General features: G+C 43.2%; 1 protein-coding gene and 1 non-coding gene across 7 annotated transcripts; both read left to right on the top strand.

Moving 5' to 3' along the window:
• The first annotated feature begins 27,524 nt into the window (after positions 1-27,524).
• Positions 27,525-27,647, top strand: LOC129487095 (U6atac minor spliceosomal RNA). The gene has a single exon (XR_008659219.1). It is a non-coding gene; the product is annotated as a U6atac minor spliceosomal RNA (small nuclear RNA).
• A 17,801-nt stretch (positions 27,648-45,448) lies between these two features.
• Positions 45,449-63,509, top strand: PABPC1 (poly(A) binding protein cytoplasmic 1). Of its 6 annotated transcripts, none has more exons than XM_055286919.2 (15): positions 45,449-46,339; positions 49,403-49,596; positions 49,791-49,906; positions 52,046-52,185; positions 54,492-54,586; positions 54,886-55,023; positions 55,221-55,316; positions 57,689-57,961; positions 58,197-58,287; positions 59,404-59,514; positions 59,596-59,750; positions 60,738-60,822; positions 61,350-61,480; positions 62,014-62,107; positions 63,063-63,509. In XM_055286919.2, the coding sequence occupies exons 1-14, from the start codon at positions 46,147-46,149 to the stop codon at positions 62,104-62,106; spliced, it is 1,911 nt and encodes a 636-aa protein (XP_055142894.1). In that variant the 5' UTR covers positions 45,449-46,146; the 3' UTR covers position 62,107; positions 63,063-63,509. The 6 variants fall into 6 exon arrangements, with proteins under 6 accessions (XP_055142894.1, XP_063499558.1, XP_063499556.1 ...); XM_063643488.1 differs by having other exon boundaries at positions 45,642-46,339; positions 49,403-49,500; positions 52,046-52,176; XM_063643486.1 differs by having other exon boundaries at positions 45,642-46,339; positions 52,046-52,176; positions 62,014-62,124.
• Positions 63,510-71,614: the final 8,105 nt, after the last annotated feature.

The following is a 71,614-nucleotide window of genomic DNA, read 5'->3' as shown; positions in this document are numbered from 1 at the left end:
ACTCTGTAGATTGCTTTGGGTAGTATGGTCATTTTAACCATATTAATTCTTCTGATCTTCACAATAACCACTGAAGTTTTTAAATTTTTTTTTTTTTTTTTTTAAACGGAGTCTTCCTCTGTCGCCCAAGCTGGAGTGCAGTGGTGGGATCTCGGCTCACTGCAACCTCTGCCTCCTGGGTTCAAGCAATTCTCCTGCCTCAGTCTCCTGAGTAGCTGGGATTACAGGTGCATGCCACCACGCCTGGCTAATTTTTATATTTTTAGTAGAGACAGGGTTTCACCACGTTGGTCAGGCTGGTATTGAACTCCTGACCTCGTGATCTGCCCACCTCGGCCTCCCAAAATTCTGGAATTACAGGCTTGAGCCACCACGCCTGGCTGGTTTTTATAATTTCTTTTTTTCAGATGAGGAAACTCAGGCTTTGAGAAATTAAGTAACTTGTGGGGTTACACAGCTGAGTCAAGACTATAAATTTGTCTGACTCTAAAGTCTCCTTGACTCGTATTCTTTGTAGATCTCTTAAAATCTGAGAGTTTGATTATTAAAAACAATGTCTAAAAGTGTATGTTTACATAACCACTGACGTTTCCTTTATCTGTGCTCAGTGGATTCTGTAGCCAGGCCCCCAAGGAATCACACAACATTAAGGTGTGACGAATTCAATCCCTCACCTCCTTCAAGCCTTTGTCCAAATGTCTTCTTTGGGCCTTCTCTAACCTTTATATTAAATGTTGCAAATCCCCATACACCCACATCCTCACCCCATGCAAGGATGACCAGTTGTGCTGGTTTGCCAGGAACAGAGTGGGGCCAGGATAAAGGGATTTTCAGTTTTCAAACTGGAGAGTCCCTGAAAAACTTGGAGAAGTCAGTCACTCTACCTTGCTGAGAAAAGGCCATTGCCCTTGACAGCGTGATGGTCATGGATGCCCTTGACAGGAGCTGTTTTTGCAGAGTTCTGAAGATGAAAGCACAATTAGATTGGTTTTAAAAGAGAATAGGCCAAATACAATGCAGTACCCTGGACTGGATGAAAACAATGAGAAAACTGGTGAAATACGAATACAGTCTGGAGCTTAGTGAATAGTCATGTAGTCACCAGAAAGGGCTCCTGACCCAGACCCCAAGAGAGGTTTCTTGGATCTTGAGCAAGAAAGACTTCAGGGTAAGTCCACAGAGTAAAGTGAAAGCAAGTTTATTAAGACAGTAAAGGAATAGACCGGGCAGAGTGGCTCATGCCTGTAATCCCAGCACTTTGGGAGGCCGAGGCGGGTGGATCACCTAAGGTCAGGAGTTCAAGACCAGCCTGGCCAACATGGTGAAACCCTGTCTTTCTAAAAATACAAAAATTAGCCGGGCGTGGTGGCACTCACCTGTAATCCCAGCTACTCGGGAGGCTGAGGCAGGAGAATCGCTTGAACCCGGGAGGCGAAGGTTGCAGTGAGCTGAGATCATGCCACTGCACTCCAGCCTGAGCCAAACTCCATTTAAAAAAAATAAAAATAAAAATAAAAGAACGTAAAGGAATAAATGAATGGCTGCTCCATAGGCAGAGAATCCCCAAGGGCTGCTTGTTGGTTTTTCTTTTTCTTTTTCTTTTTTTCTTTTTTTTGAGACGGAGTCTCGCTCTGTCACCCAGGCTGGAATGCAGTGGCGAGATCTTGGCTCACTGCAACCTCAGCCTCCGGATTCAAGCAATTCGCGTGCTTCAGCCTTTCAAGTAGCTGGGATTACAGGCACCTGCCACCACACCCAGCTAATTTTTGTATTTTTAGTAGAGATGGGATTTTACCATGTTGGCCAGGCTGGGCTTGTTGCCCATTTTTATGTTTTTATTATTATGATTATTATTATATACTAAACAAGGGGTGGATTATTCATGCCTCCCCTTTTTAAACCATGTAGGGTAACTTCCTAACATTGCCATGGCATTTGTAAACTGTCATGGCGCTGGTGAGAGTGTAGCAGTGAGGACAACCAGAGGTCACTCTCGTCATCATCTTGGTTTTGGTGGGTTTTAACCAGCTTCTTTACTGCAACCTGTTTTATCAGCAAGGTCTTTATGACCTGTACCTTGTGCCGACCTGCTATCTATGCCTTAACCTCCTGGGAATATAGCCCAGTAGGTCTCAGCCTCATTTTACCCAGCCCCCATTCAAGATGGAGTTGCATGGCCAGGCACGGTGGCTCATGCCTGTAATCTCAGCACTTTGGGAGGCCGAGGCGGGTGGATCACGAAGTCAGGAGTTCAAGACCAGCCTGGCCAAGATGGTGAAACACCGTCTGTACTAAAAATACAAAAATTAGCTGGGCGTGGTGGCGGGCGCTTGTAGTCCCAGCTACTCGGGAGGCTGAGGCAGGAGAGTCACTTGAACCCAGGAGGCAGAGGTTGCAGTGAGCGAGATCACACCACTGCACTCCAGCCTGAGTGATAGAGTGAGACTCCATCACAAAAAAAAAAAAAAAAAAAGATGGAGTTACTCTGGTTCAAATGCCTCTGACAATGTCTCCATCGTAGTTTCTTGGTTTTAACAAATAAATGTGGCGTAGTAATATAAAATGTTAACATTGGGAGAAACTCGGTCAAGAGTATATGGGTATTCCCTGAATTACCCTTGCAACTTTTCTATAAATCAAAAATTATTCCAAAACAAAACATTGAGAAAGAGAATGGGAGGAGATGAAAAGGAAGCAGCAAGTATCACAATTTTCTCAAGGTAGAATAATTTATCTGTGGTTGATTTTTGAGCTTTGCAGAAAGTCTGCCACTAAAACTTTCAGCCCTTTGGCAAAGATGCTTTTTCCCTGCTCTAAAGCAAATACTCCTGTAGAAGATAAGCGATTAATCCTTATTGGCCATTTATACCTTAATATAAACGAGTTTATCAGCTACTTTTCAGAGAGCAAATGGGGTGGGTAAGCAGGAAGTCAGAGTTTGCTTACATCGTAAATTAGTCTTGGGCATTTACCTTTTGCTTTTGTTCTTTACATTACACAAACATAAATGCACATCATTCCTTAGATTGTTTCTTTCCTCTTTCTTCTTTTTAAAGGTCACTTACAAAATTAGCAAAAATTGGGGCAGAAACATGTTTTCTTCCTTGGTTGGTTACAAGTGCTTTCAGAGTGTTCGCATTTTTACAACTACTTAGCTCCTGGCACTAACCCAAGAGTAACCCACTACAGAAATAGTATCTGATCCCCCAGACGGCTTCAGGAGAGCTGGCAGCGATGGCACTCCCTCAGAGAAAGACACGTTCTTGCCTTATCTCACTGTCACAGAGCCTTAAACTTTTTGCCTCTCCTGTTGTTATTTAGACTGAGAATGTTGGATTCCTAGGAGGATGAGAAACCCATAACTAAGTGAGAAGGTCTTATATGTAAAGAAGTTGTTACAGGCGTCCTTTGGTGTTTTTTTTTTTTTTTTTTGAGTTAAATACTAAATGTGGAACTTTATAACCCAATATTTATGAATGTCTTATAAATGAAAGCTGCGAATATATTTTGAACTAACTGTATTTTAAATTTTAAAAATTGACAATGTGCCAAAACAGCAAAACTTTGACTTTTCAAGGATGAAATTACACTTAAGGAATTTTTAGTTCAAAAAAAAAAAAAACAAAAAACACTTTAACTTCCAAAGGCAGAGGTAAACATACACTAGCCAGTTATTAATTGTGCAATTTCTACTAAACTTTAAAATACAATTGAGTTCATGAATACATGTGAAACCCTTGCCACCTTGATGGAGGTGTGACCTATGTTGTCCCACAGGGCCCCACGCTGAGAAGGGCCCCATGCTTAGTTTAATGTTCTGCTGTCACCGTCTTGAAATTCTTAATACTTTTTGAACAAGGGGCCCTGGTTTTCATTTTGCACTGGGACCTGCAAAGTATATAGCTGGTCCTGCCTGGTATGGAGCCTCCCTGGTATGGAGTAGTGTTTGGTGGAATATTTGTCAAGGGAATGACAAGAAGGAGCCAGCCATGCAAAAAATCTTCAGATGGATGTCCAGGCAGAAAGGCCAGCAAGTGCAAAGGCTTTGTGGTAGGAAAGAGCTGGGCATGTGAGCAGGGTCACCACACTACATACTTCCAAGGGCATCATTCACCCTGCAGCCTACTGAATGCCTCTCTTGGAGTTATGCAGTGTACAACCTGCATGTCTGCACATGGTGGGCCAGGCATGAGAAACAGCAAAGTCAGTGTGGACAGATCATCACAAGAGGGAGGGGAGTGGTAATGCCATGAGATCGGAGAGTCAGGCAGGCCAGATCCCAGGGGGTCTCACAGACCATGGTGACGGGTTTGGATTCTATCCTGCGGTGAGATGGAAAGCAGATGAGTTGTAAGATGAATGACATGATCTGATTTACTTATAAGATGACACTAGCTTCACCAGGGAAAATGAATGGAGGGGGTCAGAGTGAAAGCAGGAAGATGAGTTAGTAGTCCAGGTTAGTGATAATGTCATGGTGGCTTGGATTTTAGTGGTAGCAGCACAAAATAAGGTGTGAGCTGATTTAATTTAAATTTTAGAACTAGTAGTAGTACTTACTAGAAGTAGTTATGCCTAGTTTCTGCTGGCAGCTACCAGCCTTGTTTGTTCTACATCATAGGTAATCACTAACTTCTTAAGGTCATCAACATGTCCGTGTTGATGGAGGCTTCTGTGACTCACTTGTTACGAGAGTATATAGTTGCATAATAGATCTGGGCTTATTCAATTTACATTACAGAATCATGTTCATATATGAAACCAAGAATCTGACATTTCTGGTTATATTTATTTTTGGTTACCAAGAGTCTCTTTTGTATCAATAGGAAATGAAACTGTAAGAAATAAAACTATCAAAAGTCCTCAAGACAGGAACTGCTGTATTATAATGACTGTGTTCCCATAGTGATCTCACAAGATATGCAAAAAACTCGGGCCACTTTGCAGTCAGCACACGACTATAGATTGACAATAAGGCCGTTGGTGGATGGTGGGAGTCTGCCTGTAGCTGCAACGTCCTTCCAACAGGCAAAAACATTCACCAGTAACAGAGGGCAGAAAGCTGCCATAGACTTCAGTTACCTTGAAAGCTTGTTGATGCACAGTTGTCAAAGATTTAGGAGTATAGAATTAAAAAGCCAAGCTGAGCACTTTGAAGATAGGCAACCTTGTATGCTCCCAAGTCCAAGATCAACCTCCAGGATAAACAGGCAGCCTGGAGAATGAGGTCACGTTGGTGAAATTTGTCCTTGACCCCCTGAGCCATCTTCAGCAATATCCAGCTGTTTGTACTTTAAAATGCAGAAAAGTAGGATCAGTAGTGCCATGGATTAGAACATGAGTCATGCCTTTTAGTCATGACGCTCCTCTTTCCAGCACATGGTGGGCAGAAGGGTATAACAGCAACCACTTACGTTGCTCTGAAGCTAGGCTGCCGGGCAAGACTTGCCACAAAGACAATAGGCAACGCGGCTGTGGGATGCTTGGGAGGAAGGAGAAGCCCATAAACCCACCTGGTGTGTCAATTAGACTCAGGGTGGGTCTGCTCAAGCAAATAGGAGGAAGACAGATCCCTGATAATTTTAGAAACAAGTCCTACAAACAGACAGACACTAACCAGGAAGCAGTTCTATCCCAGCGTGGTGTGGGAGACAGTGCTAAGGGCTCCTGCGTAGGCACAGAGGTATCAGAAGAGCAACCAGGGGCTCCTTGGCAGCTTCTCATGGGAAGAGAAGACTAAAGCCAGAAGACAGGGCTAGTCCAGGCTTTGCCACCTACTAGCTGTGGAACATTAGGCATATTCCTTAAGCTGTCTGGGTCTCAGTTTTTCTCATTTGTTGCCAAAGACCTTCCTGAGTGCTTGTCCTATGTGTCATCTCTGCAGCATTTGACACTGGTACCCACCCTGGCCTTAAGTGCCTTGCCTCTTCCATTGACTTCTTTCATCCTGTGTTCTCTGACTCTCCCAACTACTCCGACCCCTCGTTCTCATCTTCTTCATTCGTTTCTCTTCCAGTGCTCACCTCTTATGTGGCAGTACTCCCTCTTCCCATCTCATACTTTGGGCAATGCTGTTCACATTCAAGCTCTGACTACCATGACGTTTTCTAAATCTCTGTCTCCAACTTCAACCATTTTCAGGGTCCTTGGACAGGTATTGCAACTACCCACAGGATTGGACATTTCTACCTGGATATTCTGTTTTTTTTTTGTTTTTTCGTTTTCTGTTTTGTTTTGTTTTGTTTTGCTTTGCTTTGTTTTGTTTTGCTTGAGATGGAGTCCTGCTCTGTTGCCCAGGATGGAGTGCAATGGGCGAGATCTCGGCTCACTGCAACCTCCACCTCCAGTGTTCAAGCGATTCTCTTGCCTCAGCCTCCTGAGTAGCTGGAATTACAGGCACACACCATCATGCCTGGCTATTTTTTTTTTTGTTGTACTTTTAGTAGAGACGGGGTTTCACCATGTTGGCCAGGCTGGTCTCAAACTCCTGACCTCAGGTGATCCTCCTGCCTCTGCCTCCCAAAGCACTGAGATTACAGGCGTGAACTACCGCGCCTGGCCCTACCTGGAGTCAACTCAGTCAAATCTGCAGTCAACTCAGATTTATTAAGTCTAGTACTAAGCTCATATTCTTCTCTCTTCCTCTAGAATCTCTACCACAGGCCAGGTGTGACAGCTCACACCTGTAATCCCAGCACTTTGGGACACCAAGGCAAAAGGATCATTTGAGGCCAGGAACTTGAGACCAGCCTGGGCAACATAGCAACTTCATCTCTACTAAAAATAAAAAATAAAAACTAGCCAGGTGTGATGGCACACGCCTATAGTCCCAGCTACTCGGGAGGGTGAGATGGGAAGATCGCTTGAACCCAGGAGTTCAAAACTACAGTGAGCTATGATCACACCACTGCACACCAGCTTGGGTGACAGAGCAAGACCTTATCATAAATAAATAAACAAATAAAATAAAAATATAGACTCTCTACCACAGTTAACACCATCACCATCCAATTGTCTAGAAACCTAGGAGTTGTCCACTTCTCCTTCCTCTCCCTCACCACAAGATCAAAGCAGTCATCAGAGGAGAATTTATTTCTGAAGTACATCCCTTCCTCTCCGACACACACCCGCTGCTTTAGTTCTGTCCTTCATTGTTTGTCTGTCTTATTCTATTACAATGGTGGCAGAGGCTGTTAATTTTCTGCCAGTATTCATTCCTTTGATTTTTCTTTTAGTACAGAAGCCCAGTTTTAGCTGTATAGAAGGCTTCCCAGCTGGAGATTCGATTTCCTAAGGTTCCTTACAGCTAGTTAAGCCACAGGACCACACGGCCACATAACTAAATTCCAACCAGAAGGATGTGAGCAGAAGTGATATACTCAACTTCCAGGTATTTTCTGGAAAGAGGAAATGGTTTCCTTCTTCCTTTCTCTTCTTCCTTTCTTTCTGCCTCTCCACAGGCTGCTCCCATAGTTCTAACATGACAGATGAGGACAAAATCCTAGGTTAGTGTTTCTCAAACTTGAGTGTGCATCAAAATCACCTGGAGGCGGCTGGGTGCCGTGGCTCATGCCTGTAATCCCAGCACTTTGGGAGGCCGAGGCGTGATCACCTGAGGTCAGGAGTTTGAGACTAGCTTGGCCAACGTGGTGAAACCCCGTCTCTACTAAAAACACAAAAAATTATCTGGGCGTGGTGGCACATACCTGCAGTCCCAGCTACTCAGGAGGCGAAGTCAGGAGAATCGCTTGAACCCAGGAGGTGGAGGTTGCAGTGAGCTGAGATTGCACCACTGTACTCCAGCATGGGTGACAGAGCGAGACTCTGTCTCAAATAAATAAATAAAATCAACTGGAGGGCTTGTTAAAATACAGATTGCTCATGTCAGTTTACCATTGCCATAGCAACAGCCAGGGAAAAAATACAGATTGCTGGGCCCCACCCCTGGAGTTTCTGATTTGCTAGGGCTTGGGTGAGGCCCGAAATTTTTCATTACTGATAAGTTCCCAGATGATACTGATGCTGCTGCCCCAGCAGCTGCATTTTGAGAGCCACTCTCTTAAGAGATAGCAAAGTAACAAGGTGAAAGAAACCTGGGCCCCTGAGTGGCCTCACAGAGCAGTGTCCCTTCTGTGGCTCTTGACCACTCACTTTTACACTGTAACATGAAACTCTTGTTTGGGCCTTGAGTCTCAATGTTATAAAACTTTAGCCTATACCCAAATAATACACCCCTTAGATCATCCTTCATGATTCAACTTACACTATCTTTTTGTTTTGTTTTGAGATGGGGTCTTGCTATGTTGCCCAGGCTCAAGTGCAGTGGGTATTCACAGGTGTAATCATAGCTATAGCCTTGAACTCCTGGGCTCAAGCCATCCTCCTGCCTCAGCCTCCTGATTAGCTGGGACTACAGGTGCATGCCACCATGCCCAACCCAGCTTACGCTATCTTTTAAGCCACTGATCTGACATATCATTCTCCTTCATTAAATTCTTCAAATCTTTCCTATTGTCCAGCACAGCTTGACACAACCAATATATCCTGACAAACATTAACCTGAAGCATTGTGAGGAAGGGAAGGAATCCCAAGCAGCCAGCTGGGCTGGGAGGGATGGGCATGACCCTCTTCTATTCCTTGGGCCATGGTGAAGGATTTTCAAAATCCAAGTGCTCTCAAAGTAGAAAGTATATAGTGACTTCATCAGGGCAGAGAATAATAATACCTGGTGTCCTTTGGGTTAGATACCAGGCATACAATCCTCCAATTGCCCTGCAAGGGATCTACTACTAATATTTCCATTTTGCCACTGAAGAGACAGAGACGCAGAAGTAAGTAGACCGCCTGTGGTAGATACCAAGATGCGCTGCTCAGAGCCCCCATGCACTCCACCCAGCTACGGGGAATGCAGTGAGCAGACAGCTTCCTCCTGCAGGGTCTCCGCTGCTGCAGACATCACCTGAGGAATGGCCTCACCTGGGGCAGTCTGTGTCTGGTGATGGAGCAAGGTAGGGTTATAAAGGCCTGGCCATTTCAGCCTGACACAGGTCAACCCTGGCAGGCCGTACTCATTCCAGAATTTCCCATCAGGTTGGCCAAGACTTTGTTGGGCCTGCTGTTTGACTTCCTCTGCCCAACCCTGCTTCTTCCTTCTTCCTCTCATAGCTGTTAATTCCTAATAAACATCTTACACTCCAAATCTGTTTCAGTGTCTGCCTGCAAAGAACCCAACCTGCAGCACAGCCCATGAGTAGGGGAAGCTGAACTTCAAACACAAGCAATCTGCCCATGATCACAATTCCACAGCACGTTGCAAAATCCACTCACAGGAGAAATTCAACTTCCGTAGCATGGCATTCCAGGCCCTTTATAATGTGATTGCAATATTCTTCACCTTATTTCCCACCACTCCCCAAGACAGGCCCTACTCCATTCCCATTCCAACCATTCGCTCAAGTGGTATATTGACAGGAACGCCCTCCTTCCTCCTGACAAGGTCCTTCCAAGCCTAGCTCAGACACCTTCTCCTCTGTGAAGCTTCCCTGCGGTCCCCAGAGAGGAAGGAGTTGCCTGGGGTAGTGAATGGAGCCTGGGAGTCTGTCAGGCCTGAGTTCAAATTCCAGCTTCATAACATAGCTATGTGACATGGAGAGAAGTCCCTAACTCCACTCCTATCCTACACGACAGTAATAGCAACTCCCTCACCAGGTTTTGAATTAAAAGAAATCTATACGTCGGCTGGGCACCATGACTCAGATCTATAATCTCAGCACTTTGGGAGGCCAAGGCAGGAGGATCACTCAAGGCCAGAAGTTTGAGACCAGCCTGGGCAACATAGGGAGACCCTGTCTCTACAAAAACTTTCCTTTTAAAAATTAGTTGGGCATGGTGGCACATGCCTGTGGTCCCAACTATTCAGGAGGCTGAGGCAGGAGAATTGCTTGAGCCCCAGAGTTGGAGGCTACAGTGAGCTATGATGGCACCACTGCACTCCAGCATGGATGACAGCAAGCCCCTATCTCTAAAAATAATAACAATAATAAAATAAATCTGTCCACCACCTAGCCCAGTGCTTCTCGAACTTTAATGTGCATAGATATGTCCTGAACATTTTGCTCAGATGCAGCTTCTCTCTCTTTTTTCTTTCTTTTCTTTTCTTTCTTTCTTTCTTTCTTTCTTTCTTTCTTTCTTTCTTTCTTTCTTTCTTTCTTTCTTTCCTTTCTTTTTTTTTTTCTTTTGAGACAGAGTCTCTCGCTGTCACCTGGGCTGGAGTGCAGTGGTGCAATCTTGGCTCACTGCAACCTCCATCTCCCAGGTTCAAGCAATTCTTCTGCCTTAGCCTCCCAAGTAGCTGAGATTACAGGTGCCTGCCACCACGCCCAGCTAATTTTTTGTATTTTTAGTAGAGATGGAGTTTCACTATGTTGGCCAGGCTGGTCTCGAACTCCTGACCTCAGGTGATCCACCCACCTCTACCTCCCAAGTCCTGGGATAACAGGCATGAGCCACCGCGCCCAGCCAGATGCAGATTCTCAAATCAGTGGGGTCTGGGGTGCGGCCTGAGATTCTGCATTTCTAACAAGCTCCCAGGTGATGCAGCCGCTGGGGGTCCGTGGACCACACTTGGAGTAGAAGGGCAGGGCCCTAGCCCAATAGCTGGCACTTGGCAAGCACTCAATGACATGTACTCTCCCCCCCCCTTTCATTACTCCCTCCTCCTGGCACCCATAGCATTTCACTCTTACCATCTGCACACTGCTCACCACACCATACTTTAGTTGGTTACTATGTTTGCATCTCCCACTGCACTGTATTGAGGACAGAAATTACATTATCATCTTCTCGATATCACCAGTGCCCAGCAGAGGGACAGGTATATAAAAGAGGATCAATAAATGTTTGATGAATGAAGCCTTTAAAATGGAAATAAAAATATCAACTCTGCTTGTCTCGACAAGTTGTTGTAATGAGCAAATGTGATAATTTGGGAGAGAGAGCATAGAAACACGTATCGAGTGGTACAAGTATAAAGTATTTTTACCCGTCAGCCTTCCACCAGCAGCAGTTTAGACGGATGCAGCTGAAGTGTGTTTACTCATGGCATTTGCTCAGACGCTAGCGATTTTAAAGATTCAGATTCATCTATAGTTTAAAAATAAACCATATCCTCTTCAGGATAACAACTGCGGCATTCTTTGCCAATTATAAGAAAGTAATTATAATGATTTCAATGAAAAGGATGTGTCTTTCAATCAATAGGCAAACAATCAATCAATCATGAAGCAGGCACAGAGTACCTCTCTCCAGGAGGCACTGGGCTTACAAAAGACTTTTGCTTATCGACCTCCTCCAAATGAGCAGCAGATATCAGCCTTGTCATCTCATGTCTGTTTGAAGGGTGTAACATTCAAAGAGACATCCAGATGAGGCGAAAGAGAGAGAAATATCACAAAATGTAGACTATAACAAGTCAATGAGTATTCCTCTCACGCAGCTTGATACCAGGTATGCTTTCTGGATTCATGTGGGTACTGTAAGTCTCAGACATGGGGGGAGGCAGATGGTCCACACAGCTGCAATAGAAAAATAATTTTGAGCCGCATGTGGTGGTGTGTGCCTGTAGTCCCAGCTACTCAAGAGGCTGAGGCAGGAGGATCCCCTGAGCCTAGGAGTTAGAGTCTAGCCTGAGCAACATAATGAGACTCTATCTCTTAAGAAACAAAACCTGCAAAAAAAAAAAAAAAAAAAAAGTGATTTTTTTTTTCTTTCTTTCTTTCATTTTTTTTTTTTTTTTGAGATGGAGTCTCACTCTGTCACCCAGGCTGGGGTGCAGTGGTGTGATCTCAGCTCACAGCAGTCTCTGCCTCCTGGGTTCCAGCGATTCTCCTGCCTCAGCCTCCCAAATAGCTGGGAACATAGGTGCCACCATGCCTGGCTAATTTTTGTATTTTTAGTGGAGACAGGGTTTCACCATGTTGGCCAAGCTGGCCTTGAACTGCTGACCTCAAGTGATCCACCTGCCTTGGCCTCCCAAAGTGCTGGGATTACAGGCATGAGCCACTGTGCCTGGCCAAAAAAAAAAAAAAGAAAAAATTTTTAATGAAAAGATGACTCACTGAGTGAGGGCAGAGTCAAGATAACCAAGTGAGGCACCTGGGGACCAAGAACAGTGGAAGACATCACCACCAATGCCAAGAGTCAGGGGCAAAAATTGCTATTACCAGAGCTTAAAAACTGGAGCCCTGGTGTAAACACCAAGTACAGTGGTGTTTACAACTAATTTATCACAACCAGCTACTGATTCCTTTGTTCCTTCTCCACTCCCACTGCTTTGCTTGACTAGCCTTAAAAAAAAGGAAAAAAAAATAGGCGGGGTGCAGTGGCTCAAGCCTGTAATCCCAGCACTTTGGGAGTCTGAGGTGGGAGGATCACGAAGTCAGGAGTTCGAGACTAGCCTGGCCAACATAGTGAAACCCTGTCTCTACTGAAAATACAAAAAATTAGCCGGGTGTGGTGGCAGGTGCCTGTAATCCCAGCTACTCGGGAGGCTGAGGCAGGAGAATCACTTGAACCCAGGAAGGGGAGGTTGCAGTGAGTTGAGATTACACCATTGCATTCTTGCCCGGGCGACAGTGCGAGACTCCATCTCAAAATAAATAAACAGGCCAGGCGCAGTAGCTCATGCCTGTAATCCCAGCACTTTGGGAGGCTGAGGTGAGCGAATCACGTGGTCAGGAGTTCAAGACCAGCCTGGCCAAGATGATGAAACCCCATCTCTACTAAAAATACAAAAATCAGCTGGGCATGGTGGCACACGCCTGTGATCCCGGCTACTGGGGAGTCTGAGGCAGAGAATTGCTTGAACCCGGGAGGCGGAGGTTGCAGTGAACCAAGATCATGCCACTGCACTCCAGCCTGGGCGACAGAGCGAGCTGCTTCTCAAAATAAATAAATAAATAATTAAAAAAATAAAAAACTGGAGCCCTGGAAAAGTGTCTGCCCCATGGAAGCTGTGACCACAAAGGGACACAGTCACTATGATTCATAATGGAGAACCATAGGGAGAGAGTGGGAGGAATACGTATTCTGACCTTTGTCTATTTCCAGCCTCTTACCACCCACTGGTGCCTCCCATTGACTTAACCCAAGCCTTCCAGCAAGGGAGCCTGGGTGGTGCACCACATAAACATCAGCTTTCCAGGCACAAAGCGAGGCAGACAAGGGCAGAAAATGAATCAGTTAGTGGTCTGGGCACTGTGGCTTCCACCTGTAATTCAGCAATTAGAGAGGCTGCTGATCGCTTGAGGTCAGGAGTTCAAGGCCAGCCTGGGTAACATAGTGAGACCACGTCTCTATGAAAAAAAAAAAAAAAAAAAAAAAGCCGGGCACGGTGGCTCATGCCTGTAATTCTAGCACTTTGGGAGGCCGAGGTGGGTGGATTACCTGAGGTCAGGAGTTCAAGACCAGCCTGGCCAACATGGTGAAACCCCATCTCTACTAAAAATAAAAAAAATTAGCCAGGCGTGGTGGAGCCTGCCGGTAATCTCAGCTATTCGGGAGGCTGAGGCAAGAGAATTGCTTGAACCCGGGAGGCGGTGGTTGCAATGAGCCAAGATTGTGCCATTGTACTCCAGCCTGGGCAACAAGAGTGAAACTCTGTCTCAAAAAAAAAAAAAAAATTAGTGGGTGTGGTGGTGGTGCACAACTGACAACTGTAGTACTTCCAGCTACTCTGGAGGCTGAGGTGGGGGGATCACTTGAGTCCAGAATTCAGGTTTCAGCGAGCTATGATTGCACCACTGTACTCCAGTGCCACTGGAGTGACAAAGTGAGACCCTGTCTCTCTCTTAAAGAAAAAAAAAAAAAAAAAAAAAAGAAGGCCAGCACGGTGGCTCACACCTGTAATCCCAGCACTTTGGGAAGCTGAGGCAGGTGGATCATCTGAGGTCAGGAGTTCGAAACCAGCCTGGCCAACGTGGTGAAACCCCATCTCTACTAAAAATACAAAAATTAGCCAGGCATCCTGGCGTGTACCTATAATCTCAGCTATTCGGGAGGCTGAGGCAGGAGAATCGCTTGAACCCTGGAGGCAGTTGTTTCAGTGAGCTGAGATTACACCATTGCACTCCAGCCTGGGCAACAGAGTGAGACTGAGAAAGAAAGAGAGAAAGAAAAAGAGAGAGAGAAAGAAAGAGGAGAGAAAGAGAGAGAGGAAGGAAGGAAGGAAGGAAGGAAGGAAGGAAGGAAGGAAGGAAGAAGGAAGGAAGGAAGGAAGAAAGAGAAAGAGAGAGAGAAAGAGAAAGAAAGAAAGAAAGAAAGAAAGAAAGAAAGAAAGAAAGAAAGAAAGAAAGAAAGAAAGAAAGAAAGAAGAAAGAAAGAGAAAGAAAGAAAGATGTGAGGGAGGGAGGGAGGAAAGGAAGGAAGGAAGGAAGGAAAGGATCAGCTGGGAGTTGGGATAGAGTTGGGCACTCAGTCAGTTCGGAGATAACCTTGAGCTCTTCCCTCAATTGCCCTAATCCTGGTGACATTAGTCCCTGACTATCCTTTTCCCCACATTTTCTAGGTGCCTGGTCTTTCTGACTCTTCTAATCTTCACAAAACTGCTAGTTATGTAATGTAAACCAGTATAATCCAAGACCACCCAGTTCCAATTAGAACCTGAGAGACTAAGACAGAAACAACCATCAGTTCTGCCTCAATCACTACGGATAAAAATCTTTGTAGTCCACCAAACTGTAATGTCTAGTAGCTCAGGGCTAAGAAACGAATTTACTTAACCAAAGATTACTTTTCAATTAATTGTGCAAAAATATATGTAAACCACACAAAAATGAAAGTAGCATCCAAGTGGGAGCAGGATGTTTTGCAAACAGTTCCTCCATGCTTATAAATTCATATTGGATGTGCATAAATCCAGAGAGGCCAGGAGTTCACCCTAACTGGAAGAGAGCCTCTTCTCTCCAAAAAGGGACCTCTGCACAGTCAGCAGGCCAGCACACTGCTGTTTGGCCTGAAAAAGGAACTGGCCAAATGCCAGAATGAAAGTTTTCTTTTTTAGCAACACGTTCATCGTTGTCTTCATCAAAGTGACTATAAAAAAATGCCACACAAAAGAATGATATAATCCTGGACCTGCCCTCTGTCGTTTATAGTATAAGCAAGATGCACTAGTGCAAATAGGTGTGGACAGATTGAAGATGTGTTATGGTGAACCAGCAAAAAAAAAAAAAAAAAAAAAAAAAGAAAAGAATTCACAGCCTACACACAAAAGGGATAATAGCAAGAGTTAATAGAATGCACATACAATAGTCCTATGGGGTAAGTATTATTATTATCCCTTTTCTATAAAAGATGAACATGAAGTTTTAAACTTCTTACATTCACATAGTGGGTGGCTGGTAGAGCCATATATACCTAACAACTGGCTTCTCTCTCTTTTTTTTTTCGAGATGGTGTCCCGCTTTGTCACCCAGGCTGGAGTGCAGTGGTGTGATCTCCACTCACTGCAACCTCCGCCTCCTGGGTTCACCATGTTGAAACCCTCCTGGGCTTCACTATGTTGGCCAGGCTGGTCTCCAACTCCTGACCTCAAGTGATCTGCCCACCTTGGCCTCCCAAAGTGCTGGGATTACAGGTATGAGCCACGGCATCCAGCCTCAGATACTTGTTTCTGTACAGCCAGTATGTGTGGTGTCTGAAAGACCCACCTGCAAATCCAACCTCCACCACACTAGTTGTTTGATATTGTAAAAACTCCTTGACCCTCTTGGCCTCAGTTTCCTTATTTATAAAAATGGAGACAGGCCAGGCGCGGTGGCTTACGCCTGTAATCCTAGCACTTTGGGAGGCCAAGGCGGGTGGGATCACGTGAGGTTAGGAGTTTGAAACTAGCCTGGCCAACATGGTGAAACCCCGTCTCTACTAAAAATACAAAAAAAAATTAGTCAGGCATGGTGGTAGTCACCTGTAATCCCAGCTACTCAGGAGGCCAAGGCAGGAGAATCGCTTGAACCCAGGAGGTGAAGGTTGCAGTGAGCTGAGATGCGCCACTGCACTCCAGTCTGGGTGACGGAGGGAGACTTTGTCTCAAAAATAAATAAATAAATAAAAATAAATATAAAAAGGGAGAAAATAGCATCTACTTTGAACAGCTATTCTAAGGATTCAAGGAAATATATATAAGGGAACTGAAAGTCCTCAATAATTGGCAATAATTATTAATAAATAACAATAATAAACTATAAAAATGGGCATGCAAAAAGTTTTCACTAACCTAAAAAAGGCCCCTGTAAGAGTCTGTTCTGAACCCTTACAACAAAAAGAATGCCTGGTTGTGCCGAGCAACATGGTGGCCATGACAGGAGGATCCCTTGAGGCCAGGAGTTCCAGACCAGCCTGGTCAACATAACAGATCCCATCTCTATAGAAAAAAAAAACTAAAAAAAGAATGCCCAGGGGTGCTCAGCATGTGTGTGCTGAACTCCCGCCCTTGCCCTCCTTGGCTCCAGGCTACAAGCCTTCTCTTGTTCTCTGTCCCTCTTCTGAGCGAATGCACTGCTGCTTGACTTCTGACTTTAGGGCCCTTAGAATTTTTCAGACGGCACTAAGGCCAGAAGTTATCCTCTTTTCTGATAAACCAGCCATGTGACTTGTACATCCTGCAGTGCTGAGAGGAAGGAGGGCAGAATGGGAAGTGGGAAAGGCTGGCCATGGAGAGAATGCTCAGGCTACTGAGCTGAGATTATAAAAAGATTGTTGATGGAAGTCCTCACTAGGAAAGGAAGACTTCAGGGGAGGCCCCTTGAATTCAGCTCCACCAGAATTGCCAGCACCACCCATCCCCAGCCTGTTTCCTTCTTCTCCCTCTTCCCTCCTCTTCCCAAAGTGGTGAGTTCTGTGCCGAGACACACACACATGCACACACGCACACACACACAAACCAAAAATGAGAAGATGGACTTTTAGACTCCACTAGGAATCATTCCATTTGGTGTATAGTTTATAGGTTTGGTCTGTTCTCACTGTGGTTTTACATGGTCCAAAGCCCCACCCCAGTGCCAGCTCTGGATTCAAAAGGTTCCAAGGCCAAGTCTAGTCCAGAGAGGTGGCCAGGTTCTGGGAAGCCAGAATTGCTGCTTCAGAGTCAAATCCAAAAGGCAAGGCCAAGATGAAAGTGGGGAGATTCACCAGGCATGGTGGTTCATGTCTGTAATCCCAGCACTTTGGGAGGCCCGAGGTGGGTGGATCATGAAGTCAGGAGTTCCAGACCAGCCTGGCCAAGATGGTGAAACCTCGTCTCTACTAAAAATATAAAAATTAGCTGGGCATGGTGGCGGCCGCCTGTAGTCCCAGCCACTCAGGAGACTGAGGCAGGAGATTCGCTTGAACCCTGGAGGTGGAGGTTGCAGTGAGCCGAGATCGCGCCACTGCACTCCAGCCTGGGCGACAAAGCAAGACTCCATCTCAAAAAAAAAAAAAAAGGCTGGGCGTGGTGGCTCACCCCTGTAACTTTGGGAGGCCACCGCAGGCAGATCATGAGGTCAGGAGATCAAGACCATCCTGGCCACTGCGCCTGGCCACACAGTTGCCCAGTTCTAAATCTAGAAACAATCCTTTCTCTTTTACTTCCTACACCCAACTTATCAGCAAGCTCTGTTAACCTTACCTCTGAAATGTATCCAGGATCTCACCCGTTCTCCTCTTCCTCCATTGACACCCTGGTTCAAGCCTATCACCTGCATTATACGACAATAACCTCCTAACTGATCTCTCTGATTCCATTCTCTGCCCTATACAATCGCTTCTCCATGTCATGGCCAAAGAGAGCTTCTGACACATAAAGAGGATCACATTGGTCCCCTGCCTTAGAACCTCCAATGGCTCCCAATTACCCTTACAATAAAACCCACACTCCTCACCCCAGCTGGAACTCATGCTTCAACCTCCTCTCCCGACACCTCTCCCCGTCGACACCTCTCCCCCTCAACACCTCTCCCACTCGCTCCTTCTTTTTGTTTCTCAAACATGCCAGGTCCTTTCACACTTTAGGGAGAGCTTGCATTTGCTGTTCCCTCAGCCTTCGAGCCTTCATCCCACAGATCTTTAGCTGCCTGTTCCTTCTTCTCATTCAGGTCTCAGCTTGAGCCTCCTCTCTGCAGAGGGGCCTTTGCTGAGCATCTGAAGGGGCCCAGCAGTCCTCTCCAGCTGGTCACTCTCATTATAACTCTCAATACTTTCTATTTTCTAACTGCTTGCATCGCCAAAGTAAAGAGAAGCTACTTTATCTTTCTTATTCACCCATTTCCCTAGAACTTAGAACAGAGCCCAGCACAAAGAAAGCACCAACTATTTTTAAATAAACTTAAGATCAGGGGAAAGGTGGCTGATTCAAATTACACGTCTACACTCATCATGCAAAAGGAAAGCAAAATCCTTTCCTCTGACCAATTTTTTTTTTTGAGACAGGGTCTCACTCTGTCACCCAGGCTGGAGTGCAGTGGTAAGATCACAGCTCACTGCAGCCTTGACTTCCTGAGCTCAAGTGATCCTCCCATCTCAGCCTCCCAAGTAGCTGGGATTACAGGTGCATGCCACCACACCCAGCTGTTTCTATTTTTTATAGAGACAGGGTCTCACTCTACTGCCCAGGCTGGTCTGGAACTCCTGGCCTCAAATGATTTTCCCACCTCAGGCTCCCAAAGCACTGGGATTACAGGGTTGAGCCACCGTGCTCGACCTGGACTTTGCATTTAACAAGTAAGTTCACGCCATCATGTAGAGATATGATTTTAAATGTATTTGATTCAATAACATATATACATAGGTCAATATTCCCTGGATGATCCCCTAGGCTCCTTTTCCTAGAGGTAACTACTACTACCAACCTGATAAATGATCACATCATTCATGGGATTTACTCACGCTTACTGGATCAGAATCTTCAGGTTGCAAATATTTTCTCCAGTCCTTCCCACATGTTCAACTATCACAAAGACTTGTGTAATGAATACAAGATACAAAATCAGAAGATTGTTTAGCAGTTTTAATTCAAATTCTTACCAGGCTATTCCCGAACCCTTTCAGGCCCTAGAAAGGCCTATGCCATTTTCTGCAGTTGGACAGATTTCTAGACAAACTAGAAAATCTGGATTTCAGGACAAGCTCAACGTCTAGACACACAACACCCTGGTGGTGGTTTCAGAGATTAGGAGATGCACTGTCCTCTGATATCACCCACATGGGCTTTCTGTGACAGGCACAACTCCATCTCCTTTGCTGTAACGCAGCATGGTGTCATATGGGTCATTCAAAGAACATGGGCTGGATTCAAACCCCAGGTTTACTTCTTGAAAACTGTGTGACCTAGGACATGTTGTTTAACTTCTCTGAGCTCTTTTCTCTAGTATAAAATCAAAGAATATCTATCTCATAGTGTTGTTGTGAAGATTAAATGTAATGATATACGTGAATGGCTCTCACCAAGTAGTCATCTCATGGTTTGTTAAATGACTTTGGATTTTTGTAAAATTCAGATGACCTCCCCTGGGGGTGTCTTCCATGACTGACCACACCCAACTCTGTGGCATCAGCATCCGCAGGTCCCCAATGAGTCTCTCTCTTCCTGTCTGAAGTCAGCCCCTCTGGGGTTGATCTCCATTGCAACCCTCCTCCTGCTCCTCCAGGATATGCTTTCATTGTTAGTTTCTTCTCTCTTCTATCTTGAATCTCTCTTTGTCCATTGGCTCTCTCTTCTTTCAGGCTTACTCAAGTCGTTTTTGTTTATTTTGTTGTTGTTTTTTTTTTTTTTTTTTTTTTGACAGACTCACTTGGCCACCCGGGCTGGAGTGCAGTGGTGCCATCATGGCTCACTGCAACCTCAAACTCCCAGGCTCCAGCGATCCTCACCTCAGCCTCCTGAGTAGCTGGGACCAAAGACATGCACCAGCACACCTGACTAATTTTTTATTTTCTGTAGAGATGGGGTCTTGCTATATTGCCCAGGCTGGTCTTGAACTCCTGGGCTCAAGCGATCTGCCCACCTTGGCCTCCCAGAGTGCTGGGATTATAGGCATGAGCCACCATACCCAGCCACGTCTTTCATACTTGAAACAAAAAGCCCATCAGTGAATCTTGTGTGTTCTCCATTACTTCCCACTCTTGTCTTCTCTCCTAACAAGATTTTAAGTATGAAAAGTTTTAATTACTAAACTTAAAAAGAGCCTGAGTGACTGGTCAGACCCCTCAGGCTGGGACAGGACTTCCAAGATCAGCTCAAGCCTGAAGGCTAAGTATACCTCCCTTCTCACGGAAGAGCTGGCTTACATGTTGGTGATAAATGGATCCTAGCTAAGGTCTGGAGCAGAGTGGGAAGGACTGAACAGTGACAAAGGGAAGAAGCCCCATTCCTCCACAACTCTTCTGTGCTTTTAAGAGCCTGGGGAAGGCTGGGGGGGTGGCTCACACCTGTAATCCCAGCACTTTGGGAGGCTGAGATGGGAGGATCACTTGAGACCAGAAGTCTGAGACCAGCCTGGCCAACATGGCAAAACCCCATCTCTACTAAAAATACAAAAAATTAGCCAGGCATGATGGCGTGCACCTGTAATCCCAGCTACTCGGGAGGCCAAGCCAGGGGAATTGCTTGAACCTAGGATGCTGTGGAGGTTGCAGTGAGCCAAGATCATGCCATTACATTCCAGCCTGGATGACAGAGCAAGACTCTGTCTCAAACAAACAAACACAAACTTGAATGACTCTTTCTTCCCCTCGAGACTTGTGGATCTCCTTGATTTGACCCCTCTCTATCTCTCAGCCACCCCCCAACTTTCACTAGTTGTCCTCCCACTTTGCTGTCCTAATTCTCTTCTCTGTGCCCTGGATTATACTGGGAATGACCTGCCTACCTCTGTTTACCTGAAAACCTTATCACCTTTTAAGATAAAATTCAGATGTTATCATCTCCAAGAATCCTCCCCTGAACCCTCAGGCAGGATTTTGGCTACCTGTCATCTTACCCTGTGATAATGTGTTCCAAGAAGACTGGCAGCCTGTCTGCTGAGACATTTCCTAGCTGACTCAGAAATCTGATTTCATCAGCATTTTAAGAACAAATTAGCCAGGCATGGTGATGCGTGCCCGTAGTCCCAGCTACTCAGATGGCTGAGGTAGGAGGATCCCATTAGCCTGGGAGGTATTTCTCAGGAAATAAAGTTTTCCCCAATCTCTCCACTCCTCACCCCACTTTCCCTGCACACCTCTTACCTCATGCTTCTGATAATAACAAATACATGTGAAAGTTTCCAGTTTCTTTCTTTTTTTTTGAGATGGAGTTTCGCTCTTGTTGCCCAGGCTGGAGTGCAATGGCGCAATCTTGGCACACTGCAACCTCCACCTCCCAGCTTCAAGCGATTCTCCTGCCTCAGCCTCCCAAGTAGCTGGGATTATAGGCATGTGCCACCATGCCCAGCTAATTTTGTATTTTTAGTAGAGACAGGGTTTCTCCATGTTGGTCAGGCTGATCTCGAACTTCTGACCTCGGGAGATCCACCTGCCTCGGCCTCCCAAAATGCTGGGATTACAGGCGTGAGCCACCACACCCGGCCTCTAGTTTCTATTTGGCTGCTACAGAGAGGCCTTCAACAAGAACTTGGAAATATGGTTCAGCTCTCGAATGACGACTTTAAGGATCTTGATGATTTTAAGGATCAAAGTACAAGCTGAGAGGATGGCTTTTACTAACAGGCTCTTCAGTAACTACATTAAAGGATTAATGAGCAAGAGGCACCCATGCCAGGGGTTGGGGAGTGACTTTTGGTTGGCCAGGAAAGTAAAAAGGGAGTCACAGATAATCATGGGTAGTGATTATCCAGACTTCAGCCTGGGATGAGGGGACACAAGTGAACTGTCTTCTGATATCATGGTCCCATTGGCGAGCCCATTCCTGATGTGGAGATAGAGGCATCAAACTTTCACCCTGATTCCATCAAATGTTTGATTTACTCAGCTTCCATTGTTCTGATTTTCATTCATCTCCATGGGTAGGTCTGTTTGCTGTTTATAACAGTAATGACTATTACTATTTTGCCAACTGCATTGACTTCAGTAAAAGGGTAGGTCTGTTTGCAAGGAAAGAGTGCATTAGTCTCTCATATTCCAGTATTACAGTTTTAAGAAAATTATCATTCTTTGACCGGGCGCGGTGGCTCACGCTTGTAATCCCAGCACTTAGGGAGGCTGAGGCAGGCATATCACGAGGTCAGGAGATCGAGACCATCCTGGCTAACACTGTGAAACCACGTCTCTACTAAAAATACAAAAAATTAGCCAAGCGTGGTGGCAGCTGCCTGTAGTCCCAGCTACTCAGGAGGCTGAGGCAGGAGAATGGCGTGAACCCGGGAGGCGGAGATTGCAGTGAGCCGAGATCGCGCCACTGTACTCCAGCCTGGGCAACAGAGCAAGACTCTGTCTCGAAAAAAAAAAAAAAAAGAAAATTATCATTCTTTTTGAAATTAATCTGTTCATATCCTGACTTCATACATTTTTCTTTCTTTCTTTTTTTTTTTGAGACAGAGTTTTGCTCTTGTTGCCCAGGCTAGACTGCAATGGCCCAATCTTGGCTCACCATAACCTCTGCCTCCTGGGTTCAAGGGAGTCTCCTGCCTCAACCTCACAAGTAGATGGGATTACAGGCAGGCGCCACCATGCCCAGCTAATGTTGTATTTTTAGTAGAGACGGGGTTTCTCCATGTTGGTCAGGCTGGTCTCAAACTCCTGACCTCAAGTGATCCGCCCACCTCGGCCTCCTAAAGTGCTGGGATTACAGGCGTGAGCCACCATCCCTGGTGACTTTATACATTCTTCAAGAGAATAGTTAATTTGAGCCCCCCACTAAGAGATGAATTTTTTTCTTTCTTTCTTCCTCTTTCTCTTTCTTTCTCTCTTTCTTTCTTTCTCTCTTCTCTTTTCTTTTCTTTCTTTCTTTCTTTCTTTCTTTCTTTCTTTCTTTCTTTCCTTCCTTCCTTCCTTCCTTCCTTCCTTCCTTCCTTCTTTCCTTCCTTCCTTCTTTCTTTTCTTTTCTTTCTTTCTTTCTTTCTTCTTCTTTTTTTCATGGTGTCTGTCACCCAGGCTAGAGTGCAGTGGTGCAATCATGGCTCACTGCAGCCTCAAACTTGAGCTCAAGCGATCCTCCCACCTCAGCCTCCCAAGTAGCTGGGACTACAGGCTCCAAGCACTGCACCTGGCTAGTTTTTAAAAACACTTTTGTAGTGATGGAGTCTCAGTATGTTGTCCAGGCTGGCCTTGAACTCTGGGCTCAAGCAATCCTTCCATCTAAGACTCCCAAAGTTCTGGGATTACAGGTATGAACCGTTGCACCCAGCTCTTGGGGAAAATTCTAGGCAATGATTCCTCTCCTCTGTCTCCACTTCAGCACAATTTTCAAGAGCTGCAGCTCTTTTAACAACTTGTTAGGGTTAGAAGTTGCCACAACAGTAAAATTGTGGTGAAAAGAACATAGGGAAGTGATGGAAGCTCAGTGATCAGACCCTGAGACCTGTAGAGAAGGAAGGTGAGGAATAGCACTGTTTTGGTGTTTTTGTTTGTTTGTTTTTGAGACAGAGTCTCACTGATTTTTTTTTTTTTTTTGTATTTTTTGTAGAAACGGGGTTTTGCCATATCGCCTAGGCTGGTCTGGAACTCCTGGCCTCAAGTGATCCACCTGTCTGGGCCTCCCAAAGTGCTGGGATTACAGGCCACCACGCCTGGCCAGCATGGTTTATTCTGTGCATCCACACCTAGCCCCACCCCACCAACTCAACCTCAGTGGATCTCAAGTGCAGTCTCTACATCAGTGGCATCAGCACTGCAGGGGACTTGGTAGAAATTCAGGGCCCCACCTCCGACCTACTGAATCAGAAACTCTAGTGGTTGGGCCCAGCAATCTGTTTTAACAAACTCTCAAGGTGAGTGTGATTGGATTCGAGAATCACTGATCTAGGGCAGAGTCCAGGGCCCTCCTCACAACACACACCCTGACCCATACCCAGGCAGACCTGCTTCCTGGATGGGTTCCTCCTGATGTTAGAAAGTGGCTTTACCTTGGACAATGTCAGGAGCCTTGTTTTATGTATTCTCTGGGTCTAGCACACAGGAAGTATTTAAGAATGGCTAATGGGCCGAGCTTGGTGGCTCCCACCTGTAATTCTAGCACTCTGGGAGGCCAAGGCGAGTAGATTGCCTGAGTTTAGGAGTTCAAGACCAGCCTGAGCAACATGGTGAAACCCCGTCTCTGCTAAAAATACAAAAATTAGTTGGGCGTGGTAGCATGCGCCTGTTGTCCCAGCTACTCAGGAGTCTGAGGCAGGGGAATCACTTGAACCCAGGAGGCAGAGGGAGGTTGCAGTGAGCCAAGATTGCACTGCTGCACTCCAGCCTGGATGACAGAATGAGAATCTGTCTTTAAAAAAAAAAAAAAAGAAAAAGAATGGCTAATGAACGAAACTGAAGTGCATATTTTATATATGCTTGGGATCAGTTCATTTATTCCATTCCTTAGCTCTCTAGATTCAGCAATATCCAAACTCTCCTCTCTCACACCATTTCTTTCTTCTTCTTCTTCTTTTTTTTTGGGTGGGAGCGGAGGTACAGACTCTCACTCTATTGACCAGGCTGGAGTACAGTGGTGTGATCTTGGCTTACTGCAGCCTCAACCTCCTAGGCTCAAGCAATCCTCCTGCCTCAGCCTCCCAAGTAGTTGGGACTACACGTGTGCACCACCACACCCGGCTATTTTTATTTTATTTTTGCTATGTTGCTCAGGCTGGTGTCGAACTCCCGACCTCAAGTGATCCTCCCATCCCGGCCTTCTAAAGTGCTGGGATTACAGGTGTGAGCCACTGCACCCAGCCACACATCATTTCTTTCAGTTTTTCCTGGGGTTTCTTTCCCCCCTTCCCCGTCTCCCTAATTCCGATGTGCAGAGCTCTCAAACCATCCTGCTGTGCAGGGTCCATGCTTTCCTCTCTAAATTCAGTCCTTTGGAAATGCACTCCATTCACTGTCCCATATATCACTGCCATGGCCTATCTTCTAGCCACAGAATCCACTCGAAGGTCCCAGCGTACAGCATTCAACATCACTACCCTACGTTCTCTACTCCGTCATTCTTCCTGCCCACCTGCCCCCAATGTTTCAACTTCATTCCTTCTGTGATTGGTCCCACTATTTTCTTTTACTGTGGCTCCTACTCTTACTACTCTTACTGATATCCCTGACTCTGCCCTCTCTCTGTCACCTCTATTCCCTTCCATTCCAGTTGACACCACGATAACTAAAGTCTTCATTCCTGGTCAACTGTGTCTCCTGACTGTTCTAATCTTAAATATATCCTGGCTCTGATCCAAACCATAGCACATCACTCTCAGATTAACTTTCATCAGACACCACTACGGTCATGACAGGGAGGGGCACACCACAGAACAAACTATAATGCACAGGCACCAAGCCTGTCACCAGAGAATTGGCATGTGCCCCTCCCATGGAGTCCACCCACCTACCTTATCCTCAGAGCTTGACTTCTCTCCCTCCCCATTCACTCTAATTTTTCTCCTTTTTCCTCTCAGACTGTCTTCTGGAATTGAAAATTTATTGCATCTACTATTTTACTCCTAACTTATTCCTGCCATCCCCTCAGGACTGCCTTTGGACAACCAAAAGGGCCTGTGAGAGTGCTTTGCTAAATCTGGTTCTTCAGGTAAAGACAGTTCTTTCTCCTAAGAGGAGTTCTGTTCTCCTAAGAGGAGTTCTGTTGGCAGATTTTAATCTTAACAATATACTCTTTCTCCCCACTACAGGTGACGAAGGGTGGAAGAGGTTCAGTTTGTAACAGGTCATCAACTACACTTGACCTAGAACAGGTCCTTAGGCGGGAGGTCAGGGCCTCCAGAGGCTTCCTGAGCATACTGGAATCCTGAGGGAAGGAACAGTCTCTAAGGAGGTGGTGGGAAAGAAGGTGCAGTACTGGAGTCTGGCCAATTCCACTCAAGTAGAGAAAGCTGACCCCCCTTCCCTTGGGATGCCCAGTAGAGAGGAAGTTAGAATCAGAGACACAGAGGCCAAGGAACTCTGACCATATAGAAACCTCCAGCCAAGAAGGTAAACCAAATCATTCCTTGGGAAGGTATTCCTAGATTTGCTTGGAAAGACATAATTGGTTTTTTTAGTGGATATACATCTCTTAATCCTGGGAAGATTTAGAATTACATAGAGATATAACGAAGGCAATCAAACCTCATGGTGTTTTTTGTTTTTCTTTTCTGTTTTGAGATGGAGTCTCACTCCGTTGCCCAGGCTGGGGTGCAATGGCGCTATCTTGGCTCACTGCAACCTCTGCCTCCTGGGTTCAAGCAATTCTCCTGCCTCAGATTCCTGAGTAGCTGGGATTACAGGTGCATGCTACCACATCCAGCTAATTTTTTGTATTTTTAGTAGAGATGGGGTTTCACCACGTTAGCCAGGCTGGTTTCGAACTCCTGACCTCAAGTGATACACCCGCCTTGGCCTCCAGAAGTGCTAGGATTACAGGCGTGAGCCACTATACCCGGCCTAATTTGCATTTCTCTAATGGTCAATGATGTTGAGCTTTTTTTCATATGTTTGTTGGCTGCATTAATGTCTTCTTTTGAGAAGTGTCTGTTCCTGCCTAGACATACTTTTAATGTTTACTAAAGTGTCTAAAAATTAATCTTGCACAGGCATGATGGTACACACCTGTAAAGACCCCATCTTTAAAAAATAAAATAAAATTAACCTTGCAATGCTGCTTTAAAGTATATAACTTGCTGATGTAGATTTTCTTATTATAATTTTAAAATCTTTTAAAAGTTTATATACTATTTTGGAACTTTTTTATTTTTTATTTTATTTTATTATTTTATTTTATTTTAGAGACAGAGTCTCACTCTGTCACCCAGGCTGGAGTGCAGTGGCGTGATCTCGGCTCACTGCAAGCTCCACCTCCCTGGTTCACGCCATTCTCCTGCCTCAGCCTCCTGAGGAGCTGGGATTACAGGCGCTCGCCACCACGCCCGGCTAATTTTTTGTATTTTTAGTAAAGACCGGGTTTCACCGTGTTAGCCAGGATGGTCTCATCTCCTGACCTCGTGATCCGCCCGCCTCGGCCTCCCAAAGTGCTGGGATTACAGGCTTGAACCACCGCGTCCGACCCTATTTTGGAACTTTTAAGATAAATTACAACTTACTGTATGTATTAGTTGAATGTATTTGTTTAATGAGAATTACTTAAGAATTTGGAAAAGTGTGTTAATCAGAAAATTGATGTTTTTGAAAAAATAATCAAATTTTTAAATTAATAAATGCAATTTAAAATGTTTAAAATGATTAAACAAGTGGCTCAGACATTGTTTGTTAGATTTATAAATAGCATAATAAAATGGAAATGTTAAATGTAAAAGCTTGAGATTTTAAATGTGAAAGTAGTGGATATTAATTTTTGAAAACCCAAGTAGTGTTGTATGAAAGGAGAGAAAATTAGCACACCTCTTGACAAGGATGAAAGAGGCCCTCAAGCCTTACAACACACATACAGTTAAGGCACTGCCACCTACTTCGTGGCATCTGACCGTCCTTAAAAAATAATTAAAAAAAAAAAGTGACTTTTTAATTTTGGTTTTTTTTTTTTTTGAGACAGGGTCTCACTCTGTCGCCCAAGCTGGAGTGGACCTCAGATCACTGCAACTTCCACCTCCCAGGCTCAAGTGATCCTCCCACCTCAGCCTCCTGAATAGTTGAGACGGATGGCACTCGCCACCACACCTGGCTTTTTTTTCTTTCTTTCTTTCTTTGTTTTTGGCAGAAATAGGGTTTTTCCATGTTGCCCAGGCTGGTCTCCAACTCTGAGCTCAACTGATCCACCTGCCTGGGCCTCTCAAAGTGCTGGCATTACAGGCATGAGCCACTGTGCCCAGCCCCAAGTAACTTTTTTTTTTTTTGATGGAGTCTCTCTCTGTCGCCCAGGCTGGAGTACAGTGGCACAATCTTGGCTCACTGTGACCTCCTTCTCCCAGGTTCAAAGCGATTCTCCTGCCTCAGCCTCCCAAGTAGCTTGGATTAGGCTACCATGCCCAGCTAATTTTTTGTATTTTTAGTAGAGATGGGGTTTCACCATGTTGGCCAGGCTGGTCTCGAACTCCTGACCTCAAGGGATCTGCCCACCTCGGCCTCCTAAAGTATTAGGATTACAGGCATGAACCACCATGCCTGGCCCCTAAGTAACTTCTAAATAATCATTTCAGCGTGAAAAGTCCTAATGAGTTTTTAAAAAGTATTTTATTTTTATCTTTCTTTTTTATGCTACCATAGAGAAAGTTCACCAGGAAATATCCAAATCTATAAATGTAAATTCTTCCTGATAGTAAATGTCCAAGAAAAATGCATTTGAGTTGGGTGAATAGGCAGCAAGTGTGCAGAGTTGGGAAAGCGAGCCAGAGGCTAATCAGAATGACACAATACAAACTCTGACATCTTACCTTCTCTCCAGACTTGTTTCTCCGGTTGCCTACAGACCTGCAATTGAACATCCTTGCTTCATCTTCAGCTTTGCATTTCAAAAACTTAGCTCACCAATTCCTCATCCCCATCTCTCTATTCTTGGCCTCAGCCAAAAGGCTTCCTGTCATAAATAATGTGTTTATTGCACCATAATCAGCCCAACACAACAGGCTGCTCACCTTGCAGTCATTTTTTCACTCTTTCCTCTCCTCCTCTTTTACTCTAAATCCGTCAGTCAGTCCTGATGAGCCTTTCACGCTGGGTCCACTTTGCTCCAATTTCCTCAGTCACCACCATCAGCTGTGGCCATGTTACCTTATGCCAGGATTACTGCAGCAGTCTTCTGTCAATTTCTCCTGCTGCAGTTCATTCCACACAGAGCTCCCACAAGAGCCATCAAACTTTGTTTTCATCTCTAATTTGTATTTGCATGGGCTTTTATGGACTTCCCAATGTCTGTCAAATAAAACCTAAGCTCCTTTTGCTATCCAAACGTTTTCACCAATGGGGTACTCTTAATCTTCATCTTTTATTATTTCTTGATGGGACCCCTCTGTTTTTGTCAAGCTAATTTGCTGGTCCCATTCTCCAATGGTGTTGTGCCTACATACATATCTTTGCATAGCCCATTTCCTCTGTCTGGAAAGCTCTGACCCCTCTTGTTTTCCACCCCTCAACTCTGGTTTCTTCCTTTCCTTCCAAACCCTGTTAAACACTCACCTCTTCCCACACTTTATACTAGATCTCGTTTGGCTATAAACAATTCACAATCTCCTTGGCATCAGTATACATTTCTGTAATTAATTTCCACATGTTTATATTATTCTGTAACAATGTCTTTGGTTTTACATATGTATTGTTTCCTTAAAAGACTATAAGAAGTTTTTGGCTGGGCACAGTGGCTCATGCCTGTAATCGCAGCATTATGGGAGGCCAAGGCAGGTGGATTACTGGAGGCTAGGAGTTCAAGACCAGCCTGGCCAACATGGTGAAATCCCATCTCTACTAAAAATACAAAAGTGCCTGTAGTTTCAGGTACTCTGGTGGCTGAGGCATGAGGATTGCTTGAGCCCAAGAGGCAGAGGTTGCAGTGAGTCGAGATCATGCCATTGTACTCCAGCCTGCACGACAGAGCAAGACTCTGTCTCGAAAAGGAAAAAAAAATAAGGCTATATAAAGTCTTTAGAGAAGAGTTTTACCAGCAAAATTTAATCCCTCCTAAGTTCCAGTAACGTCACCAGTAAAATGGTCATAAAATGCTTTACAGAGTGGGGGGCTTGGGAAGATCAAATAAATTGACATCAATAGAAACTTTGCAGAATGGGCACGGTGGCTCATACCTGTAATCTCAGAATTTTGAGAGGCTGAGGTAGAAGGATCACTTGAAGCCAGGAGTTTGAGACCAGCCTAGGCAACTTAGGTCTCCTAAAAGAAAAAGAAAAATGTTTTACAAAGTTTAAAGCACCAACAAATGCATATTCCCCCTTTTTCTTTTCTTTTCTTTTCTTTTTTTTTTTTTTTTTTTGAGACAGGGTCCTGCTCTGTCACTCAGGTCAGGATGCAGCGGCATGATCTCAGCCCATGCAGCCTCAACCTCTCAGGCCCAAGTGATCCTCCCACCTCAGCCTCCTGAGGAGCTGGAACTACAGGCTCATGTCACCTATGCCCGGCTAATTTTGTCTATTTTTTGTAAAGACAAGGTCTCACTATGTTGCCCGGACTGGTCTCCAACTCCCGGACTCTAGTGATCCTCCTGCCTCAGCCTCCCAAAGTGCTGGTATTCCAGGCGTGAGCCACCATGTATTTCTTAGTAATGACAAGGTAAGCACTCGATTAATAAATGTTGACTAAGAGACCAATACGCGTCAACTTAGTGATTCAACAAGATTATAAGATGAAGAGCACATACATTATGGCATAAGCAGCATCACTTCATAAACAGCAATCACAGCAGAGCAAGCAGCCCAGTGATTCACACATAGTGAATGTCTCTGACTTACAAAACAAGTTAATAGGACTCCAGATAGATGCTAATGAATCAAAAACCTCACATAAATCACTGTATCTATGAAAGTAATTCATTATGTTTATTTAATTATGAGGGAATATTTGAAAAGCATAACATTTGTCCAAATTCCCCCAAGTTCTGATCCTATGTTTGAAATGCATTCAAATTTGCTTATTCAACCTTTTTTGCTTTAGGAAATATTAGCTGTATACCAACTATATACCAAGCTCTGTTTTAGGCCCTGGAGACATACCAGTGAAGACAGTTCAAGTTCCTGTTCTCAGGGATCTTATATTTCAATCAGATAAGTACCATTAAATAAACAAAATAATTACAGATTATAGTTAAGTGCTATGAAGAAAGCAGTATGGGGACTGGGTGGGGAGGACTATGGATGGCATATGTAGGGAAGACATCAATGAGGGTGCCTTTTTTGTTGAGACAGGGTCTCACTCTGTCGTCCAGGCTGGAGTGCAGTGGCATGCATGATCAAGGCTCACTGCAGCCTCAACTTCCCAAGGTCAAGTGATCCTCCTGCCTCAATCCCCCAAGTAGGTGGGACTAAAGGCATATGCCACCACACTCAGCTAACTTTTTTAAATTTTTAAGAAAATTTTTAAATTTTTTGAGGTGGAGTCACTCTGTCACCCAGGCTGGAATGCAGTGGTGCGATCTCAGCTCACTGCAACCTCCACCTCCTGGGCTCAAGTGAGCCTCCCACCTCAGCCTCTGAGTAGCTGGGACTACAGCTGTGTGCCACCACACCCAGCTAATTTTAGTATTTTTTAAGTAGAGATGGGGTTTCACCATGTTGGCCAGGCTGGTCTCAAACTCCTGGCCTCAAGTGATCTGCCCATCTTGGCTAGAATTACAGGTGTGAGCCACTGTGCCCAGCCTAATTTTTCCAAATTTTAGTAAGGACAAGGTCTCGCTGTGTTGCCCAGGTGGGTCTCAAAGTCCTGGGCTCAAGCAATCCTCCCTCCTTGGTCTCCCAGAGTGCTGGGACTACAGGTACGAGCCACTGTGCCAGCCAGGATGGAGGATGAAGTAGAGAGGCACAGGAGCCCAGGAGGGAGCATGCCAGCTGACAGAAGAGTGAGTGCAAGGGCCCTAGGGCAGCAAAGAGCTGGCTGTGCTAAGAGGTCTATGTGACTGGAGCCTCCTGATTAAGAAGTCTGGAGCCAGATCACACAAAGCTTGGTGAGCCTTGGGGAGGAGTTTGGATGTTATTCTTTGTGCAATGGAAAACCACTAAAGGAAATTACATATTACTGAAATTTAAATTGTGTTATTTTTTAAACAGTCATATTTATCATTATAATATCTTGGATCACTTCACAAAACTTGACTAGATTTTGTTCAAAATACAAGTTTCTTTTTTTTTTTTTTTTTTTGGAGACAGAGTCTAGCTCTGTTGTCCAGGCTGGAGTGCGGCAGTGCGATCTCGGCTCCCGAGTTCAAGTGATTCTCCTGCATCAGCCTCCTGAGTAGCTGAGATTACAGGCGTTGCCACCAGGCCCAGCTAATTTTTGTGTTTTTAGTAGAGATGGGGTTTCATCATGTTGACCAGGCTGGTCTTGAACTCCTGACCTCACGTCATCTGCCTACCTTGGCCTCCCAAAGTGCTGGGACTGTAGGTGTGAGCCACCAAGCCCGGCCCGCAAAATACAAGTTTTGAAAAGAAAAAGGACTAGGTATTTTGAAATGCGAGCTTCCTGCATATGGGCAGGGTGCACCAAGTAGGGGCTGTCATAGGCTCTACTTGCTGTTATCATTACCTGTCTTATGAAATTATGATTTTTTAAAATTATTTTTTGTAGAGACAGGGTCTCACTATGTTGTCCAGGCTGGTCTCAAACTTCTAGCTTTAAGCCATCCTCCTGCCTTGGCCTCCCAAAATGTTGGGATTATAGGGGTGAGCTACTGTGCCTGGTCAAAATTAGGATTTTTAACATTTCAAATGCAAGCTATCTCATTGACTGTCAAAATGGCAGACAAGCCACCTTCAGGTATCTTTTTAAAACAGATTCTTTAGACTACACAGTCATAGGAAGGAGACAGTCGATGAACTGATATAAAGTGACCCTTAAAATATGTTAAGAGGAATTAAAAATGCCTTGTGAACAACAGTGATGTGTTAACATTACTTGTAAATGCATAAAGTATCTTTGGGATATATAAGAAACCGGTAACATCGGTCACGCCTATGCTGAAGAGACCTGGGATAGCATGGGAGAGCTGAGGGATAGGATGGGAGAGAATTCTTACTATACACCTTTTTGTTATTTTAGTGTTTTGAAACAATATGAATTTACCTATTCAAACAATAAATTTAAATTCTAAATTTTTTCAATATAGATCCTTATCTGAAAGAAAATGGACAATCTTCCAGAATTGGTGAGAAGAAATTTGCATCACTGGGTAAACCATCTATTTTTTTGTTTTTATGTTTTCTTTTTCTTTTTTTTCTCAAGAGATCACACTGAGGAAAAACCATCTAATTTGAAGGAGGCTTAACAGAACAGTGCGGTGGCTCAGGCATATAATCCCAGAGCTTTAGGGGCATCTCTTGAGGCCAGGTGTTCTAGAGTATCCTGGGCAACATAGGAAGACCTCCTACCTCTACAAATAAATTTTAAAATTAGCCGGGCATGGTGGCACAAACCTGTAGTCCCAGCTACTCGAGAGGCTAAGGTGGGAGGATTGCTGGAGCCAGGAGTTTGAGGCTGTGGTGAGCTATTTTCTCTCCACAGCACTCCAGCCTGGACAACAGAGTGTGACCCTGTCTCTAAAAAAAATTAAAAGTGGGCCGGGCGCGGTGGCTCACGCTTGTAATCCCAGCACTTTGGGAGGCCGAGGCGGGCGAATCACGAGGTCAGGAGATCGAGACCGCGGTGAAACCCCGTCTCTACTAAAAAAATATAAAAAATTAGCCGGGCGTGGTGGCGGGCGCCTGTAGTCCCAGCTACTTGGAGAGGCTGAGGCAGGAGAATGGCGTGAACCCGGGAGGCGGAGCTTGCAGTGAGCCGAGATTGCGCCACTGAACTCCAGCCTGGGCGACAGAGCGAGACTCCGTCTCAAAAAAAAAAAAAAAAAAAAAAAAAAAAAAAATTAAAAGTGGCTGAAAATCTAGACCTATACTGTTCAATACATTAGTCATTAGCCACATGTGTCTATTTTATTTTAAATTAAATGAAATTAAACTAAAAATTCAGTTTCTTGGTCACAGTAGCCACATTTCAGTGTTCAGTAACCATTAGCTACATGTGACTAATGGCTAACACATTGGTCAGCACAGATATGCAATATTTTCATCATCATGGAAAGTTCTATTGAACAGCCTACTATATACTTAAACAAAATGCCACCAGGGTTATAAACTACCTCTTAAAATTTATTTCATAGGCCGAGTGCGGTGGCTCATGCCTGTAATCCCAGCACTTTGAGAGGGTGAGGCAGGTGGATCAACTGAGGTCAGGAGTTCCAGACCAGCCTGGTCAACATAGTGAAACCTAGTTTCTTCTAAAAACACAAAAATTAGCCAGGTGTGGTGGCATGTACCTGTAATTCCAGCTACTCAGGAGGCTGAGGCAGGAGAATCACTTAAACCCAGGAGACAAAGGTTACAGTGAGTCACTGCACTCCAGCCTACGTAACAGACGAGACTCCATCTCAGAATACATACATAAATAAAACAAAACTTAGTTGACTGAAACAAATTCGAATATATTCCAACACCAATTTTCCTGAGATGATTCACTAAAATGACATTTTGAGGTGCAATCAAAACCCTCAGTATTCAATTTCTAAGGCAGGCAGGGATACACTGGGAAGGTGCCTACATACACAAATAATTTCGTCACTACAAAAAAAGCAGTTTGCACTAGTAGACACAGGTAGTTATAGCCTAAGAGTTAAAGAACTATTTTTCTCAATGTAAACTTAAAATTAACATACTTGTTATTTACTGAATTTGGTATCTGCACTGACTCAATAAATGAGTCAGTAGTACTAACATGATGACAGAGTAAATAATGAGATTGATTATATTCAATTTCTTTGGTACAATTCATCGACTTATCTCATTTTTGCTATCATTATGAATTCATCACCTCCCTACTTAAGGCATTTCAACTAACTATAGTCATCATTTTCCTTTTGATACACAGTTTAATAGAATCTAGTCAATGGGTGTCCCATTAAACTGGCTTCTGTATTCTTCCATTATTTTCGACACTGTTATTTTTGTTTTTATATTTATTTATTTATTTTGAGACGGAGTCTCACTCTGTCACCCAGGCTGGAGTGCAGTGGCATGATCTTGGCTCACTGCAATCTTCACTTCCTGGGTTTAAGTGATCCTCCCACCTCAGCCTCCGGAGTAGCTGGGACTACAGGCACACACCATCACAACTGGCTAATTTTTGTATTTTTAGTAGGACAGTGTTTTGCTATGTTGGCTAATCTGGTCTCGAACTCCTGACCTCAAATGATCCTCCTGTCTTAGCCTGGGATTGGGATTACAGGTGTGCTGTAAAATGCTGGGATTATAGGCGTGAGCCACCATGCCAGGCCCCAACACCATTACTTTTAAAAAGCACTTGCCTTCTGGCCCAAACAAAATGTTCCAAGACTCACCTCTGCTTCCCTAGACCCAGACATGGAATCAGCCATTTTTCTGAGGTATGTTGGTTCCTTTAAGTGAAAAATGGTTTTAGACCTCAAAATTTAGCCAGCAAGAGTGCATATGATCAGGCTCATGTTGGTGGTGTAATATTGCTCCTTGGCAATTTCATTGAACAAAGTTAGAAAAGACATATTTTATTAAGTGTTATTAGTTTGTATTAATATTTTCAACTTAGTTCTTACATTACTGCATGTCTACTCCAATTTTTTATTCTTCTTCCAAGTTATAATTATATTTCTCTTTCTTTATAACTCAATGAAACACTGAATTATCACTCTAAAAGATGTTAAATTCTTAACAAAGTTAGCATAATCCCTTATTTATTTGGCAATAGAAAAAAGCATGAAATAGTAATGCAATTATTAATACTAACAGTTAAACTACTGAATAACATTCAAATTCTTTGCTTTTCTCTTAAAATGCATCTCACTAAGGTGACCAAACCAATGATTTTGTCCCTCACAAGAAGTCTTCATTCTGCTTTCTTACTGAATACTTCACAAATGTGCAGTTCCATCCTCTTAGTTCACGTGAGAGCGTTGGCAGGCAAACAACTGACACCTCTGAGTTCTTAGATGGGAATGGCTTTCAGCTTCTCAATTTTTCTCTTGAGAGGCTAGGATTCTTTAAAAATGCTAATTATCTTATCAATAGTTAAATGGCAGATAGGCTACCTTCACATTATCTTTTAAAAATAGATTTTCATATGGAAGGAAATGAACAGTGTTCCAAAATTATTCATGACAAGGAAATGGTATAATGTAGGTAACTTGAGGTAATTCTGATTAACAGGAGGTTTATCATTCAGACAATATAACTACAGATTTGCAAGACAGAGACACACTGGACAGGTACCTACACACATCATTCTGTCACAACAATCATTTGACACACACTTTTCAGGACATAGGCCATTACCACCATTCAGCATAAACATATTTTCTTGCTCAACCTGTGAAGGAGCCAAAAGAAAGATTACTAGAAGTAAGTTGTTCATCCCTGGTTGGTTTCCTAGAAGAGAAAACAAACCAACGAACCATAGTTACAGGAGCTGTCCCCTAATTAGTAATACAAAGCTGGAACTGATTTCATCATTTAATCTGACAGGTAGGTCATTTATGATTCACAAGAGCTGCCTGGCACCTCTGTCATGGCCTACCCCAGAGAAGGCAGTGCTACCACTCAGCACACCGCTAGTGAACCTGGAGCTGGGGTCTCGCTGTGTGCTGACCTTATTTGGGCCTCACTTGGCTCCCCTGAGCTGTTGTTTTAAGCAAAAGGGCTCCTTAAATGGTGGCTATTATTTTTTTATTTTTCATTTTATTTTATTTTATTTTATTTTATTTGTTTTTTTGAGACAGAGTTTCATTCTTTTGCCCAGGCTGGAGTGCAGTGGCATGATCTCGGCTCACTGCAACCTCTGCCTTCTGGTTTCAAGCGATTCTCCTGCTTCAGCCACCCGAGTAGCTGGGATTACAGGTGCCTGCCACTGTGCCCGGCTAATTTTTGTATTTTCAGTAGAGATGGGGTTTCACCACGATGGCCAGGCTGGTCTCCAACTCCTGACCTCAAGTGATCCGCCCACCTTGGCCTCCCAAAGTGCTGGGATTACAGGCATGAGCCACCGCACCCGGCTTTACTTTTTATTTTGACACAGGGTCTCACTGCATCTCCCAGGCTGGCGTGCAGTGGTGCGATCATGGCTCACTGCAGCCTCCACCTCCTGGGCTCAAGCAACCCTCCCACCTCAGCCTCCCAAGTAGCTGGGACTACAGGTATGCACCACCACACCTGGCTAATTTTTGTATTTTTTGTAGAGATGGGGTTTCACCATATTGCCCAGGCCAGTCTGGAACTTCTGGTTTCAAGCAATCCACCCACCTCGGCCTCCCAGAGTGCTGGGATTACAGGTGTGAGAAACAGTGCCCAGCCCCAGCTCTTTTAAAAAGCCCAGATAAAATCACTGATATTTGAGATATGTTGCCTAAAGTGTGCACCACCATCAGTTTCTGTAGATTTCGTAAGCTTTTTGTTAAATTTAGTTCTCAACAGGAATGCCATTAGTGCATTACGATTTGCCAGTATTTATTTTTCTTCAGAGACAGAGTCTTGCTCTGTCGCCCAGGCTGGAGTACAGTGGTGTGATCTCGGCTCACTGCAACCTCTGCCTCCCAGGTTCAAGCGATTTTCGTGCCTCAGCCTCCCAAGTAGGTGGGACTACAGGTGAGAATCACCATGCCCGGCTAATTTCTGTATTTTCAGTAGAGACAGGGTTTCACCACGTTAGCCAGGCTGGCAATTTGCCATTATTAAGAGTTGACAAAAGAGGCTGGGCATGGTGGCTCATGCCTGTAACCCCAACACTTTGGGAGGCTGAGGAGGGTGGATTGCTTGAGCCCAGGAATTTGAGACCAGTCTGAGCAACATAACAAAACCCTGTCGCTACAAAACATAAAACATTAGCTGGGCGTGGTGGCACTCACCTGTAATCTCAGCTATTCAGAAGGCTGAATTGGGAGGATCATTTGAGTCTGGGAGGTGGAGGCTGCAGTGAGCCAAGATTGTGCCACTGCATTTCCAGCCTGGACAACAGAGTGAGACCCTGTCTCAAAAGGAAGGGAAAGGAGAGGAAAGAAGAGGAAAGGAAAGGAAAGGGGAGAGAGAAAAAGGAAAGAGTTGACAAAAAAATTGTTCTTGCATTAAAAACAATCACTTGAATGTGGCTTTTGTTGCAGAAAAAAATAGAATATAAAAACAAATAAAAATAAAAATCACTATTTAAGACAACTGCCCTAGACAATTTCTCTAGAAAGTAAGCTCCATAAGGGCAGACACTTCAGTGGTTTTAATGTTTTATAACAACATTTATAACAACACACACTGTAGGCCTAAAAAGCATTTGGTTTGTAGTGAATGAATAATTGACTTATATAATTCAATGTCTTTAAAGAGCTACACAATAAATTCTTTTCAAGATTTACTATAGGAAAAACATTAGTCTTCCTGAATAAAATTGTTGTGCTGCTTTTCATTAGACAGTTAGGAACTTGTTTCTTCGACTTCCAGGAAGATGAAAGTGAGGCCATTCCAAGAATATCTCAATTGGTCTTCCTTTGGCTCTCATCTTTCAAATCCAGTACTTTTACACCACCACTGGAATTACCTTTTGTAAAAAACCTGAAAGCCAAAAGTTTAGATCCTGTGTTCCCTTTTCATTCAAGCCCTAATCTATTGTTTATCGTACCTGCCTCCTCTCCCGCCTGCCTTTACGCCCACCTATTCACCCTGTTTCAGCCAAGGGATCATCATCCCTTCAACACATGCTGTTTATTCCCACCTCCACCACATTCCTGATGTTATTTCTTCCACCTTACAATGCCCTTTCCTTTCCTTATTCCAAGTACTGTTCTGCCCCCCGTCATTCCCACATCAAAGACATCCTTTGAAATTTGCACTGCCTGTGTTTGAATCAAAGTTGTTCTACTACTTTAGCCTCAGTTCCCTCATTGGCAATACTGTAGTTTCCTGCCTGATAGGATTCTGTGAGGAGGCAATAAAATTATCCAGGTTCAGCCAGGAGCAGTGACTCATGCCTGTAATCCCAGCACTTTGGGAGGCTGAGGCGGGTGGATCACCTGAGGTCACGAGTTTGAGACCAACCTGGTCAATATGGTGAAACCCCATCTCTACTAAAAATACAAGAAAAGTAGCTGGACATGGTGGTGGCCACCTGTAATACCAGCTATTCAGGAGGCTAAGGTAGGAGAATCACTTGAACCCAGGAGGCAGAGGTTGCAGTGAGCTGAGATTGCGCCATTGCACTCCAGCCTGGGCAACAAGAGCCAGACTCCGTCTCAAGAAAAAAAAAAAAAAAAAAGAAGAGAAAATTATCCAGGCTCAATAAATATCCATGCTCCATTAATATTAGCTCTTAATAAAATTAAAATTTCTTCTATTTACCTGAAAAGTATTTTTGTCATTCTTTATATCTTTTTGTTGTTTGTTTAGAGACAGGGTCTCACTCTGTCACCCAGGCTGGAGTGTATTGGTACAATCATAGCTCACCGCAGCCTCAACCTCCCTGGCTCAAGTGATCCTCTTGCCTCAGCCTCCCAGTAGTGGGGACCACAAATGCACACCACTACACCTGGCTTTGTTTTGTTTTGTTTTAACTTTGTAGAGATGAGGTCTCACTGTGCTACCCAGGCTGGTCTTAAGCTCCTGGCCTCAAGCAATTTTGCCACCTCGGCCTCCCAAAGTGCTGGGTTTACAGGTGTGAGCCAGCCACCATGCCCATGCCTGGCCAAACACTTTATATCTTTTTTTTTTTTTTTTTTTGAGATGGAGTCTAGCTTCGTCGCCCAGGCTGGAGCACAGTGGCGTGATCTCAGCTTACTGCAACCTCTGCCTCCCAGGTTCAAGCAATTCTCCTGCCTCAGCCTCCCAGGTAGCTGGGATTACAGGTATGCACCACCACGCCCAATTAAGTTTTGTATTTTTAGTAGAGATGCGGTTTCATCATGCTAGCCGGGCTGGTCTCGAACTCCTGACCTCAAGTGATCTGCCCGCCTTGGCCTCCCAAAGTGCTGGAATTACAGGCACAAGCGACCGTGCCCAGCCCCAAATACTTTATATCTTAACCTATGTTCTTAAAGTATTTGTGCCTTAAGAACAGTGGTCCTAGAATATGACCCATTGCAAGAATACTCTCACTTTGACCCCTCTTGTGAGTTTTTTTGTTATGCATCTAATATTTAATACTGTCTCAATGGGGTCATTGCATTTTTCTGCTCTCTAAATTAGTTCAGGACAGTAACAGTTCTATCTCTTTCATGTGTCTGCATGTGTATGTCTATTTTTTTTTTGCCCCTCCCCACCCTCCTGTGTGTGTCTCTGTTTAATACTTCTGTCATACATTTGAACTTGGTATCTACCAAATCAATTGATGTGTGGTAATAGCGATAAGCGGTATTCAATAAGTGGTAGCACTGTACATTATGCTATTAAAATTTACATATAGGCCAGGTGTGGTGGCTCACGCCTGTAATCCCAGCACTTTTGAGGGCCGAGGCTGGTCGATCACCTGAGGTCAGGAGTTCAAGACCAGCCCAGCCAACATGGAGAAACCCCATCTCTACTAAAAATACAAAAATGAGCCAGGCTTGGTGGTATGTGCCTGTAATCCAAGCTACTTCGGAGGGTGAAGCAGGAGAATCACTTGAACCCAGGAGGCGGAGCTTGCAGTGAGCAGAGATTGTGCCACTGCACTTCAGTATGGGGGACGGGGCACGACTCTGTCTCAAAAAAAAAAGTTTACATATAATATTTTACTGAAGTCTTACAAGAATCCTATTAGGAAGGTAGTAGTATCCCTGTTTTGTTTTGTTTTTGTTTTTGTTTTTGTTTTGAGATGGAGTCTTGCTCTGTCCCAGGCTGGAGCGCAGTGGTGCGATCTTGGCTCACTGCAACCTCCACCTTCTGGGTTCAAGCGATTCTCATGCCTCAGCCTTCTGAGTAGCTGGGATTACAGGCGTGCGCTACCACGCTTGGCTAATTGTTTGTATTTTTAGTTGAGACAGGGTTTCACCATGTTGGCCAGTCTGGTCTCGAACTCCTGACCTTGTGATCTGCCAATCTCGGCCTCCCAAGTGCTGGGATTACAGGCGTGAGCCACCGTGCCCGGCTGTAGTATCCCTGTTATATTGAACAATCATTATAACAACTACACTGGTTTAACATAGATGGCTATGCCATTAGAAAAGCATCTTGTAAGAAACCTTAGTATTTTGAGATTTCTCTTATTCTCTTCCACAACAAAATCACTAACTACATTTTTTTCCCAATATTGTTTCTGTGTTTATGAGTCTGTGTTTATGACCCTCGACCTTATGACCCTTGATCCTGCCGCAGCATGTTACCTCTAAACTCCAGGAGCTCTTTCAGGGAGCGTTTCCTGACACGCTGGCTGGATTCTCATTTCTAGTGCTGAGCTTGGAAGTAGTGGACTTTTGGTACCCAAAGTCAGGCAAGCAGGGATCAGCAAGGACTTCTGGACAACAGGAGTTTCTGGACCTCCAAAGCCGAGGACGCCATATGGCAGTGATCCCACTAATGTTCTGAGATCCCCTCTTTGATGTTAGAGTCTGATTGCTCGCCATTTTCTCAGAACTAATGTCAGGTTACGACATCTGACACACAATCTAGAAACAGGACCCCATTTCAAACTCATATAAATTCCTTTTTTCATTCTTAGTTGGTATGAGAAAAATATGTAATGCATATGGAAGAAAACATAAACTCTAAGTGAGTCTCATTATAGGAATTCCTCTGATCATGGGCATGACAATTTGCAAATCTGAGTAGGTGTTATGTTCCTCACCAACCCAGCAAACCAATTAAGTGGGAAGCTCATCTTCTGAAACATTGCATAGTTTTGATTTTATCACAGACATCATATAATATTTTTTCTATTTCAAGGATTTACAGAAAGTATACCCCTTCAATTGAGAGGGATCTGCTCTCAATGAATACACTTATTATCCATTTCAAATATATCTCTGTATATTACCTAAAGATGTTACAAGGCCAGGCAACTTTAATTTATCTTACATTACACAAGATACTATAAATTATCCTGGATATATTCTGAATGTATCCTGGATATAACCTGAAAATTACTTATAAATTGCTAGTGAAGTTCAAGTGAATAAGCTCTCTGGAGAACTTTACAGTTTACTCATTAAATAAAAACAGGTTAATTGAATGACTTTAATGTCATTAGATATTCTTAGGCACCCACAGTGAGACGCTGCACATATAAAGACATTATTCTGTCCCACAGCTTGCAATCTAAAATTAGATAAAACACAGGCAAGCCAGATAAACATAGACAGCACATTTTTTAAGACAAAAAAAATGATAGGAGAGAAAAATGAGAGTAGTGAATCAAAAAGGCAAAAGGAATCAACAAATATTTCATCTTCTGCCTTTTATTCGTAGCCTTAATTACCTCTATCACAAGCAATCAGACTGCTAACACCAAAAAGGCGGTCTCAGAACATTAGTGGCATTACCACTGCACACCGTCCTCAGCTTTGAAGGTCCAGAAACTCCTGTTGTCCAGGAGTCCTTGCTTGTCCCTGCTTGCCTGATTTGGGGTACTAAAAGTCCACTACTTCCAGCACTAGAAATGAGAGCCCAAACAGCATGTCAGGAAGCACTCCCCGAAACAGCTTGTGGAGCTGAGAGGTAACATGCTGCAGCAGGCCAAGCAGTCTGGAGGTGAACACAGCCCTAGGTGCCCATGTGACCATCAGGTTGAGATCTCCCAACTAACCCTCATCCTATATGGTCAGTCTACAAGGCCTAGCTAGCTGGCCCTCTCCCTGAAGTTAGGTTTAAAAAGAAAAAATACACCCCCAGTGTGCCAGGCTTCACAGTAGATGGTTGGGATGCAGATAAACATGACATAAGCCCTCTTTTGGAGCTTACAACTTATTTTGGGAGATCGCTCATAAACAGACTATTTTGATATAACGTAGTAAATGTAGTGGCAGGATTGGCAGGGGGCAGGGGAAAAACCGAAGGAGGGGTGCCCAATCCTACCTGGTGGTCAGGGAATGGTTACTGGGGGGGAGGAGGAAGAGTCTGAGAGGCAGAACCAGGAGACTGTAGCCCAGATACCAAAAGAGTGTGTGACAAAAGAGAGGGAGGAAAACAGTGTCAGACTCTGCAGATGTCCAGTAAAATGGACCTGAAGAAAGTCCATTGGATTTGTCAAATAGAACAGAGATCATTGGCAACTGTTGATGGGGCAATTTGAGTGGAGCTGAAAGTCATACGGTAGTGTTGAGGAACTAAGGAGAGATAAAGTAGAAATGAAAAGCTTGGCTATGAAAAAAAGTGAATGAGAGAGGAATATGTCATCAAGAGAAGATTGGTTTGTTTTCTTTTTGATCTGAATTGACCAGTTTCTGATCTGAGCGAAAGGAGCTGGCTGGAAATAAAGAGAGGTGATTGATGGATCAAGGGAACAGGTTCTTGGTTTCAGTGCCAGATCCCACTCCTGTTTCCTCCTGGGCTGACTCTCTCTCCTATTCTATTAAATAGCAGCTCCGTTTCCTCAGGGATGGACTTTGCTTCTACTTTCCCTTGCACATACTCAACTGTACCTCCATAAAATATGACAATGACATCTACTAAGTGTAAGAGCCACAGCTGCATAGACGTCCTGATGACTGGCTCCCTTCCCAAACTATGTATTCACCTACAACGCACTAATGTCCTTTTCTAGTGATGAGAATGCTTCCACTTACCATCCAGGGCATCACTGACTGTCAAGCTGCCCTGGAAGCCTAACAACTGTTTATTATTTACTTATTTATTTATTTTGAATCTCGCTCTGTCACCAGACTGGAGTGCAGTGACACGATCCTGGCTCACTGCAACCTCCGCCTCCCGGGTTCAAGCGATTCTCCTGCCTCAGGCTCCCAAGTAGCTGGGACTATAGGCGCGCGCCATCACGCCCATCTAATTTTTGTATTTTTAGTAGAGACGGGGTTTCACCATGTTGGCCAGGATGGTCTCGATCTCTTGACCTCCTGATTCGCCCCCCTCGGCTTCCCAAAGTGCTGGGATTACAGGCGTGAGCCACCGCGCTCGGCTACTTTTTGTATTTTTAGTAGAGATGGGGTTTCACCATGTTGGCCAGGCTGGTCTCGAACTCCTGACCTCAAGTGATCAGCGTGCCTCAGCCTCCCAAAGTGCTGGAATTACAGGAGTGAGCCACCGCGCCCGGTCACATTTTATCCTCTTTCTAATAGGAACAAAATAGTATTTATGTGGGATTCCACTGGTTTAAATTCTAATTAAATGAGAACAGATATAAAGTACTTAATTCCACACCTAGCAATACAGTTAGCATCCATTAAAGTTTATTGAATTAAGGAATAAATTGGGCAATCATTTAACTTCTTTGAGACTGTTTCCTTAATAGTACAATAAAATTATTACTACTTGCTCCACCTCCCACACAAGATTGCTCTCAGGAACAAATGATAGTATGTTTACGCGAGTGCTTTAAAAACTGTAAAAGCACTTTACTACTTTCGAGTGGAATTTGTATGTTGATTTAATGTCATTCCTAGAGCCGGTTTTTATTACTATCAATTCGTTAAATTTAGCATTCCTATTAAAACCCACTACTAATGTGCAGAATTGTTTTAGTTATTTATAAGGACGTTGTTTTAGACTATTCCTAATTTTGTCTGGTTGCAGGGCTGTGGTGCCATATAGTAGTGATTGTGACAAACTGTACTTTCAGGAAAAACATTCACTTTTCTCCAGTCCTGGTTTCTACCGCCAGGAAATGTCTGGCAGAGGCAGCACAAATCAGTGACTGCAGCCTAGCACCTTAAGGTAAGGAGTGATCAAAGACCCCAACACAGCTATCCCAAATTAAAGCCACTTTGACCAACGACAACGTCCAGTGAAGACACGGAGGAGGGTCGGGCTGGAAAAGAAGAGGACGAGGAACCCGAGGGGCCCTCCCCTCTCTCTCCCTGCCCCTCCCGCCCCCCGCCGGGAGCTCCAGCGGTGCCAGGGTCCAGCGCGCAGGACGGTTGGGGGTCCCGGAGCGGGCGGCCAGGACCCGCGCAGCCAGTTGGGGTCAGCGAGCGCCGCGGCCGTTGGGGACTCCAGCTCCCAGCAGGCACCGCTGCTGCGGCCGACGCGCGTGGCGGCGGTGCCCGCTGGGACTCGTAGTGCGGTTCGGGTAGGAGCGAGCAGGGAGCCACCCCGGCTCCATCTACGCACGTTTCGGAAACCGGGCCCGGAGGGGACTACGCCCGCTCACCCGTGCCCGGCGTCCCTCGGAGCTGGGGCTAGAGGAGCCGGGCTGACCGCGGCGGGAAGAGGCCACAGGCGGCCGCGCACGTGGGGGGTGGTTAGCGCGGAGGAACCCGGAAGCCCCTTGCACCGCCCACCGCCGCGGTGACGGGTTAACGCTCCTCCTGGTGGAGGCGGGGGCGGGCGGGGCGGAAGGCGGGGCCACCTCAGCCAACACCCCCCCCGAGGACCGCCCACGAGCCGCCCTCCCCACCCCCACGGACGCGACCCAGCGCAAGCTCAGCTTCCCCGGCCGCGGCGCCTGCGCAAAAGCCCCGCCCCTTCGCCCCAGCCCCACCCCCACACCGCAGCCTCCGACGCCGCCACCTCTCCCTTCCTCTCTGCTCTTTCCGCCTGTTTTCTTTTCCCTCCTCCCCCTGGCCTCCGCGTCTCCTCCTACTCCGGCGCTGACGCTCGCGTAGGGCCCTGGCGTCAGACGCGCGGGGGCGGGGCGAGTGCGGCGCGGGGTATAAGTAGAGGGTGCAGGAGGCGGTGCTTCCCCTTCTCCCCGGCGGTTAGTGCTGAGAGTGCGGAGTGTGTGCTCCGGGCTCGGAACACACATTTATTATTAAAAAATCCAAAAAAAATCTAAAAAAATCTTTTAAAAAACCCCAAAAAAATTTACAAAAAATCCGCGTCTCCCCCGCCGGAGACTTTTATTTTTTTTCTTCCTCTTTTATAAAATAACCCGGTGAAGCAGCCGAGACCGACCTGCCCGCCCGCGGCCCCGCAGCAGCTCCAAGAAGGAACCAAGAGACCGAGGCCTTCCCGCTGCCCGGACCCGACACCGCCACCCTTGCTCCCCGCCGGCAGCCGGCAGCCAGCGGCAGTGGATCGACCCCGTTCTGCGGCCGTTGAGTAGTTTTCAATTCCGGTTGATTTTTGTCCCTCTGCGCTTGCTCCCGCTCCCCTCCCCCCGGCTCCGGCCCCCATCCCCGGCACTCGCTCTCCTCTCACGGAAAGGTCGCGGCCTGTGGCCCCGCGGGCAGCCGTGCCGAGATGAACCCCAGCGCCCCCAGCTACCCCATGGCCTCGCTCTACGTGGGGGACCTCCACCCCGACGTGACCGAGGCGATGCTCTACGAGAAGTTCAGCCCGGCCGGGCCCATCCTCTCCATCCGGGTCTGCAGGGACATGATCACCCGCCGCTCCTTGGGCTACGCGTATGTGAACTTCCAGCAGCCGGCGGACGGTGAGCGCCGGGCTCCGCGATCGGCCGGGCGGGCGGCCATGAGGCTCGGGCGGCAGTGGCGGGCGGGGTAGGCCGGCGGGCCCGGGGCGGGGGGCGGGAGGGCATGTCACCCCGCGACGGCCGGCGGGAAGGCGCCGGGGCCCCGGAGCCGCGTTTCCCGAGCCGGCAGGGACTCGCGCTGCCGGCAGTCGCACGCCCGGCTACTTCCTCCTTTGCGACCATTTTCTCGGCCTAGACGCTCTCAAACTTTAGGGTGATGACGCGCCGGGAGGGTGGGTGAGATTCGGTTCCTCTGCGGCGCTCCCGCCAGTGGCCCCGGGATTCTGGGGCGTTGAGCGCTGAGCTCCTTTCGTGGGTAAGAGGTGGAGGCGCTCCCAGCACTCGGAGCTCCTGCCGGCGCCCCAGCCTGGGGAGGAAGTGCAGTTCTGTGCTCGAAAAATACCACGTGTTGAACCCTGTAACCTCGCAGGCCCGAGGCCTGCTCCTGCTCCTGGCCCAGTCGCCTGGGGGAGCCACCAGGCCTTAGGATAAAGTTTCTGTGCCGATGTGTGGTGTGGTGGTGGTCCTCAGGCTTGTGAGTCCACTCCCCAGAACTCATCAGTGACTGATGGATCTAGAAATGGGATTTACCGGAGACGTGCATTTGGGGTTTTCCCTAGATCAAGCATTTCTCTAACATTAAAAGGGCAGAGTGGGAGGAGGGGATGTGGGAGCCGACCACTTTGAAGGCCAGTTTTCTCAGGCAACTTAGACTATTTTTAGTCAAATTTTGTTTTAGATTCACAATACTGGTGGTTTTCGAGTATATTGTTACCTTCTGAAATAGTTCCTGTCGTTTTGAGGGGCTTTTCTTTATAAAATAGTCAATTTTGGCTATAAAATGTGACCAGTCTTAATCTGTAGCCTACAGGAAATTCAAGTTTCTCTTTTATTTTTAAAAGTGGCTCATGATACCTGTAAATCTTGGGAAATGAGTACAAAATAACGGAGATTAAATTGAGCTTGAAATTTATGGGGGGAAATGCAGCTAACTTTGTGCTTTTATTTTGAAGCTAAACAGTTAACAGTTACACAGTTTTGTAAACACATAGTATCTGTGGTCTGTTGAGTTGCTAGGATTTGTCTTCAGATCAATTGGCTTTGAGAAGTCAGCTTAATTCTATTTTATGGCCCAATTTTGCCTTTTTTCCCCCTACAGGCTGGCCACCTGAATACGTGTCAAATAATCGAAATATGAAGAATTCATTTTTATTAGAAAAGGCCTTAAGGGTGGAATTTAAGCTCCTATTAACATTCATTCAGTAGAACTTAGGTTACTGATCAGCTCTTCACTGTGTAAAGTTGATACTGATTTTGGAAGCAGAATATTGAGTGACACAAAGCCAGAAGTTGTAAAACTGCACTGCAGGTTTCCTGCCCTTTTGCTCTGTAAGCAGTAACTCCAAATGTCACTTCATAACAGTTCTTGTCAACTTCAGGCAGCGTGTATCAATGCATGTCAGATGGGGGTAGATTTTGGGGCAGGTTATCACAACCTAAGAGTTGGTAGAGAAAACATGGGAATGAATTCTAGAGACCATAAAATGATAACTTGAAAGTGTTACTCTTTCTCAGCTTAACGTTTTTAAATCCAAAAAACAATTTTTACATTTCTTGGGATTCGAAGAGTTGAACTTAAGGTTGCCGTGGTTACAGTGTACAGTATATATTATCAGTCTGTACCAGTAGACCAATACCCTAACTACTGAAAAGAATATGGCAGTTTTCCATTTGTCTAGTTTCTATATGTACAATTTACTATCCAATTAATTACTTCAGTGGATTTCTTGTTCTTATATTTTTAAAACTTATTGCTACATTGATAGGCAGAATAGCTTCTGAAAGTGACCAGTTTTCAATTTCATAGGAAGAGGTGACTCATTGAAAAATAGCTCAAGCAAAGTCAGCTAAAAAAAAAAAAAACTAGGGAAGCTGAGTAGGTGTGGTCAATTGACAGTGAGCTAACAGCTGATTATCACTATATTCTAGAAACTGGAACTTTCATTTATAAAAAAGAGGTGGCCGGAAAATTCGTCGTGTCAATAACTTTAAATTTACATTGGCATGGAATTTGTAGAAATTGTTTCAGGGCTTAAAAGGGACCATTTTTCCTCTCTTCGGGGACTAGTCTTTTTATTTAAGGATGTGTTCTTTCATTTAGAGCCTTTAATGGTACAGGTATACATAATTTAATCCTTTATAGACCCTGAAATTAATTGTAGATTTTGCGATTTTCTAGTACTATTCAGAAATAACTAAATCAGTTGTTAAGAAAATCAGCGATCTAAAGTGAAATTGATTTTATGTGTCAAGAAAGTGTTAATAGTGATTTCTGAATATTGCAGACCTGGTGTTTTTAAAATTCTGTGATTATGAAACCGAGTATGTCTAACTTCACATTAGCTTTTGAAAGCATGATTCAAATCTTGGTCTAGCCTTTCATTTTCTTAAATGGAAGTTGTGCCATGAATCACTGAAACCCTCCCTCCCCCCAATAATTCAGAAACTTTCATTTTTTAGGAAATGGACTAGTTTTCATGTAATAGTTACTAGCAATGAAATGACCAATTTTAGCAAGTAGTTGGGAAGAAGTTAAAATGTTTAAATCTATAAACTACTTCCAGCTGGTAGATAAATCTATTGCGTAATGTCTTTTATACTGCTCATTAAACAGATTGTATGTGAAGGAATTTGGATTTTGTTAACTAGGGAAAAAAAGTGTTTTTAGATTTAATGGCAATTAAGGCAAGAAATGCTTCAAGAATTCATTAGTTATTAACAATATGGCATCCTTTTATATGTGAGAAATTTCGGGGGCTTCTGGTATTTGTCTTTGCTTTGTACAACTTAGGTCCCATACTAGTGTGTGATACTTGAAAGGTCTAGCCATCTTGAAGCTTAAAGAGGAAGCGTTCAACTGTGAGACCGTGTGTCCACCCACTCCACTCACCATAGTTTATATAATCTTAAGTAGCCAGCAAAAATTTTGAAGTAATATTGACTCTGAAAATGTCTTTCCTGCAGCGGAGCGTGCTTTGGACACCATGAATTTTGATGTTATAAAGGGCAAACCAGTACGCATCATGTGGTCTCAGCGTGATCCATCACTTCGCAAAAGTGGAGTAGGCAACATATTCATTAAAAATCTGGACAAATCCATTGATAATAAAGCACTGTATGATACATTTTCTGCTTTTGGTAACATCCTTTCATGTAAGGTAAGCCAAAAATGTCCGATACACATGTTTACATTGTTGAGCTACTTTTGGTTTAGTGCTTGAAATAGGAACTGTGCTGTAGTGGATATCTTTATTTCACAAATATCCAGGTTAGATGGCTAACAAATTGTCTCTCATCACTGAACAAATGTTAAATCGATAGCAAATAAAAATGGGTATATGTTTTTCCGTAGGTGGTTTGTGATGAAAATGGTTCCAAGGGCTATGGATTTGTACACTTTGAGACGCAGGAAGCAGCTGAAAGAGCTATTGAAAAAATGAATGGAATGCTCCTAAATGATCGCAAAGTGTAAGTTATAAATATCTAGCTAATCATATTTTGAATCTTATTTTTAATAATTCCAAATCCATTCGTTTAAAGTTAGTATTTGTCAGGGAGAAGTTAGATACACATAAGATAAAAGAATAAAAACATTTTAAAGATGAATAACAAGAAAAGTTCATGTAGTTGTACTCGAGTGAAAATAAGCTAATCTTGATTTTTACAATTGGATTTTCTACACAATAAGTGTAGCACACAAATAACAGGTTTAATATAATTAACATTCATGCCAAAAGGAAAACAGAAGTAAACAGAAATATGAAGCTTTTTCAAAATGAGTGCATTAGTGAAAAATCAGGAATTCAGACAAACCTAATATTCATAATTCTTGAGGTACTGGTTAAATTAACCCATTTTATAGGTGAGGAAACTCAAAATAATTTGCTTTTATGTACTGTAAAATGAGAGACAAACATTACTCACAAGGCCGGGCGCGGTGGCTCATGCGTGTAATCCCAGCACTTTGGGAGGCCGAGGCGGACGGATCACCTGAGGTTGGGAGTTTGAGACCAGCCTGACCAACATGGAGAAACCCCGTCTCTACTAAAAATACAAAATTAGCTGGGCGTAGTGGCGCATGCCTGTAATCCTAGAATCACTTAAACCCGGGAGGCGGAGGTTGCAGTGAACCAAGATTGCGCCATTGCACTCCAGTCTGGGCGACAAGATTGAAACTGTCTTTAAAAAAAAAAAAGTTAATACTCACAAATGCCTGTTACCAGTGCTTTAGGAGGAAAAAAAAGCAAGCCCAACACTGGCAGGATCCAGAAAAGAATGATATATTGCTGTTTTGAGTAAAAGTGATATAACTCTTTTGGAAATTTGTAGCTGTCGTAAGAAAAAATACACAAAGTGTCTTTTCATAAAGTTTCAGCTTTACTGCAGTGTGCCTTTATTCCCAGCCACTGGGAAGCTGAGGCAAGGCTGTAGTGTGTTGTGATTGTGCCTGTGAACAGCTATTACACTCCAGCCAGGGCAAAATAGCAAGACCTTGTCTCAAAAAAGTTGCAGCATTATTTACAAAGCAGAAAGTGATGCTCACAATGAAATACGTTCCCTTTGAGAACATTTATGAAACTAATAGCATACTGAAGACCAACCATATTTTGTGGAGAGATAAGGAAATTACTTTTATTTTTCTTTTTATTCTAAAGCTAGGTTAGAGATAAGGAAATTTAGATGACTAGGGGGAGATTATGGAAGATGATTTTTCCTTCTGCTTTGCTGTGTATTATAATATGCTGTGACACATGTGCTACCTTTTTTTCTTCAGTGATCATTGTTCTTTTTATTTCTATATTTTTGAGACATGGTCTTGCTCTCTTGCCCAGGCTGGAGTGCAGTGGTACAATCTCCACTCACTGCAACCTCTGCCACCCGGGTTCTAGCGATTCTCGTGCTTCGGCCTCCCAAGTAGCTGGGATTACAGGTGTACACCACCACACCCAACTAATTTTTGTACTTTTAGTAGAGAAAGTTTCACCATGTTGGCCAGGCTGAACTCGAATTCCTGGCCTCCAGTGATCATCCCACCTCGGCCTCCCAAAGTGCTGGGATTACAGGTGTGAGCCACTGCCTAGCCCAGTGATCCTTGTTCTGAATTACTACTGTTATATTCAGGAAAAATTAAGTTTCAGTGTCGTTTTGTTGAAAATGCTGCAGTTATGTCAGGCTGTTGTGTGTTAGAGTACAGGATTGGGAGGTTTAAATTTTTATTCTAGGAGATGGCAAAGAAAGTGCAAGGGCCACTTTGAAATGATGATGAAAGCTTTTTAATTTGATAGAGGTCTTTTTATTGGCATGGTACACATGCACTTCCACTCATTTGTATTGACGGGAGTGATCCCTTTAACCCTAGGTTAGCTAGAGAAGAGAGACGTGTGTATTAAAAGAAGTTTTTTTTTCTTGTGATTGTAGTTAGAGTTTTATTCATATATTTCATGGTGTCATATCTTAAATTATGGCCCTATTTCTATTTTGTAGTGTGCTTTTTATTAGAGATTCTGAATATTCCCAGTAACAATAACAAAACCAACCATCAGGCTTACTTAATCTGAACTTTATAAAATAGAATCTAATGTTATATTCCTTGTATATCTTAACTAGATTTGTTGGACGATTTAAGTCTCGTAAAGAACGAGAAGCTGAACTTGGAGCCAGGGCAAAAGAATTCACTAATGTTTACATCAAGAATTTTGGAGAAGACATGGATGATGAGCGCCTTAAGGATCTCTTTGGCAAGTTTGGTAATGTGTCTTAATTAAATTTTTACACACAAAGTTCTGAATTAGTGCTCTATGTTAACTTTAGCTATTACTTTATACTAAAAAAGTCAATAAAATTAGACTTACATGGTAGTTTAAAATATTTGTGGTTATTTGAATTAAGCTGCTGGCCATCTATTACACTACAAAGTAGTGTAATGCAAATAAATAGAATTCTATCCAGGTTAAAGGTTAATGGCATTAGATTAGCACAGTAAGGTATGACTAAGTAATTAGAACAGATTTTAAAATATTTCACTACATTAAGAGGCTGGAGATGTGTGTGTGTGTGTGTGTGTGTGTGTGTGTGTGTAATTAGAGATCCCATGTCATCAGAAGCATGTATTTGGCACAGCCTACAGTGGAATGCAGTCTCATAGGACAATAAAGCTGGTCAGTCTAAGTAACATCATGTTTGAGCAGTTTAAAGCAATGACTTTCAGTGATGAAGCCAAAAATTCAGATTTTCCAGTGATTCCTTGGGATTTAAAGTACTTATTTCCTGCATTTAAAAATAACTTCATAAAACTTGAAATTGATGAAGCACAAACCGGCCTTAGTTTAGGTAGGGGTGTAACAGATAAAATAACTTTTAAGTGTTCATGTGCAGATGATTTGCTTGACCCCGCCCTTTGCATTTTGTGTTGAACTTAGAGGTGGCTTGCTTTTTTTAGTATGTCAAATAATAAAGAATTAGGAAATCTAATACTTTTTTTTTTTTTTGTGACTCTCGCTCTGTCACCTGGGCTGGAGTGCAGTCGCGTGATCTCAGCTCACTGCAGCCTCCGCCTCCCAGGTTCAAGCAGTTCTCCTATCTCCACCTTGAGTAGCTGGGATTACAGGTGTGCGCCACCATGCCCAGCTAATTTTTGTATTTTTAGTAGAGACGGGGTTTCACCCTGATGGCCAGGCTGGTCTCCAACTCCTGACCTCAAGTGATCCAGCCACCTTGGCCTCCCAAAGTGCTGGGATTACCGGTGTGAGCCACTGTGCCTGTCCAGGAAATCTAATACTTTACTGCTATGCTAGCATGTCACATCGAGCCCTCCACTAGAGCAAAAAAGTACCATTTTACACAAAGATAGATAACATAAAATGTAGAAAGTGACGTCATGTTTACATCTCAACCCCTAAATTGTCTTTAGCTACTACTGCTTTTTATGTATTTCAACTGTTGTGCTTCTTAATATCTTTTAATTAGAAGCTATCTGTAAAAGTTGATGTTAACTACCTACCCTATGAGTAATGCTGCATAAGTTGACCACGAATATGTCATATTTTCTTGACTTCGGCCTCAGGAGAGAGGCACATTCAGAAGAAAATCTGCCTTGGCCCATACATCTTCTAAATTTCTGTAATCAAATGTGATTTTTAACCTTTTCTGCCCCACTTGCCTGAGATACCACCCGCCTCAGTTACCTGTCTCTCCTACTTTAGAGGGAGTTAGGGGAAAACATGTCTTCAGAAATAAAATGTTTCCTCCTCCAGGTAATTCACCTGTGTCTTTAAAAAAAATTTTTTTTTTCCTGTCTTTCAAATTCCTGTATCACCTATGTCTTACCAAAGAGTCCAACCATGTATTCCTTCCACTCCTATTGAAAGTCGGGTAGGCCAAAGCTTAATAAACACTTGTTTCTTAATTGATACAAAGAAAATCAAATTGGTCTGGCACAGTGGCTCATGCCTGTAACCCTAGTGCTTGGGAAGGTCAAGGAGGGAAGATACTTGAAGCCACAAGTTTGAGACTAGCCCAGGCAACATAGCAAGACCCTATCTCTACAAAAAAATAAATTAGCCAGGCTGGTGGTATGTGGGCCAGTAGTCCCAGCTACTTGGTAAATTGAGGCAGGAGGATCACTTGAGCCCGGGAGTTGAGTTAAAGTGAGCTTATTCATTGTGCTACTACACTCCAGCCTGGGCAATGGAATGAGATACTGTCTCTACAGAAAAGGGAAAAAATCAAATTATTGGGTAAAAAATGCAACTCTGTTTTGTGCTAGAGCTGAGAATAAAACTTTTTACAGCCGTTTAAAGTATACCTCCTTAAATGGAAGGAGGAATCCTTCAGGGGAGGGAAGGTATTTACCTTCTTAATAATAAAGGGTCTTTCAATGGAAAAGTATACCTACCTGGGGCATAGAAGGCTGGGAGGGAGGAGTCAAGTTATGGAGTTCTGAAATTTTTTCCATGGCTTTTCATCTTTTTCATGGCTTTGTATGTTGAAATTTGAAATGTATAACGTGAATGTTGTATGGAATATCTTTGATTTATTTAAAAAAATTTTTTAGGGCCTGCCTTAAGTGTGAAAGTAATGACTGATGAAAGTGGAAAATCCAAAGGATTTGGATTTGTAAGCTTTGAAAGGCATGAAGATGCACAGAAAGTAAGTGGTCTGTATTCAGCAGGAAGAAGGGGGTACAAATTTGAGTTGCTCTTGTGTTGAAGTCTTTGCATACTAATAGCTATCTAACATGTTCTTATATTTTGGGTTATTTGCATTTTATGCATTAGCTTTGAGAGTATAAATTGGTAACCTATATTGTCCCAAAACCTTGAGATTTTGGCATGGGTTTGTCTTTAGCTTTTGTGACTTAACAAATTCGTCTTAACTGTTAAGGAAATGAACTGTAAGTTGAAAGTTTTGTGATTTTTTTTTTTTTTTTTTTTTTTTTTTTTGGGAAGGCTGTGGATGAGATGAACGGAAAGGAGCTCAATGGAAAACAAATTTATGTTGGTCGAGCTCAGAAAAAGGTGGAACGGCAGACGGAACTTAAGCGCAAATTTGAACAGATGAAGCAAGATAGGATCACCAGATACCAGGTTCATTTTTAATTGAACAAGCAAAATAAGACAGGGATGAGGAAACCTATTTTACGTTGATTTCAGTTACTTCCAGGTAACTGGAGGATTTGAGAGGGGAGTAGGAGAAGAAACATGGGATAAAATAATAGGAGATGTACTTAGGTACCGTACCACCATGGTTTTCTTTTTCTATAGTTTTGTTTTCTTCTTTTTAGGGTGTTAATCTTTATGTGAAAAATCTTGATGATGGTATTGATGATGAACGTCTCCGGAAAGAGTTTTCTCCATTTGGTACAATCACTAGTGCAAAGGTAAGAAAACATATGGTGCGTTTATTTGAGGTCTGGTAAAAATTCATACATGCAGATACATGTATATAAGTTTTATATTAATTACAGCCACTAGAGAGGTGTTTGCTTCATTACTTCTAAAACTTAAATTCACATTTGAAGTAGTTGTCGTAGCCTAATGGTTAACTTATAAATGGCAAGCGCTGAACTCTGCTAAGGAAGACTGATATCCTCACATGATATGCACTATGCCAACAACTAGTCATTTTGCTAAAGCAAGCAATTTATTAGAGACTTATGAATTGTTACTATAGTTCTGATCTGTTTATTCATTTCTACAATTCATTCTGGGTAGTCAAGCCCCAGTTCCTTCCCCTGCCCCCTAGCAGTAAGAATAGAGATCATATTTTCTTTTATTTGAAATCAGAGATTAAGAAACACAGCAGTAGTAGTCTAGTACAAATTCTGTAATCTTGATTTAAGAAGTTCTCTTCTAGATGTTTTTGTCTGTCCGTGGGCCAAGAGTCCCTCTATATGCAAAGTTTTGTGCATACGTAATTTTGCTGGGGTTGGGGAAGAATGCATAGAAAAAATTACAACTCAACTGAACTGTTATGACACTGTGGCTGATCTTTCTAGTCAGCTTTTCCTGGCAAGCCCGAGGAAGCTTCTGTGAGAGTGAGGAAATGTTAGGGGAAAGGTGGTTGAATACAAGTAAGATGGAAGTGCCATGGTTGTCTTGTGTTTCAGATTATGCTTTTTATGTAAGAGTATTGGAGTTATGATAGAATTTATTCCTGAATGTTTTTGTCTTCAGTGTGTTCCCTGGATGTTGTTTAAATTGAGTGTTGTGCATCAGCATATTTTGAATGTATGAAGCATGCATGTTTTTTTGTTTCTTGAGATAGGGTCTCACTATGTTGCCCAGGTTGGAGTGCAGGGGCATGGCACAATCACAGCTCATTGCAGCCTCAGCCTTTCCTGGGCTTAAGCCAAGCTTGTCCAACCCGCTGCTTGCAGGCCACATGTGGCCCAAGAATGCTTTTAATGCAGTGCAACACAAATTCTTAAACTTAGGAGGGTTTTTTTTGTTGTTGTTGTTGTTTTTTGTCGTCTTTTTTAAAGACGAGTCTCACTGTCGCCTGGGCTGGAGTGCGGTGGTGCATTCTCGGCTCACTGCAGCCTCCGCCTCCTGGTTTCAAGCGATTCTCCTGCCTCAGCCTCCCGAGTAGCTGGGATTACAGGCGTGTGCCACTATGCCCAGCTAATTTTTGGTGTTTTTAGTAGAGATGGGGTTTCACCATGTTGGCCAAGCTGGTCTTCAACTCCTGGCCTCAGGTGACCTCCTAAAGTGTTGGGATTACAGGCGTGAGCCACCGTGCCTGGCCAAACATTTGTTTTATATTGGAAATATTTTCTTCAGATTTTCCACTTTATAGACCTCATTCTGTGTGTGTGTGTGTGTGTGTGTGTGTGTGTGTGTGTGTGTGTGTGTCATCTTAGAAAGGTTTTCTCTCTATTTCTACATTTTATGTTCAGATTCAGAATCTACCTGGCATTTAAGATTTTTCAATGTAATGTGAATTAAGAGTTGTTCTACATTTTTTCATTTGTCCCATTGTATCATGTATTGAGTAGCCCAAAGTCCTTTTTCCCCAGTACTTTAAAATGTTAACTTTAACACAATTCCCATAATTGCTTGGGTATATTTCTGGACTCTGTTTTATTACCGTTTGTTCCTATGCCACTCGCATACTGTTAATTTAGTTTTATAGCATGCTTATATATATTGCTGGCCTAGCGAGTGGTTCTTTGCAAGTCTTCATTGCTCATTTAAAAGGTCTTTGCAATCAATTTTAGAAGAACCTTCCTCTTGAGTGTTCTTTATACCGTAATATTTATGGATCCTCTGCTCTTGAATGTGAAAACTTTTATTTTAAGATGTGGGTATTGTAAGATTCAACTACTTTTTTCTCAAAGGCATAGTAAAGCATCTTGTCAGCTTGAATTGTTAGAATAGTCAAAATTTAATTGGGAAATTCTTCCAGTGGTGCCCAAAAGTCAATTTAGTAGGCCTGGGATGTATTTATTTAGATAATTCAATTTCAATATTGAAAATCCAATCAAATTCAGTATCTAAAATCTTTGAAAGTTTCTGTGTGGCCTTCACTTCCGTCAATTCTCTGGCTTGGCTAGGGTAATGCATATGTGTAGTTTGCCCTTCATACTTGGGTATTAAGGAAAAATTGTGAACTCAATGGGTGAATACAAGATGATTAAGCATTAACTGGGTTGGGTTATTTGATTCAGTGATTTATAATTATCTAAATTGTAATGCTCTTTTTTTGCTCCTCATTCTACCATTACGTTAACTTTTTTTTTTCTTTTAATAGGTTATGATGGAGGGTGGTCGCAGCAAAGGGTTTGGTTTTGTATGTTTCTCCTCCCCAGAAGAAGCCACTAAAGCAGTTACAGAAATGAACGGTAGAATTGTGGCCACAAAGCCATTGTATGTAGCTTTAGCTCAGCGCAAAGAAGAGCGCCAGGCTCACCTCACTAACCAGTATATGCAGAGAATGGCAAGTGTACGAGCTGTGCCCAACCCTGTAATCAACCCCTACCAGCCAGCACCTCCTTCAGGTTACTTCATGGCAGCTATCCCACAGGTAGGTTTTAGGAGGCAACCAGAACCATGAAGGTTTTCGTATTTGGTCATTTCTAGTGTTTTTTGTGCCCCTCGCCCCCCAAATGTGAAACATAAGAAAGGTGTATTATGATTAAGTTGGAAAAAATGCTTGAGTGTGAAGGCCTGGTAAATACTTTGAAAAAGTACATATAATTTATTGCATTATTTGCTTTTTTTCTTCAGCTGATAAACTCATGTGCTTTTTTTCCCTGCAGACTCAGAACCGTGCTGCATACTATCCTCCTAGCCAAATTGCTCAACTAAGACCAAGTCCTCGCTGGACTGCTCAGGGTGCCAGACCTCATCGTAAGTCTTTTTTCTTTTAATTAAGGTTGGGGATTGAGTTAAAAATACACATTGGGTAAATCAGCTCTTCTATGTCAATGTTAGGTTGACTATTGCATTTCACATAATTTGTGGTTATGGATGTTCATTTTTATAGCATTTAAAAACAGTGCTAAGATAGTAATGTCTACAGTGGTTTGATTTCCCTTTATAAAAGTTTTGGGAATAGGTACAGCTCTTCATTTTTTATTTATTTATTTATTTTTGAGACAGAGTCTCACTCTGTTGCCCCAGGCTGGAGTGCAGTGGCTCAGTTTCGGCTCACTGCAACCTCCACCTCCCAGGTTCAAGCGATTCTCCCTGCCTTAGCTTCTGGAGTAGCTGGGATTACAGGTGCCCGCCACCACGCCCGGCTAACTTACTTACGCATTATTAGTAGAGACAGGGTTTCACCATGTTGGCCAGGCTTGTCTGGAGCTCCTGATCTCAGGTCATCTGCCCACCTCAGCCTCCTAAAGTGTTGAGATTATAGGCGTGAGCCATGGCACCCAGTCAATTTCATATTTTGTCAGGCCACAGTTTTAAAGGTCTCGTTCCATTTAATCATGTATGAGAATCAGAGTCGTGGTATTTTAAGTCGTGTCTTGTGGAACAGTACGTTATATTCCAAGAACACTTAGAGTTTATTTTTTTAGACAGAGTCTCACTCTTTCTTCCAGTCTGGAGTGCAGTGGCATGATCTTGGCTTACTGCAGCTTTCACCTCCCAGGTTCAAGTGATCCTCCTGCCTCAACCTCTCGAGTAGCTGGGACTACAGGCACAGGCCACCACGCCCAGCTAATTTTTTAAAATGTTTTTAGAGACAGGATTTTGCCTTGTTGGCCAGGCTGGGAGCACTTAGAATTTTATCATGATTATGTTTCAGGTATATTTATAAGTACTCGTCCTTGTATGAATTAATGTTTTTACTTACTGATGCTCTGAGTCTGGGAAAATGGCTGGTGTAAGACTCAGCTTTAAAAAGTTTTGTCACTTTTTAGTCTTTTATGCAAACCTCAGATCGAAGAAAACAGCATAAACATTTTTCACTCAGTAAATTTTCCCAGTTTAATATATATTCACATCTTTAAAATGCAGCATTCCAAAATATGCCCGGTGCTATCCGCCCAGCTGCTCCTAGACCACCATTTAGTACTATGAGACCAGCTTCTTCACAGGTTCCACGAGTCATGTCAACACAGCGTGTTGGTGAGTCTTAATCCTTCCTTTAAAAATTGATCACCAATTTGAAAGAGCAAGATAAAAATAAAAAATGTTCTTATTTTTTAGCTAACACATCAACACAGACAATGGGTCCACGTCCTGCAGCTGCAGCTGCTGCAGCTACTCCTGCTGTCCGCACCGTTCCACAGTATAAATATGCTGCAGGAGTTCGCAATCCTCAGCAACATCTTAATGCACAGCCACAAGTTACAATGCAACAGGTATGGATTTAATGATTTCTTAATAAAAATCACATTTCTTGGGTGAAATCAAAGATGTGAAGACAGCTGGGCACAGTGGCTCACACCTATAACCCCAGCACTTTGGGAGGCTGAGGCAGGCAGATTGCTTGAGACCAGGAGTTTGGGACCAGCCTGGGCAACATAGCAGGACCCTGTCTCCACAAAGAAAACTAGGTGGGTGTGGTGGCATACGCCTGTAGGCCTGTAGTCCTAGCTACTAGGAAGGCTGAGGCAGGAGGATTGCTCGAGCCCAGGAGTTTGAGGCTGCAGCAAGCTGTAATCCCTGCTGGGTGACAGCAAGACTCTGTCTCAAAAGAAAAAATGTGAAGACAGCTGCATGATAGATTCTTGAGAGCTTAGCCTATCTGGAACATCCTGCTAATATGATAGTATGTAAAGTGTCTTATGCTTTAGGAATTGGACAAGCAGCGAGAAATTCACATCCTAAATCACCACGCCTGGTCTAAAACACCTATTATAAGTAGCTATGGGCCGGGCGTGGTGGCTCACACCTGTATGTAATCCCAGCACTTTAGGAGGCCGAGGCAGGTGGATCACTTGAGGTCAGGAGTTTGAGACCAGCCTGGTCAACAGGGTGAAACCCCAGCTCTAAAAATATAAAGATTAGCCAGGCGTGGTGGCACATGCCTGTAATCCCAGCTACTGGGGAGGCTGAGGCAGGAAAGTTGCTTGAATCCGGGAGGCGGAGGTTGCAGTGAGCCAAGATTGCGCCATTGCACTCCAGCCTGGGCGAGAAAGTGAGACTCCATCTTAAAAAAAAAAAAAATGTATCTGTGATGTATAGTATATAATAACTACTTTGGCCTCTTTCTAATTCGCTCACTCAACTTCTCCACCTCATGTTTCAATGGAAGTCTACCACTTCAGCATTTGTCCAGTGTTGACTATTTGTATTTGCCATTTTTTTCTGTGCTTTAAACTTAAGAGTTCTCATTTTCTGTCTAGCCTGCTGTTCATGTACAAGGTCAGGAACCTTTGACTGCTTCCATGTTGGCATCTGCCCCTCCTCAAGAGCAAAAGCAAATGTTGGGTGAGTACTTCTGTCCCACCTTGCCAGTTCAGAGAGACTAGAAAATACAGGAATCACTTAGGCACCAGGTCAACCAACTGACAGCTAGGGCAGTGGAATTGGTCTGAATTGGCATGAATGATTATGATAGCACAGTTGGTCTGCCTAATTAAAACCACTGGAAAGCCAATAAGAAAATGTATTGTTAGTAATAGGGTAGTAGGGCATTACTCACCATGGGCCCTCACTACATTTTTGAGAGAAGGAATTTGAAGCAAATGAGAAGAAAACTTGTGACTTTGCCTGAACACCGATTTAACAACCTAATGGTAACATTGCTTAATTGGCAAGCCGATAATATCAAGAGTTAATTGGCTTGTGGCAGATTTTACTCTGTCTTCCCATGAAGACATAATGAAATTGTGGATTATGAGTTATTATATACGTGAGACAGAAGTATGGTTCTTAAACCCCAGTTTAATGTGGTAATTCAATGCAGTTAAAAACTTTTTTTATTGAAGGGAGTTTTTGAATGTTTCTGTTCCTAGGTGAACGGCTGTTTCCTCTTATTCAAGCCATGCACCCTACTCTTGCTGGTAAAATCACTGGCATGTTGTTGGAGATTGATAATTCAGAACTTCTTCATATGCTCGAGTCTCCAGAGTCACTCCGTTCTAAGGTGATTTAAATTTATTTACCAAGTTGTCTCTTACAGAGTTATTACATGGCTTTTTATGGGGATTTAATTGTACAGAACACTTACATCGTGTTATATATAAGCCATGTACAGCTGTAAAGTCTGCATAATAACCTGTGGCGCTATTTATCCCCATTTTATAGATAGGTAAACTGAAACAGGCTGAATAATTTGCCAAATGCTCACACAGCTCTTAAGTGGCAGAACCTGGCTTCAAATCCCATCGGCTCCAACAGCCATACTCTCAACTGCTGCTGCTTTCTCTAGTGGAGAAAGAGAAATATTTTTCGAGCGTGGGGAGGACAAGGAAAGAGAGAAGTGCAGGGGAGCGATTCATAATTCTAGAATAGTGGTGATCCACTCAAAATTGAATGGATATAGTTGTTTAATGTAACAATTTATACTTTCATCTGAGGAAAGAAACTTAATCTTTGTTGGGAATTGGTATGTTACCAATATGAAACTCTATTTCCATTCCTTTCCTGAACCAGTTTATCTGTTTTCCCCTTTTTTAGGTTGATGAAGCTGTAGCTGTACTACAAGCCCACCAAGCTAAAGAGGCTGCCCAGAAAGCAGTTAACAGTGCCACTGGTGTTCCAACCGTTTAAAGTGAGCTTTTCCCTCTGGTTTGTTGTTTTAAGCTTGTTTTCTTCATCTTTTATAAAGTTTGTTGAGCCTATTTTGAAATGTACATAGCAAAAGATCATTTTACAGTTCATTTAAATGTATTGCTAATTTTTCAAGGAAAAGTAGAACTAACTATAGAGGAATTAAAGGAATTTTACCCTTTAACTGTTGGATTTTTAAAATCCCAGGACTTTCAGGTGGGGTTTTTTGTTTTTTTTGTTTGTTTGTTTGTTTTGGTTTTTTTTTTTTTTCTGAGATGGAGTTTCACTCTGTCGCCCAGGCTGGAGTGCAGTGACGCGATCTCGTCTCACTGCAACCTCTGCCTCCCAGGTTCAAGCAATTCTCCTGCCTCAGCCTCCCGAGCAGCTGGGATTACAGGCCCATACCATGCCCGGCTAATTTTTTTATTTTTATTAGACTCAGGGTTTTGCCATGTTGGCCAGGCTGGTCTGGAACTTCTGATCTCAAGTAATCCACCCACCCTGGCCTCCCAAAGTCTTGAAATTACAGGCATGAGCCACTGCACCCTGCCAGATTTTGTATAGTAATATGTATATTAAATGACCAGTCACAGGTTGGCTTTACACCGTTCCTTTTTGGGTGGTGCCCTTGGGTCTCTACTACTGTCTTTCATTACTCCCAAGAAATTGAGTAGTGTAGCCAGGATCAGGACCAGGGATTGGCAAGTCTTTTTTGTAAAGGGCCAGATAGGAAATATTTTGGGCTTTGAGGACCATGTTATCTCTGAAATGATCTTGTTCCAATGTTACCATGTCAAGAAAACCATAGATAGTATGAATACAAATGAACAGGTATGGCTGTGTTCCAGTAAAACTATAGATAAAAACAGGCGGCCACATTGAATTTGGCTAAGGGCTTTAATTTGCTACTGACAAGTGATAGTCCTGGTCTTAATTTGTTTTTTTAACATTTACAGATTGATCAGGGACCACGAAAAGAAACTTGTGCTTCACCGAAGAAAAATATCTAAACATCGAAAAACTTAAATATTATGGAAAAAAAAACATTGCAAAATATAAAATAAATAAAAAAAGGAAAGGAAACTTTGAACCTTATGTACCGAGCAAATGCCAGGTCTAGCAAACTTAATGCTAGTCCTAGATTACTTATTGATTTAAAAACAAAAAAAACCACAAAAAAATAGTAAAATATAAAAACAAATTAATGTTTTATAGACCCTGGGAAAAAGAATTTTCAGCAAAGTACAAAAATTTAAAGCATTCCTTTCTTTAATTTTGTAATTCTTTACTGTGGAATAGCTCAAAATGTCAGTTCTGTTTTAAGTAACAGAATTGATAACTGAGCAAGGAAACGTAATTTGGATTATAAAATTCTTGCTTTAATAAAAATTCCTTAAACAGTGCACGGTTTTGCTTTTTTTCAAAGTCTTTATAATTGCCATGCATAAATAGGTAATATCTTAATGGTGCTGAGCCGACATAAGAATCTTTCATGAAAAATGTACTGTTAAGTTCAAGGGGTCTATTGGTTTTATGTAAAAGGCGCAAGACAATTCCTGTAGTGCATTTTATGAGTTAAGGTTTCCGTACGGATTATTGAAACAATCTGTATTTGTTACATGATCTTAGTATTTCATGTACAAGACTGACACCCATCAACTTTTGAAGATTAGCCAGTTTATGGGTTGTTTTTGCGGGTAGAGGTGGGGTCTCCCTATTTTGTCCAGGCTGGTCTCGAATTCCTGAGCTCAAGGGGTCCTCCTGCATAAGCCACCATGCCTGGCCTGCCAGTTTATGATTATATTGAGGTTTCTAGGCTACCAGATTATTAGCTTAAACTCTTACATGATATAAAACAATGATAGCTACTCTTGAAGAGGATGTAGATAAGATAGGCTTTGGTATGATTTTAGTATTAGAGTGTTAAAAGTTATGATTAGTTTTAAACCTTATTCTTGTAACGTCTTTAATTTGGTCGTTCATGATTGTAGCTTAATTTTAGTGTAATACCCAAAGTACTTGTTAAAGGTGAAGATGTGGGGTCTTTTAGGAGGATAGATTTAGAAGATCTAGCCTGGGGTATAGGGTATCTGCATAAAACTGATAACCCAGGCAATTTATACTTCTGAGTTTTAATTTCTAACCAATCACTCTCTGTGGACTACTGCTAGAGTTAGCTTTCTAAGTTAAACGTGTGGTTATCTCATTCCATGCTAAATAAACAATTCTATTAACCTTTGGGATTAAATAAATCTAAACAAAACCCTAGCTTGTGACAGTGGCAGCCCTCTCTGCTGATGAAGCCTAGTGATGCTTCTGTACCTAGAATGCTTTTCACTTTGGCTTCTTGTTTTGAAACTCAAGATAATACAAACTCCACCCTCCTACCCTTTAGCATAGAACAGTGCGTCCAGTGGGGATCCTGATCATTTTGTATTTTGCCTCACAACAGACATACCCTCTCAGGGGCTGATGGTTCATTACAATTTTTTTTTTGAAAGATTTTCTTCACTGTGTTAAGAAGGCAGAGAAACACCGTATTTCTTCAACATTGTAATACAAAATGGTTCAAATTTTGAGGCTTTAAAAGAGCTGGCTATTTTGAGATGCTTGAAGTCAAATCTATAAAGTTCACACACTAGTTCACACACCAAAATCTAGTGCCAGGTTGGGTTCATAGCTTTATATGTTAGGTAGCTGATTGGAAGTCAGTATTTGTTGTGAGATTCGAAGATAAGTCATATTCATCTGTTTCTGAAATATCTGCTTTTTCAGTTATAGCAAACTTTAAGTGGCTGGAGCCAACAGATCTGGGGAGTAGACATTTGGATTCTTGCAGGAATTAAGGAAACACAGTTGATTCTCATTTGCAGATTCTGTGTTTACAAATTTGCCTACTCACTAAAATTTATTTGTAACCCCCAAGTCAATGTGCATGCTGCTTTCATGGACGTGTGCAGAGCAACAAAAAGTTTGCGTCACCTGATATCACACTTCCCAGACGAGTATCCCTTTCATGATCTCTTGAGTGCTATGTTCTTGACATTTTTGTGCCTTTTGTGGGTGGATTTTGCTGTTTAAAATGGCCCCCAAGCATAGCGCAGAAGTGTTACCTGGTGTTCCTTAGCAGAAGAAGGAAGAGATGAGCCTTTTGGAGAAAATAGATGTTAGGGAGGCTTTTTTTCAGGTATGGGTGACATGAGTTATATGAATTCAGCATTTATGTTGAATAAGGTATCTTAACAAACACATAAAACAAGGTCATGTATTAATTGCTGGAAATGTCACAGGCTTGCAGGAACCTAACCCTGTCAATACAGGTTGATGATCCCTTTTCAGAAACGCTTGGGATTTTGGAACATTTACATATACAGAATGAGATCTTGAATGGGACTGAAGTCTAAACAATTTATTTCATACATGTTACAGCCTGAATGTAATTTTATACAGTATTTTCAGTAAATTTGTGCATGAAACTAAGTTTTGACTGACCCATCACATGAGATCAGGTGTGGAATTTTCCACTTGTGTCATGTCAGCACTCAAAAGTTTTGGGTTTTGGAGCTTTTTGGATTAGGGATACTCAACCTGTATTTAATAATTCAGTCTTCATGGTGATTTCTTTTCTTTTTTTTTTTTGAGACAGTCTTGCTCTTGTTGGCCCGGGCTGGAGTGCAGTGGCACGATATCGGCTCACTGCAGCCTCTGCCTCCCGGGTTCAAACAATTTTCGTGCCTCAGTCTCCCAAGTAGCTGGGATTACAGGTGCGCACCACCATGCCTGGCTAATTTTTGTATTTTTAGTAGAGACAGTTTCACCATGTTGGCCTGGCTGGTCTCAAACTCCTGACCTCAGGTGATCACCCTCCTCAGCCTCCCAAAGTGTTGAGATTACAGGCGTGAGCCACAGCGCCCGGCGGCCCATGGTGATTTCACAGAACATAACTGCTATGAGTAAAAAAACTGACTGTAGTTGTATATGGTAAATAACGTAGTTCATAATCCACAGTGGTTTGTTTGAAACTCCTAGTTTCATAGCAGAATTTGAGATGAAAAACAGAATAAGACAACTGACATTTTTTGGGCTACCGTGTATCTTTTAAAGCATATGTATGACTGCATCATTTGACAGTTTTGACACAAACTAATAGGTGACATTTTTCTATGGATGCTAGATGTATAATGGTTAATTGGAAACTTCTGGAATCTTTTCTCTGTTTCAACGTATGCTAAGACTTGCGTAGATGAAATAAGCTCAAGTAATGTGCCGTGTTTATAGTATGCTATCTTTGGTTATGTGAGAGACGTTAATGGAGAGTACTTTGAAAATTGCTTATTATTTTACTTTAAAATCGTGATCCCAGATTATTCATTTAAAGCAAGTATATGACTTTGGGTTTTTTTTGTCTTTTTTTTTTTTTTTGAGACAGAGTCTCGCTCTGTTACCAAGGCTGGAGTGCAAAGGCACGATCTCAGTTCATTGCAACCTCCGCCTCCTGAGTTCAAGCAATTCTTGTGTCTCAGTCTCCCGAGTAGCTGGGATTACAGGCACACGACACTACATCTGGCTAAAATTTTTGTATTTTTAGTAGAGACAGTTTCACCCATGTTGGCCAGGCTGGTCTTGAACTCCTGACCCCAAGTGATCTGCCTGCTGCAGTCTCTCAAAAGTATTGGGACTACAAGCATGAGCCACCGTGCCTGGCCGAAAGCAAGTGTATAACTTTGAAGAGGATCTGGATACTTAACGTTTAATGAGTGCACTAGACAAGTTGTCATGGAAGCAAAGTAAAATCCTAAGTCCAAGTTGGAAGCACCATGGGTGGAGCTGGTCAGTATACTGCCTAACACTGTCCAGCTATGATAGTCTGCTGCATGGCTCTCTGCTAGGAGGCCTAACCAGTCATGGGGACATCTTTGAATAAACCAGTCAGGGCAGACGTACCTTTGGACAATGCCAGTGCTACACCAACGAATTTTTTTTAATTTTTTGTATCAGAGACAGGGTCTCTGTTGCCCAGGCTGGAGTGCAGTGACACAATTGTAGCTCACTGCAGCCTCCAATTCCTGGGTTCAAGGGACCCTCCCACCTCAGTCTCCCAAGTCGCTGAGACTACAGGCACTCACCATCTCATCCAGCTCATTTTTTTGTTTGTAGAGATGGAGGTCTTGCTGTGTTGCCCAGGCCGGTCTCAAACTCCTGGCCTCCTGAAGTACTGGGATTACAAGTGTGAGCCACTGCACCTGGCCCTACACCGACGAATTTTTTTTTTTTTTTAAATAGGGACAGAGTCTTGCTCTGTCACCCAGGATGGAGTGCAGTGGTGTGATCACAGCTTACTGCAGCCTCAACCTCCTGGGCTCTAGCCATCCTCCCGCCTAGCCTCCTGAGTAGTTGAGACTACAGGTACACTCCCACATCTGGTTTAATTTATTACTTTTTTAGAAATGAGGTCTTGATCTGTTGCCCAGGCTGGTCTTGAACTCCCGATTCTCCTACCTTGGCCTCCCAAAGTGCTGGGCTTATAGGTGTCAGCCATCATGTCTGGCAATGAATTGTCTCCTATTTTCTAGGCCTCATATTGACTCTGCCTCTTCAGTAAATATAGCCTGTCTTCTACTAAGTTAGATTTAAGGGTTTTTAGTTACCACTTTCTATAACACTCAGATCACTTTGATACATCTCCTGTTGCTGTATCTTCTCTACCACGTAGTTTCACATGCTAGGGAGATACATGGCAGAATTGCAGGATAACCTAATTTTTATTTATTTATTTATTATTATTATTAATTTTTTTTGAGATGGAGTCTTGCTCTGTCACCCAGGCTGGAGTGCAGTAGTGCAGTCTCAGCTCACTGCAGCCTCCACCTCCCAGGTTTAAGCGATTCTCTTGCCTCAGCATCCCGAGTAGCTGGGACTGCAGGCACGTGCCACCATGCCCAGCTAATTTTTGTATTTTTAGTAGATACAGGGTTTCGCCATGTTGGCCAGGCTGGTCTGGAACTCCTGACTTCAGGTGATCCACCCGCCTCAGCCTCCCAAAGTGCTGTGATCACAGGCATGAGCCACCGCACCCAGCCAGGATAACCTAATTTTTAAATTTTAGATAGTATTCTTTTATTTGACCCTCACAATCATGGCAAGTTTGCAAAATATCGTATTATCTAAAAAGGTAGAAAAACATGCAATTTATTTACTTCGTTACTGACAATATCCCCAGTAAAGGAAACAACATGGGCTTTTGATTAGCTCTGATGTTCTTTCTGTAGAGAAAAAGCTCTACATGTTAGAATATTTGTCCTTTTCAGAAAGTTCCCACAAGATACATGATCATTGATAAGGCATACATGAGCAGCTGGATTTATGATTGGTGATGGGTTTTCGTTTCTATATCCCACCCCAAGTAAAAAAAAAATGTGTGGCACATGGAATATTTTTTATTATGCTTATTTAGTATTGCCAGGTAGATGGCCAGGCTGACATTCAAAAGTATTTTATCAGCCCCTAAATGTTAGTATTTCCCAAACTATTTAAATCAGTAGAAGACATTTTTACTATTAAGAATAAAAAGTTATAAAATGGATTAAATGCCAGATTATATTATGCTAAACAAAGTACTTTAAATTTTTAACAGATTTTTTTTTTTTTTTGAGATGGAGTTTTATTCTTGTTGCCCAGGCTGGAGTGCAGTGGCACAATCTTGGCTCACCGCAACCACCACCTACCGGGTTCATGTGATTCTCCTGCGTCAGCCTCCTGAGTAGCTGGGATTACAGGCGTGTGCCACCACACCCAGCTAATTTTGTATTTTTAGTAGAGAGGGGGTTTCTCTATGTTGGTCAGGCTGGTCTCGAGCTCCCGACCTCAGGTGATCTGCCTGCCTCAGCCTCCCAAAGTGCTGGGATTACAGGCGTGAGCACTGCGCCCGGCTTTAACAGATATTTTTATAAGCAAATCATTTATAAATATGGGTGACTATTCTTTACAAATCCAATTGTGATGCACTGGTAATTTGGTGGCACTGCAATTATGGCCAACAATGAAAATTGTAAAATAATTGCCTGAGGAACCAAGCTCATGTGCACTAAAAAGAAGCAGGGATTCTTAGAAGATTCTTAGAAGTATAGAGCAGTGATTTTTTTGGAGATAGAGTCTTGCTCTGTCACCCAGGTTAGAGTGCAGTGGTGCGATAGCTGCTCACTACAACCTCCGTCTCCTGGGTTCAAATGATTTTCCTGCCTCAGCCTCCCAAGTGGCTGGGACTATAGGCGCCTGCCACCATGCCTGGCTAATTTTTGTATTTTTAGTAGAGACGGTTTCACCATGTTGCCCAGGGTAGTCTCAAACTCCTGAGCTCAGGCAGTCATCCTGCCTCGGCCTCCCAAAGCGCTAGGATTACAGGTGTGAGTCACTGTGCCCGGCCGGTAATGCCTGTTTTTTAATCAACCAATTTTTAAAAAATTTACCAGAGCCAACTCGGAATTAACATTTGTAACTGCTAATGTTGAGTATATGTATGTGTTCACTTAACAAGTAAACTCTTTACTTGCACTATCTCATTTAATTCTTAAAACCACCCTATGAAATTGGTTCAGTAATATATTCCCATTTTACAGATGAGGAAACTGAAGCATCAAACTGAACTGCTACTTGTCCAAAGTCACATAGTAACTGGGGGTGGAGCTGGGCTTTAAATCCAAGCCTACATACAGACTAGAGTTCACACTTTTAGGCTTGGCATAAACTGCCTATAAACTATAAAAAAGTAAAACTCCATAAAATCTCAGGTACTTGGACTACCTTCAGTCTGAGAGATGGGGGATGGGGAGACACAGGTAGCAAATTTTTATGTTTATTAAAGCATGAAATAGCAAAAAGAAAGTTCCTTTTTTTTTAAATATAAATTTTTATTTTTTTTTTACAGAATCTCACTGTCACCCAGGCTGGAGTGCAGTGGTGCGATCTCAGCTCACTGCAGCCTCCACCTCCCAGGTTGAAGCATGTCTCCTGCCCCAGCCTCCCAAGTAGCTGGGACTACAGGCGCATGTCACCATGCCTAGCTAATTTTTGTATTTTTAGTAGAGATGGGGTTTCACCATGTTGCTCAGGTGAATCTCGAACACCTGACCTCAAGTGATCCGCCTGCCTCAGCTTCCTAATGTGCAAAGATGCTTTTTTATTGTCACATTTTAAGGCAGCCAAAAGGAATGAGAAAGTCATTGTTTAGAAGAAAAGGAATCCTAGTGACGAGTTGTCTTGAAAGAGAAGAAAAAAGAAAGTTAAAAAACATAGAAGAAAAAGGAGATCTTTAACCGTGCTGGGTATAAAATTCTAAATCAGGATACTTCTCTTCCTTTGAGCATCTTCGACTGCCTGGGGAATATCAGACATTCTTTTAGTGGCCTTGTGATCATTTTGCTGAGCTTGTTCATATTCCTGTTCTAGGTTCTCTTAGAATTGATAAATAGACTTAACGAAAACCTTTTAATTACCATGAATTTTTAATAAAACGTGAAATTAATGTTCTGGCCTTGTATTGCACTTCTGTGCCAATTAGGAAGATGTCTCAACCTTTTCTCAACAGTTATTAAGAAATATGTTGGATAAAACACCGATTACTACTGCTAAAGAACTTTCCAACAAATTGGGAATGTTTTCTTTCAGATAAGCAACGCGCACTGCCAGTTAAGTAGCAAAGCCCATCTAGAACTCCTGGCTCTCTGACTTCAGCGTCTGTGCTATTAACTTGTTTAATTTTGCTTTTGTCTTGCTATTTATGCAGACGAGAATGATATTTTCTTTACCAATTATATTAATGAATAATAACTACTGTCATTTAAACTTAGCTTTCATCTGATCTCAGATGGAGATGACATAGATGTTTTGTGCCATGTGAGTGTGAACATTGATCCTGTTCCAGCTCTTTCCTTTAAGAAACAAACCAGTGGACTTGGAGAGGTGGTGTTATTTATTGTGTGTGAATGGAGCCAGAAGACATCTAGCATACCATAAATAAGCTCCCCTTGAAGACGTTCCTTCTAATCACATCTTTGATACATGGCAGGTTGGGAACATCACCCTTTGCCTTGCTTTGGGTTTTAAAAAAATTATTCTTTGTTTTTACTACACCCAGATTTTATGCATGATATTTTGAGTTATTTATATACAGTTGATACAGCTTTATGATTTTTGACCAATGTTTATTTTTAATTTTTTTTGTGTGACGGAGTTTCACTCTTGTCGCCAGGCTGGCGTACAGTGACGGGATCTCGGTTCACTACAACCTCCACCTCCTGGGTTCAAGTGATTCTCCTGCTTCAGCCTCCTGAGTAGCTGGGATTACAGGCGCCCACCACCACGCCTGGCTAATTTTTTGTATTTTTAGTAGAGAAGGGGTTTTGCCATGTTGGGCAGGCTGGTCTCGAACTCCTGACCTCAAGCGATCTGCCCGCCTCAGCCTCCCAAAGTGCTGGGATTACAGGCATGAGCCACCACGCCCAGCCTATTT

Source organism: Symphalangus syndactylus, chromosome 7 (assembly GCF_028878055.3).
Source record: "Symphalangus syndactylus isolate Jambi chromosome 7, NHGRI_mSymSyn1-v2.1_pri, whole genome shotgun sequence".
Taxonomy (NCBI): domain Eukaryota; kingdom Metazoa; phylum Chordata; class Mammalia; order Primates; family Hylobatidae; genus Symphalangus; species Symphalangus syndactylus.
The sequence above is the reverse complement of the archived record's forward strand: the minus strand, read 5'-3'. Positions and strand labels throughout refer to the sequence as shown.

Coding starts and splice junctions, on each gene's coding strand:
- PABPC1 (XM_055286919.2), top strand. CDS start 46,147: ATGAACCCCAGCGCCCCCAGCTACCCCATGGCCTCGCTCTACGTGGGG. Junction 52,186..54,491: donor GGATCTCTTTGGCAAGTTTG/GTAATGTGTCTT, acceptor AAAATTTTTTAG/GGCCTGCCTTAAGTGTGAAA. Junction 59,751..60,737: donor CACAAGTTACAATGCAACAG/GTATGGATTTAA, acceptor TTTTCTGTCTAG/CCTGCTGTTCATGTACAAGG.